General features: G+C 39.0%; 4 protein-coding genes across 4 annotated transcripts; all 4 read left to right on the top strand.

The window, feature by feature from the left end:
• Positions 1-24,669: 24,669 nt before the first annotated feature.
• On the top strand, positions 24,670-30,722 carry LOC136707277 (C-type mannose receptor 2-like). The gene is made up of 6 exons (XM_066681257.1): positions 24,670-24,699; positions 27,424-27,462; positions 27,548-27,768; positions 29,374-29,530; positions 29,928-30,287; positions 30,372-30,722. Exons 2-6 carry the CDS (start codon positions 27,426-27,428, stop codon positions 30,377-30,379), a joined length of 783 nt encoding a protein of 260 aa, XP_066537354.1. The 5' UTR covers positions 24,670-24,699; positions 27,424-27,425; the 3' UTR covers positions 30,380-30,722.
• Positions 30,723-33,484: 2,762 nt separating this feature from the next.
• Positions 33,485-38,411, top strand: LOC136707281 (snaclec 27-like). The gene is made up of 6 exons (XM_066681260.1): positions 33,485-33,591; positions 33,677-33,901; positions 34,942-35,098; positions 35,521-35,877; positions 36,776-36,808; positions 38,291-38,411. The coding sequence occupies exons 2-6, from the start codon at positions 33,878-33,880 to the stop codon at positions 38,371-38,373; spliced, it is 654 nt and encodes a 217-aa protein (XP_066537357.1). The 5' UTR covers positions 33,485-33,591; positions 33,677-33,877; the 3' UTR covers positions 38,374-38,411.
• Positions 38,412-46,399: 7,988 nt separating this feature from the next.
• Positions 46,400-49,835, top strand: LOC136707278 (macrophage mannose receptor 1-like). The gene is made up of 5 exons (XM_066681258.1): positions 46,400-46,504; positions 46,590-46,807; positions 48,704-48,860; positions 49,123-49,482; positions 49,566-49,835. Exons 1-5 carry the CDS (start codon positions 46,468-46,470, stop codon positions 49,571-49,573), a joined length of 780 nt encoding a protein of 259 aa, XP_066537355.1. The 5' UTR covers positions 46,400-46,467; the 3' UTR covers positions 49,574-49,835.
• Positions 49,836-56,351: 6,516 nt separating this feature from the next.
• Positions 56,352-58,929, top strand: LOC136707287 (C-type lectin BML-2-like). The gene is made up of 4 exons (XM_066681268.1): positions 56,352-56,463; positions 56,549-56,769; positions 57,986-58,142; positions 58,565-58,929. The coding sequence occupies exons 1-4, from the start codon at positions 56,427-56,429 to the stop codon at positions 58,927-58,929; spliced, it is 780 nt and encodes a 259-aa protein (XP_066537365.1). The 5' UTR covers positions 56,352-56,426.
• Positions 58,930-72,089: the final 13,160 nt, after the last annotated feature.

Raw genomic sequence — 72,089 nt, 5'->3', positions numbered from 1 at the left:
TCTTCGCCTTAGCTCCATCCTCTCGTTGTGCCTCCTCTGTAGTCCTGCCCCCTCGTTATCTTTTCCACACGTTCCTTGTCTGTGGTGTGTATTTAAACTCCCTTGTGTCAGTGTTTCTTTGTTGTACATTATCGTGTGGATTTCCCTTTGTGTGCTTGTTTAGTCTGTCTGTCTGTCTGTTTGTTTGTCTTTCTGGTCTGTTAATATTTCCCCCTCTCTCTCATCTGTAGGTTTAGTCTTTGGATCTCTGTAGTCTGTTTATTGCCTTCCTTTCTAGATATCTCTTTCTGTCTCTCTGTCCCAGTATCTCTATTAATTATATTTTGGTCCCAATAAAACCTGCTTGTGTCCACCTCTGTCAGTCCACCCAGTGATGACAATAACCTATATAAAGAGATTTTATTTATTGCAGTATATAAACATAGTGTTCACATTGAGCTGTAGTGCATATTTTCATGTTTCATCATTGTAAATAGCTACTCTAGGTCATAATGTATAAGCTACATTTAAAGTGTGTTTATAATAATACCAACAGCTACAGCAGAAACTGCTTATAATTCTAATGGGAAAAAATATGATACTTCTCTGAACAAATGATCATTTTCATTTGTCCTCTTTATAACAATTTAGAATTCTTTTGCTTTTGGTCTATTCAAATTGTTGGCTAAATATCATCTGTTCTCACCTCAGTTCCTCTCCAATTCCTGTGAAGTTTCTCATTCTCCCTCAGGCTCTGTAAAGTTTTAACTCGGTGTGGTGTGTATTTGTCTGTGAAACTGACCTTCACTTGTTAAGCTACTCTCTTCCTGTGTTTAGTATTTGTGTAAAGATTCTGATATCTCTGTACTACACAGTGAAGTATGACATTTTTTTCATTGACATACAGCTGTTTCTGAGCCAAATACAGTATCTAGCAAGACTATACTATTAAAAGGATCTCCTTGTTTCTTTCGTATAAGGTTTGTTAACTTGTATTTGTATTTTTTTATGACAACCTCTTTAGGAAAGTGGAGACATTTTGTAAAAATGCATATTAAATGTAGATTCAGAATCATTAATTAACTCTTAAACATTTATTTTACATTTATAAAACTAGAGTGAAAAGTTTAGAGAATATTCAAAGTACTCTGTTTTGTTTTGTATCAATAGTGATGATAACTGAATTGACAGTTATACAGTCTTTACTTACTCTCATTACTTTGCAGCATAGCAGAGATGTTCGGAAGTCACAAAATATAAGTATGTGTCAAGTCACAACTCTTTAGACTAGAGTTTGCGTCAAGTCTCTAGTCAATATAACACACAGATAAATTGCTAGAAGCAATATTAATTTATTTAAGCAGTTATTTTTAGGCTGCACTTACTATACAGGTTTCTGTATGTTATATTAACCTGAGACTTCACTCTGACTCTAGTCTAAAGACTTGTGATGTGATTTGGACTCTGTGATTATATATGAAATGAACAAGACTGGCCCAGAACAGAACCTTATGGCATGCCCTCAAATGGGATGCAGGACAATTTAAATACGGGGCTATAACAATTAAAGCTTAAAGAAGATCAGTATGTAATTTTTATTTTTTTGTAAACAACTCTAAGCCTGAAATGACATTGTTAGGGTTCAAGCACCCTAGTGCATAGAACCCTATTGCTTTTGTTCCGATTTTTCTTCTTCTTATTATTATTATTCTTTTGCGCACAAATAAATGAATCTGCAGAAGAAACCTTGCAGCTACAGACACCAAAATTGGTGGGTAGGTGTAGTTTGTGTGCATCTCGGTGGACAACAAAAATGACACTGATTGGTCTATAGAGGGTGCTAAAATTTAGCTAAAGGCATTTTGCCTCATAACTCCTAAACGCTGGTAGCTAGATACAAAATTCTAATTTTCCCTGATTCCTTGCGTGCAGGCAAACGACTTTGCCACTCAGACCATATATGTCTGCAAATTTGCTAATATTCATTAAATGAAAAACCTAATTTTGTGAACTACTTTGACAGTGATTTTTTCCCCTCTCCTCCTCTACTGAGTTTGAGAAAATAATAGTGACATTGAGGGGTTTAAATGAAACGGACTACAGTTTGTCATTGTAGAACTCAGAGAATGGACAGTAAATGTAAGAACAAGGATATACACAGACAGACAATTCGATACAAGGGCTGAATTTTTGTCCAACATGACAAATTAACTAGTGTTAAATACACAGTGTTTGTGTTAAATTAACTTGTTGACGAGTGCTAAATCTTTGCATTCACAGTGCTAATTTAACACTAATAGTATGGATTTAACTCTGGTGACATTGTTGTGAAGGCATCAAAAATGTATATTAACATATTTTTAAATAATGTGAGTTCTTTAGCAGTCAGGTGACTGAGGTCTCACGTGTATACATTTATACCTATCTAAGCCTTGTTCCTCTAACCTGGTGCTAGAGGCAGATTAACCAGCCCATTTTAATGTTTTTCCCCTGGAACCAAACTAATAGTGTTTTTAACACCATTTCCAGAGCTTAAGTTTGGTGTTTAAACAGGGTACGTGTCGTATAGTAATGGGCGGGTGCAATGCCCACCCACTAATGATGTAGCCAGCTATACCTCCTAGGTATGGAAGAGTCCTAGGAACTCCAATTTACAGTACTATACAAAACAGGTTCTTTAAATAAAAAATTCCCTTCTTTAAAGAAGGGAATGTAACTGATGGATATTCATTCTGTGTTAGGCCAGTGTGCACATCCATCAGACTAGAGAAAATCCCATTGTAAATCCCATTAAATTTCTTGTGTCGTCTTTGAGTATTGCACCTAGAAACATCCTAGAAACATTTCCCCTGTATCTTTAAAGGCCTTTACATCCAGCCAAAAACCATCAATGGGCTTATTATGAGAAAAAACAGCTGAAGCAACAATTCTTTACTGGTTTAAGTGTGTCTACTGAGCATGTGAAAAACTCAAATGGCAAGTCCTGGAATCTTGGCCTATAACAGAACATGTGGACATAACAGAAGCAGGGCTCTAATTCCTCAGCATTTACAATGACGTAGGTAAATGCCTCTTGTACTATGGAAGAAAATCTGTCTCATCAGACTTTGAAATATTACCACCTTTGAATTTGTAACACTGAATTTTTTATTGCACTGAAATTATGCATCTGAATATAACTGCTCTTGAATAGAACTTGTGAATTTTCAAGAACACGATTTCACTGTTATTATTCAAGGTTAATAAATTCAGATAAAACAATTCAAGCTCAAAAAAATTAAAACAATATATTTCGAAGTTGCTCAAATTCAATAGACAAAATTCAGATACCAAAATACAAGTTACAAAAAAAATTCAGATACACATCCTGGATACAAAGGATGAGCAATCGATTCATTTGGATTCACCTTAAATGAGGCATTAGTTGCATTCTGTCGCCACTAGATGGCGAAATTTGAACACATATTATCTCTTTATTTTCAAAGTTTCTCAAAAATCTGAAAGGCTCACTAAAGACACAATATAACAGACTATTGATATCCTGAAAATTAAGAAAATGAAGAAATATTACGGTGGAAATTTTTTGTAATGGCCCTGTGAATATAGCATGTGATATGACAGAATATGTGGAAGTTCTAAGTTCTGAGGAGGTTCATATTTTTATGGACAGTAATAGCATTGAAACATTTAAGCAACTATTAAATCAAGGTGTAATCTCACAGTTGCTTGCTATCTGGTCTTAATGAGTAATTTCATTTAAGAGACTAGTTTACCAAGGCTAGCAGGCTAGCAAGAGCTTAGCTTAGCAAGGCTAGCATAGGATAGCTACCTATTTTTTTTTTGCCTCAACATGTTTCTATAGCCAAGAATGACTTATTAATTTTTATTTAACCCTTTGAAGAGCCTTAGCTTTAGTGTTTTTACACTTTGTTATTTTATTCACATTTGTCATAGTTAAATTAAGTTCCTTTAAATAATCTAATATTTCCTATTAATTACAATAAATTCCCAAAGTTAACAAAATTTTCATGAAAAGTTTACTTTTTGGAATAGTTCCAAAGTTCTCGAGCTAAAATTACCATGGAAAGTTACTAGAATTTACAGGAAATGTATCGGAAATTTTCCACCCCTAATGAAAATAGCTCAAAGGTCTGCATCCAGATAGAAGAGAAATACATTGGTTTAAGTTCAGTTCTCTGAGCTGTTGATTGCTGTTGATGCAAATTATGCTTGGTTTGATAATTTGTCTCAAAGTTGACATGTACAGTCTATCAAGGTCCCTAAAAACAGACAAACTGTCTCCGGTCTCCAGTTAACAATATTTGTAGAAAGTCCTAATTTCCTTCAGAAAAGGACAGAGAAAGTGCATATAAAGACTTTTAGTGCTGTCATACATCTCAATGCAATTTGCCGTTACTAACCATCGTATAACATTTGGTGAAAGTAATTTCAGCAGACTACCTCTGTTGTTTATGGAGTCGTGGGCAACTCGATAGTGGGCCTGGTGCTTGGCTTAATGAGCAAACCAGTTGTTTCTTTTATCATACAATCAGCATTGCTTGGGAGATGTTGCTTTTTTTGTGAGCTACAATGTCAAGGGAATAGCACGCACAAACCCACTTGCAAAAGCTCAACCAGGTCCAGGTATGTGCTCACAAAATTTTTGTGTTTTTTATTCTGCGTTCATTTTAAAGGGTCTATATTTACATTCAGAAATACGGAAGATTCTAAATAGTAGCTGCATTCCTTATTTATAAAATATGACAGTAATAGTTACTTGCATAAACTGTCACACGTTCAACTAAATCTTTAAATCTATAATTATGCTGAAAAGTACGATGGATTTGGAATATTGTTGCGTGCCTTATTTATAAAATGTTTGTAAGATACCCAGTTATAAACACATATTTCTAGTATCATACCCTTTACTTACTTAGTACTTATTATATTTTACAGCTTACTTAACAGGTACTTACTCTGTACTTACCCTAGCAGGTTGTAATTTAAAGTGTTACCCTATTTTCAATTAAATATAGCATTTAAATAATTGAAACAGCATATTAATTTATTTTCTTTTTAATTGTCTTTGTCTGTAAAAATCTCCTACACCCAAGTTATCACTGAGATTTGGGGTTATAAATTATTGTCTTTAAAAGATGGTTTTATATGCAACAGCCATTTCTCCAGGTTCTCCACTATCCACTTTAAAGGGAATTTCAGCAAAATTTACAGAAACTCGGCCTAAATTAAATTAAGATTTAATTATTCTGAATGACTGAATATGAACACCATTCCAGAGAAAAGTACACGGTCAGAATTGTTTACAATGAAAGAGTTAGGTGCAGTAGTCTGAAAGCATTAAAGTTTACAAAGCAACCACAAAAATGCATTAAATAATCCATTAGTGGTTGAGAGGTATTTGTAGAGCATTAAGGCAAACTAGTGCTCTAGTTGTCAGTTCTCTAACTGTTTTAAGTGGCTTTTATTACTCTAACAAAACATATTTATTTCAGCAGCATGAACTAATAATGACCTGACAATAGAGATGCCTAATGTCAGTATTCTCTCAGTCATGGGTTCCTCTCTGTGTTACCTCCTGCTGTTCTCAGGTCAGTGTAGGTTCATGAAGAACATCAGTGCTGTTTCAGTAGTGTACTGCTGTGCTGATGAAAGGTCTTAATCTCTGCAGATCTGTGGACTCTTTGTTTGTGTGTGACTCATCAGTTTTATCTGGTGAATGTAAATAAGAACTGGACTGAAGCTCAGAAATACTGCAGAGAGAACTACACTGACCTGGCCACCACTGAGAGCCAAGAGGAGATGGATGTTTTAATAGCTCTGATCAATCAGACATCATCATCCCTTTATCCCTGGATAGGACTGAGGCAGACAGTTCCACCAGGCAACAACACTGTAAGAACATGTACATTAACATTTAGAGGACTGTATTAGGCACTGACATTAACACATTTACAAACCGGATTCCAAAAAAGTTGGGACACTAAACAAATTGTGAATAAAAACTGAATGCAGTGATGTGGAGATGGCAAATGTCAATATTTTATTCGTAATAGAACATAGACGACAGATCAAAAGTTTAATCTGAGTAAATGTAACATTTTAAAGGAAAAATATGCTGATTAAAAAATTCACAGTGTCAACAAATCCCAAAAAAGTTGGGACAAGTAGCAATAAGTAGCTGGAAAAAGGAAATTGAGCATATAACGAACAGCTGGAAGACCAATTAACACTAATTAGGTCAATTGACAACATGATTGGGTATAAAAAGAGCTTCTCAGAGTGTCAGTGTCTCTCTGAAGCCAAGATGGTAAGAGGATCACCAATTCCACCATTGTTGCGCAGAAAGATAGTGCAGCAATACCAGAATGGTGTTACCCAGCGTAAAATAGCAAAGACTTTTAAGTTATCATCATCAACCATGCATAACATCATCAAAAGATTCAGATAATCTGGAACAATTGCTGTGCGTAAGGGTCAAGGCCGTAAAACTCTACTGGATGCTCGTGATCTCCGGGCCCTTAAACGTCACTGCACCTCAAACAGGAATGCCACTGTCAAGGAAATAACAGAATGGGCTCAGGAATACTTCCAGAAAGCATTGTCAGTGAACACAATCCACCGTGCCATCCGCCGTTGCCAGCTGAAACTCTACAGTGCAAAGAGGAAGCCATTTCTAAGCAAACTTAGTTTGAAGTTATCTAAATATTCTTAACTTCGTTTTTCATTCATTCATTCATTGTCTGTAAGCGCATATCCAGTTCAGGGTCGCGGTGGGTCCAGAGTCTACCCAGAATCACTGGGCACAAGGCAGGAACACACCCTGGAGGGGGCATCAGTCCTATACAGGGCGACACACACTCACATATTCCCTCACACCTATGGACACTTTTGAGTTGCCAATTCACCTACCAACATGTGTTTTTGGACCGCGGGAGGAAACCGGAGCACCCGGAGGAAACCCACACGGACACAAGGAGAACACACCAAGCTCCTCACAGACAGTCACCCGGCACGAGACTTGAAACCACAACTTCCAGGTCCCTGCAGCTGTGTGACTGCGACATATATCAACCAAAAAAAAAACAAAGAGTACAAATTAACTGTACAAAACGTGCCTCAATTGTTCCTGTTGTTCTGTATAAATAAAGCCAAGATTGTCTGTATATGTTGTCAAATTTGCAACCAGACTCTATGCTGTAGAGACCAGAGTCCAAGACAGACACGTCTGGTCAGTTGGATAGTCCTCTAGAGCAGATATGTGCATGCTGCGAATGTAGCAGGTAGAGCTGTCACTGGGCCATTAGTTATTTTTGGGCTTGTGCAGCCACCGTAGTTTAGGAGCAGTCTTCCTCCGCCCCCCCCCCCTCCCCTTTCTCTCCTGGGTCATGCTGTTGCTCATTAGCTCCAGTGTATATATACACGCAGTTAGCATGTGGTAGGAAGCTCCCACTTTTTATTCTTTGGGTCGCGGTACTGCGGTGCTTGCTTCTGAGTGTCTTGGACGATCTTACTGGAAAGAAGACAGGTGTCACACCCCCTGTCGATTCACCACGTTGCTTGCCGTTAGCGGCAGCTCTAATCCGGGACAGTGCATATAAGGCAGTTGATGTATGTTGGTGTGCCTGAGAACGAGTGGGCTTTCAAGCTGCATCAAGGTGCTCTGGGGTGTCGCCATCGGAGGTGGCCCAGGTGGTGTGGAGCAGAGCTTCTCCTAGTCTCCTGCTGTTTTGCCTGTGTGGATACATTGTGGGGTCGAACCACTTTTATCTTGTTTTATCTGGTTGTCTCTTTTATTTTGATTATTTGCCCTTGTGGGTTTTTCTTGTTTGTTATTGAGTTCTTTTGTTTTTCTTGCCTTTTAAAGTAACCCTTTTATTTTGGTTATTATTTTGGATGGTGTTCGGGCTGTGGGTATTACAGTCCTTTTAAGCGTGTGATCTGCCTGTTTAACGTACTTGTGTATTTTTACCTGTTCTTGCAGAGCAACCTGGTATATGAGTGTCCCTTTGGTTGACTGGTTATCCTTTTTGTACATTTTTTTCCTTTTTCTTGGGCACTCGATCTGTTGTGTGTGAAGTCACTACCCCAAGGGGGTTCTTTTTGGTAACCTGTGTGTGGGTTGTATAGTCTCTAGTATTGGAACTCTGTATAGGATAGCGTCTGCTGGAACTCAGTTAAAATGTATGCAAATGGTAGGAACATTATGATGAGCGAATCTAGTTAATAACCTTGTAGGGGTTATTTTTAGTAGTCAGTAGGTAAAACCCCACTGTATTCTTTTGTTTTATTATTATTTTTTTTTTTTAAACTTATTAATAAAATCGTTATTTTAAATGTTGCAAGACAACTGAGAGTAAAGGACTTTTGTACGCTGAACTCCATTTCGTGTCTCTTCTCTTTTTTTGGAACGTACCTGTGTGCTTTTGGGAAAGTACTTGGGGTTATTTCCTAGGGTGAAATTCCCTAGGTGGCGTAGTCGGGCTTACACTAATCTAGGCACTAGCCAAGGCCACATTTTTGGCGTAGTCGGGCTTACACTAATCTAGGCACTAGCCAAGGCCACATTTTTGGCGTAGTCGGCAGGATCCAGAAACAGAGACGTGTTTTGGAGTTCAGTTGTGTTGTCTTGTTGTTCTTATTCAAAGGCAAAACAGCAGTTGACGTTGGGTCACAAGGATTGTACTTGTGTGCCTGTAAGGAGGTGTTAAGCTAATTCATTTTCTTATTTGTTTCTTTCCCTTCTGTCCTTATGATGGCCAGTGAGCTTCAGGAAATGAGGGATTTGGTGCAACAGCTCCGGGCAGATAATGAGCGCCTTTTACAGGAAAGAGCTTCTTCCCAGTCTCAGCCAGGTCCCAGTAGTGGTGGTGAATCTCGAGGGCTGGTGAGTAACCCTACCCCAGTCGAAAGGGTGTTGTACCTTCCTCGTGAGCGTAAATGCCCAGTGTTTAGAGGCAGGGCTGGTATAGGTATAGAAGAGTGGAGTGAAGAGGTACAGGCAAGCATTCGGGCACGCCATTTGGCGCCTATTGATCAGGCTTATTTTATGTTAGATCATCTAGAAGGAGAAGCGAAGGATGAAATAAGGTATAGGCCTAGAATGGAAAAGGAGGATCCTCAGAAGATTCTATCTATCCTTAAAGAGCTATATGGGTGCTCGAAGTCATATATTGCCCTGCAGGAGAGTTTCTTTCGCCGTAAGCAATGGGAAGGGGAATCTTTACAGGAGTACTCTCATGCCCTTTTAGCCCTTATGGAAAAAATAAAGCAGTGTGCACCTTCTGTAGTACCGGATGCTGATACGTTGGTTCGTGACCAGTTTGTGGAGAGTGTTCTAGACTCTGCCTTGTGTAGGGAGCTAAAGCAGTTGATTCGTCAGACACCAGCACTTTCTATGCTGCAGGTGCGGGCAGCGGCCATCCGATGGGAGCGTGAGAGTAGGTCAGCTGATAATGGGGGAGGTAGGAGCTATTCTGTCCCCTCTATGTGTGCACTGCAGATGTCTGGGGAGTCTTATCAGGCTCAGCATGCTGCAGATAATTTTAAATCTTCTGAGATGACAGAATTAAGGGCTATGCTGTTTAAACAGCAAGAACAGATTAATCAGTTAGCCCAGAGCATCGCTAAATTAGGTGCCTCTTCTCGGCCTACTGGTCCTAGCCGGCCTAATATTATCTGTAGACGCTGTCAAAAACCAGGGCATTACGCCAGCGACTGTGATAATGAACGTGTTTCAGTGCATCCAATAGGGACTCCTCCTCAGAGTCGTGCAGCCCCTAATTCTCAGCCGGCGGAAAACTAGCTCCCTTCCAGGTGCAGAGCCACACCGTGGGAGGGGACAGTATTGGCTCTACCTCACAGCCTGCTTTACTTCAGTTGACCAGTCCGTCCTTAGTTGGGCAGTGCCCAAAAGTGGCTATTCAATTGGGCGGTGTGGTGGTGAACTGTTTGCTTGATACAGGGTCGATGGTTTCAACCATAGTTGAGAGTTTCTTTCGTCAACACATTCAGGGTGATTTGCGTTCTTGCCGGTGGTTGCAGCTTCGTGCGGCTAATGGGCTAGAAATACCCTATGTGGGCTACGTTGAGTTAACCGTGGAGGTACTTGGAAAATCCCTCCCTAACCGTGGTTGGTTGGTAATTAAAGATCCCCCAGGTTGTAGTACCTCACCTATAGTCCCTGGCGTGTTGGGTATGAACGTCATTCGAGAGTGTTATCAGGAACTCTTCTGTCAGCATGGCCCTGCATTGTTTGACCTACCGCCAGTTGTGCACGCATCCCCACCTTGGCAGCAAGCCCTGCAGTATTGTCATCAGGTTTCTGATAGGTCCTCTATACAAGACACAGGGGTAGCTAGGGTTAGGGGGCGGAGACCTATTCATATACCAGCAGGTACATTCAAGATGGTTGCTGCCACCTGTTCCAGTCATCTCAGTGAGTGCACTACTGGGGTTTTGTTCGAACCTCCTGATACTTTAGGTGCCTTACCTGATGGCTTGTTGGTTGCTGTTTCTCTAGTCAAGGTAGTCGGAGGGACCGTGTATGTCCCCTTGGTAAATGTGGGTTGCTCTAGGGTTGTTTTGCCCCCACGCCATCCCTTAGGATTGTTGACTAGCGCACAGGTTGTGAGTCTGCCTCTTGGAGTTACAGAGGAAATGAGTGAGCCCCCTACGGTGGTTGCCCAGGTTCAGTCTCAAACAGCTCAGCCCAGTTCAATTTTGGAGCAAATTGACGCATTGGATCTGTCTGTTTTGTCCCCAATAGATCAGGGAAGGGTGCGGTCCCTTCTCTGTAGGTATGCTGCAGTGTTCTCTTCCTACGAAGGGGATATTGGCTGTACGGGTTTGATTTCCCATGACATCCCTTTGTTGGATGAGGTGCCAGTAAGACAGAGATACAGACGCATCCCGCCATCTGACTATGAGGCTGTTAAGGCTCACATTCAGCAGCTGCTTGAGAATCAGGTTATTCAGGAAAGCTGTAGTCCTTATGCCTCGCCTATTGTTCTGGTTAGAAAAAAAGATGGTACCCTCCGGATGTGTGTTGACTACCGTAAGCTTAACAGCAAAACCAGGAAGGATGCATTTCCATTGCCTAGGATTGAGGAGACTTTAGATGCCCTATCAGGTGCCCAGTGGTTTTCGACAATGGATTTAGCTAGTGGGTACAACCAAATTCCAGTTACGGAGGGTGATCGCCCAAAGACAGCTTTTTGTACCCCCTTTGGTCTATTCCAATATAATCGCATGCCTTTTGGGTTGTGTAATGCCCCTAGCACCTTTCAGAGACTGATGGAAAGGATGTTCGGTGATCAGAATTGCCAATCAGTGTTGCTGTATCTGGATGACATTATTGTGTTCTCTTCTGACCTAGATCAGCACTTGAGTCGTTTGGAGTTGGTGCTAAATCGACTAGATCAAGCCGGGCTGAAGGCCAAGTTGGAGAAATGTTGTTTCTTCCGCCATCAAGTCCGGTACCTGGGTCATTTGGTGTCTGATAAGGGAGTATCCCCAGATTTTGAGAAGGTATCTGCTGTGGCTAACTGGCCCCGTCCCACGTCTGTTTCAGAGTTGCGTTCATTCCTGGGTTTTGCTAGTTATTACCGGCGGTTTATTAAGGGGTTTTCAAAGATGGCTGCTCCTTTGCACCGCTTAGTTGCTGAATTGGGTGGGACAAGGACTAGGAAGGGCCCTGGTTCCCAGTTGTCAGATTTCTGGTTAGAGCCATGTGAGACCAGCTTTCAGACCCTTAAGTCCAAGCTTGTGAACGCACCTACACTTGCCTTTGCCAACTTCTCGCTTCCATTTATTTTAGAGGTTGATGCTAGTCACCAGGGCTTGGGAGCAGTGCTCTCCCAGGAACAGGATGGTCGAGTGCGTCCCGTGGCCTATGCAAGTCGTAGCCTCAACCCTAATGAAAAGTTGTATAGCTCAATGAAGCTGGAGTTTTTGGGTTTGAAGTGGGCAATGACAGAAAAATTTCGTGAGTATCTTTGGGGTCAGGAGTGTGTTGTCTGGACTGACAATAACCCCCTGAGCCATTTGAATACTGCCAAGTTGGGTGCTACAGAGCAGCGTTGGGTTGCTCAGTTGTCAGCATTTAATTATATTATCCGTTATCGGCTAGGCCGTATAAATAAAAATGCTGATTCCTTATCTCGGCAGAGAATGCCCACGCCAGAAGAGCTGCAGGGTTCAGTAGTGGGTGGTGTGACATTGCCTCTGGCTCTTCGGCAGCCGGGTAGGGAGGCAGCCCCTTCATCAGTAGCTCAGTTTTTTATTTCTGCTTTTCCCTCCCGTGATTTTGGGGACCTGAAGTGTTTGCAGGAAGCCGATCCAGCTATCCGCAGTTTTAATTCTTTTTGGCAGGAGCATAGACTACCTAGTCGGAGTGTGAGGGAAGACTTGTCAACCCGGACTCAGGGGTTCCTTCGCCAATGGGATAGGATTGTCCAGCGTAATGACTTGTTGTACCGTAGGATTCTAAAGCCAGATGGTGGAGAAGAGATTATGCAGCTTTTGCTTCCAGAATGCCTGCAGGAGGAAGTGCTGCAGCAATTGCACAACCAGCATGGCCATCAAGGGGTAGAGCGTACTACAGCATTAGTAAGGGAGCGGTGTTATTGGCCTGGAATGGCTAATGATATTAAGCAGTGGTGTCAGCAATGTGAGAGGTGTACCATCGCTAAACCCCCACAGAGACAGTTGCGTGCTCCAATGGGACACCTTTTGGCTTCGAGACCAAATGAGGTAGTGGCCATTGACTTCTCTTTTCTGGAGCCTGCTAGGGATGGTACTGAACAGGTTTTAGTTATAACTGATGTTTTCTCTAAGTTTACTCAAGTGATTCCTACTCGAGATCAAAGGGCTCAGACAGTGGCCAGGGTGCTTGTTCAGCACTGGTTTTATCGTTATGGGGTCCCGGCCCGTTTACATTCAGATTGTGGTGCAAGCTTTGAGAGTTCTCTTGTCTATCAGCTCTGCGATTTGTATGGAATTCAGAAGACACGAACTACTCCATACCATCCACAAGGCAATGGCCAGTGTGAGCGATTTAATCGGACAATGCATAACCTGCTGCGCACATTATCCCAGGAACAGAAGAGCCATTGGCCAGATTATTTGCCTCAGTTAGTTTTTAACTATAATTCATCTGTTCATCAGTCCACAGGGGAATCACCATATTTTCTCTTGTTTGGCCAAGAACCCCAACTCCCAGTGGACTTCCTGTTGGGTAGGGTCCCAGAGACTGAGGGTAGAGCAGTTGGTGATTGGGTTCAGGAGCATCAGAGGCGTCTCCAGGTTGCTTTCAAAGGGGCAAGGGAGAGGTTGTTGGTAGCAGCACAGCGGCGCAAGGAACGTCATGATCAGGGTTTTTTAGCTGACCAGTTGCAGGTAGGCCAGTTGGTTTATCTTAGGAATCATTCTGTTCGTGGACGTAAGAAAATCCAGGATGCTTGGAGTGCCATTGTTCACCAGGTAGTAAAAGTACCTGAACCTGGGGGTGTGGTGTATTCAGTGGCCCCGTTGCAAGACTTGGGCCAGGTCCGGCAGGTACACCGGGTAATGTTAAAGTTAGTTTCTCCAAACTCTTCTGCAGCATCTCCTCCAGTAGGGAACCCAAACATAGAAGATGGTTCAGAGTCAGAGGAGGAAGAGTTAGGTCAGTGGCTAGTGGTAGGTTATCCTCAAGCTGGGTCCCAGGAGCCATTGCCCATTCCAGTTCCACCAGGGGTTAACCCAGTTGAAGCCAGTCCTCCTTCCAGGGCTGGACCTAGTGGTCCGGGTTCCCCTGTTATATCTGTGGTAGAAGTTGCTGAGCAAGTGTTAGATAAGAGGCGACGAACAACTCGAGTAACAGCAGGCCAGCATAGGAACCCTCATCATCTACCAATGTCCATGGCAAGTGTAGCTCCTAACCCGGCACCTTTAGTATCTGATTCAGGTAGTATGGCTGTTGTACACCTCAGACCCTGGTGTTAGTCCATGTGTTGGGTAATATTTTGTCGACGGGACGCCGACACAAAATGTGGGGGTAGAATGTAGCAGGTAGATCTGTCACTGGGCCATTAGTTATTTTTGGGCTTGTGCAGCCACCGTAGTTTAGGAGCAGTCTTCCTCCGCCCCCCCCCCCCTTCCCCTTTCTCTCCTGGGTCATGCTGTTGCTCATTAGCTCCAGTGTATATATACACGCAGTTAGCATGTGGTAGGAAGCTCCCACTTTTTATTCTTTGGGTCGCGGTACTGCGGTGCTTGCTTCTGAGTGTCTTGGACGATCTTACTGGAAAGAAGACAGGTGTCACACCCCCTGTCGATTCACCACGTTGCTTGCCGTTAGCGGCAGCTCTAATCCGGGACAGTGCATATAAGGCAGTTGATGTATGTTGGTGTGCCTGAGAACGAGTGGGCTTTCAAGCTGCATCAAGGTGCTCTGGGGTGTCGCCATCGGAGGTGGCCCAGGTGGTGTGGAGCAGAGCTTCTCCTAGTCTCCTGCTGTTTTGCCTGTGTGGATACATTGTGGGGTCGAACCACTTTTATCTTGTTTTATCTGGTTGTCTCTTTTATTTTGATTATTTGCCCTTGTGGGTTTTTCTTGTTTGTTATTGAGTTCTTTTGTTTTTCTTGCCTTTTAAAGTAACCCTTTTATTTTGGTTATTATTTTGGATGGTGTTCGGGCTGTGGGTATTACAGTCCTTTTAAGCGTGTGATCTGCCTGTTTAACGTACTTGTGTATTTTTACCTGTTCTTGCAGAGCAACCTGGTATATGAGTGTCCCTTTGGTTGACTGGTTATCCTTTTTGTACATTTTTTTCCTTTTTCTTGGGCACTCGATCTGTTGTGTGTGAAGTCACTACCCCAAGGGGGTTCTTTTTGGTAACCTGTGTGTGGGTTGTATAGTCTCTAGTATTGGAACTCTGTATAGGATAGCGTCTGCTGGAACTCAGTTAAAATGTATGCAAATGGTAGGATCATTATGATGAGCGAATCTAGTTAATAACCTTGTAGGGGTTATTTTTAGTAGTCAGTAGGTAAAACCCCACTGTATTCTTTTGTTTTATTATTATTATTTTTTTTTAAACTTATTAATAAAATCGTTATTTTAAATGTTGCAAGACAACTGAGAGTAAAGGACTTTTGTACGCTGAACTCCATTTCGTGTCTCTTCTCTTTTTTTGGAACGTACCTGTGTGCTTTTGGGAAAGTACTTGGGGTTATTTCCTAGGGTGAAATTCCCTAGGTGGCGTAGTCGGGCTTACACTAATCTAGGCACTAGCCAAGGCCACATTTTTGGCGTAGTCGGGCTTACACTAATCTAGGCACTAGCCAAGGCCACACAAACAACATTAATTTCTCATTATTTTTATTTTCTCAAACTGAATCTGCTGTGTATGAAACTTCACACACCACCTTAAACGTTTAGCATTTAAAGTGAAATGGACAGTTTTACCAGGGGTCACATAATTATTGTTTCATTTAAGGTGGAACTAAAGGTTCTACATGTAACAGAACTGTTGTCTAATTTGAAGTGGATTGGATCCTTCTACCTGAGACACGTAGTCATTTCTGCTCTATTTAAGGTGGATGGGTAAGTTTTCTAGGTGGCAGAATGTAACTATGGCATATTATAGGTTGAACTGAAAAGTTCTGCTGATGCCAGCATGTAATTGCTGTGTTTGTGATTTATTTATTTATTTTTATGCGTGCGGTTTATAATCCAATTGCACCATTTAAAAAATCTAATGTATAAGCCCCACTGTGACCACAGAAACTGGAAATATAATGTTAATAGCATATCGCTTTAAGAACAAACAAACAAACATGTACTTCATAAACACAAGGAGTTGGAAAAGAAAATATTATTCCAAAAAATAACAAATATGAAGTGTTTAAACGTGGCTCTGTGATGAATTTACATAATTAAAAATGTCATTTTAATGCAGGAGCAGTTATGTAACGTTGAGCAAGGAGTTTCTGCTGCTGCGGTTGTTCCGTTGTTTGGAGTGCTCCAGCGAGTGCCGAGTTTGGGGGAAAGGCAGAGGAGGAAATCTCTCCCTCAGACAGGAGTGTCTGATCTGCCGTAACTACAGAGTGTGGACCTCTCAACCAGCTCGTAAGACAAAAGACAAGGTAAATATTTATTGCTTCATTCATTCAACATTTATTCTTGCATGTACACATTTGTAAAACGTTCTCACCCAGAGCTACTTTATAACAATTTAACTGTTATAAAGATGTGGGCAAATGTTGCATTAGGAGTCTTGCCCAAGGACTGTGGGGAAATTGTAGTGGAGTATAAACTCCAATAATGCCTCATAAGGCTCTTATAATGAGGTTTGATTGTTTATTATGTAACTTTTAAACATGCAGCAACACAAATATCACTATTTGTAATGTCACCTATAATACAAAATATTATAAATGTTAAACGTTTAATGTTAAAAATGTTTATCTAATTAAACTGCTGTCCTCCCCAGGTGGCTGAAGTGACCGTGATGCTGTCATGTGATGATAGTCAGTTATCAGATAGCACATCCATGATGTCTGACCAGGAAGAAGCTTTATATGAGGATGAGGATATCTCACACTCAGACACAGAGGACAATGAGGACGGGGAGGAGGCCCTCAACTGGGCACAGCAGGACAGTGCTTCCATATCTGCTGTATAGAATGTTGAATTTCATTTTAAAGTAAAAGAAGAAGACAATAGTGAGGCCTTAACGCTCTTTTGTGGAGAGAGTGAGAATTGGGCAGCAGTGAAAACTGAGGCAGAGTGGTCAAATACAGAGACAAATATCATACCAGAAGCAGTGGAGAATTATGCTTCACCACAGATAGAGTGGACAAATGCATCCACGACCATGTTCAAGACAGAGGCCCATGCTGAAGATGACTCTGTCCATGTCCCGGGAGACACGATCAGAACTGAAGATCAGAACTGTAAACAGCCGAATCCAGCAGAGCAAATCATTCAGAGTGTTTTAAACACAGAGGGTGACCAGGAGGGGGCAGTGAAATGCAATAAAGACACTTCAGCTTGTACAGAGGAAGAGGAAAAGCAAGGTGAGCCCAGAGAATCATCAAATCTGGCAGATCAAGACACTTTGCAAGAGTATTGTACTCTTTTGGAGGCAAATAAAGAATATGACGTGAGTGACCAAGAAACAGAGCTCTCATGCAGTTCTCCATACAGTCCAAAAACATGTGATGAGGGTCCTGAATGGAACGTTTGTGGAAAGAAGAGACGAATTCGAAGGGAATACAATTGCACCATGTGCTCCAGGGTCCTGGCTTCTTTCCAGAGCTACGCCAGGCATATGCAAACCCACACTGGAGAAAAACCCTACTCCTGTTGGGTCTGCAAACGTTCCTTTAACCAGGACGGACACCTGAAGTCACACATGCGTATCCACACTGGAGAAAAGCCCTTCATGTGTGAACAATGTGGAGAGAGTTTCAGCCCCAATGTCAGCCTGAAGAACCACTTGCAGAGACATCACAGCATTGAATCACCACATACAGACTAAAAAAAATGAATGCTTCCAATCCAGTTACTAAATAATCATAAAAAGAAAAGAATTTAAAAACAAAAACACAGTAGCCATGCAGACATCTAATGTGAAAGTAATAGAATATACAGACATATTTTAGTTCTCTCGCTCTGTTAGCTTTTTAATCGGTAAAAACCTTTATGATCATGACTACCTAGAGTCTTATACGTCATTATGTAAAATTACCCTTTTATGGATTTATGACTGCAATCTTTTCTGGGTGGTTTGAACTTTGTTTGAAGGACAAATTACTCTAAGCTCAACAAGACCTCACGTCTATTTCATATTCCACTTGCTGTCTGTAAAATATTGGCAGTAGGTTTGAAGCCATTGTTGGTCCTACTCTGCACGGTGCCTGAACTCAACTAGGCTCACTGACAGATGTGTGCCAAAAAATACAGTACACCCGCCACCATGCTTCACAGATGTGTGATCATGGGGAGTTTCCCATTCAACACAAGCTTTTATGTTCTTAGGTTGTTGTTTTCAAGATGCCAACATGGATATCTACAGACTTTTCTGTATCTCTAATTAAAATGTACATTTTTGCTCTTGAGGGTTAACATTGGTTAAATTGTGAAAGTCTTCTGAGCTACACTGGTATATTAATTTAATATGGTATTCTTTGACATGTCTTTGCAAACATTTTTAATCACTTCACCTGTCAGAAAGCTATGTTCAACTATTCATGACTTCATTTGTGCTTCTTTATGACAAAGAAACACTGACACACTATTTGTTTGGATTACATCCCAAGATTTTGTAGATTTACAGTCAAATGAAGGTCAGTTTCAGTGAAGTTGATTTCTCTGGTAATGGATCCATATGCAAACCTAGAATCAACTGTTGTGTGAAAATGCAGATACAATCTGTGGCTGTGGGTGATATCTATTTAAACATCTTATATTTAGTTTGGGACCAATGTTATTTATATAATCCTTATTTTAATAATTCAGTAATGGGTATACTTTTTTATACAAACACACACACTGAGCAGCCATATCATTAAACCAACTAACCAATGAACAAATATTGTGGGTTTTATTTATTTATTTATTCTTTTTAAATAGAATTGTGTCACCAAAACTGATCTGGCCAACCAGGGCATGTACTCCACAAGACATCTGAAGGTGTCCTGTGATATCTGACACCAATACATTAGCAGAAATGTATATTGTAAGTTGAGGACATCCAACAGTCAACGTTTGAAGGTTAAGTCAACAACTTGAATGTAGAGGACATTTCTATATGCTGAAAAAGACCAGTGACAAGGGATTTATTTATTTGTTCTTGAAGACTGTTGAGGCAGGAGATATGTGTAAAAATAAAATCTACAGTGAAGGCCAGAACTGAACATTTCCCACCATACTACTTTTGTCTGCTTACATTTTTACATCTCTTCACTGTGTAAGTGACACACTTGGACCTGGTCATGCACAACATGTTAAAGGAAATGTGATTTATCAGATCAGTGCCTTATATAGGTGCTTTCAGCAGTGGGTAGTAGTCAGCATAGGGCCTGTGTCACAGGCAATCAGACCAGTTTGCGGCTACACTGTCCCACATGCACTTTTCTATTAAAACCAGTTTGAAGTTTTTCAGCAATTCATTCCACAGTAGTTCCTTTCTGGGATCGGACCAAAGGCGTCACAGGTTCTCTTTGCTTCGGTAGCTTCAAACCATTATATACTGGGAGAACCCACAACACCGGTCATTAACACATGTTATAAGAAGAGGGTTGTTTCATTTCAGTTAACAATTAACCAGTTAATTTGTGTTGATTTGCATTATTTTTGTGAGTCTTCATGTAAGTACAGTTAAATGTGGAGAGCACAAACTGTTCACTACCGGCACCAACAGCTTTACCGAAAAGGTAAGAAACTCACTTTAAGGATTAATTCACTGAACATTTTCTCTTCACAAATTGAAGGTACTCTTCCTTAATAAACAGGTGGTTTCTTTTTGTGTGTTTGTAGCTATTCTTACTTCCAAAGCATGAACCAAGAATGAACTAGTAGTACAGATTCTTTAAGCTGAATCCCCCCTCTCTCTCTTCATCTACAGTCATGGGTTCCTCTCTGTATTTCCTCCTGCTTTACTCAGGTCAGTGTAGATTCATGATCACCTGTATAAATGCTGTTTCAGAACTGTACTGCCGTGCTGACGAGAGGTTTTAATCTCTGCAGGTCTGTGGACTCTTTCTCTGGGTTTGACTCATGAGTTTCATCTGGTGAATGAAAAAAAGACCTGGCCTGAAGCTCAGAAATACTGCAGAGAGAAATACACTGACCTGGCCACCATTGAGAGCCAAGAGGAGATGGATGTTTTAATAGCTCTGGTCAATCAGACAGAAAGCCGTTACTGGATAGGACTATTCAGGCAGGAAGTTCCACAGGGCGACACCGCTGTAAGAACATGTACATTAACATATAGAGGAGTGTATTATGCATTGACATTAACACAATTAACATTAAAGAAACATGTTTTAAAGTTACTTTCTTTTAGTCACAGTGTGTGATAATGATCTAATGTAACAACCTGCACCTATTTTATATACACTGTGGCCAAAAGTTTGTGGACTGAGGTTCATCCATTGTATTTTCTAAACTGCAGGGTTTTAAAAGGGAGTTTTGAGTTTGACAAACTCAGACAAATGCCATAATAGTTCTCTCCCCTTTATATTTCCATAGTGCTGTTGATGAATTAGCAAAACAGTCAACAAAAGAATCACAAAATTTGTAGCAATTAATCGCATCTTGCCCACGTTAGAAATGAGTTTTTTTTATAATGGATATTAAATAAAAAAATCACTAGGTTCTGTAAAAGGAGTCAATTATGGGAGGATGTCGTGGCCAAATTTTGAAAATTTAAAGTCAAATTTTTAAGGAGACATCAAATGATCAGCATTAAATAATGTTTTAGTGTTTGTCTTGCTCGTGTTTATCAGGGTGTAGTGTATGTTGTGACATATATATGTATATATATGAAATATATATAGATATATATTTATATATAGTATATGTAGCGTTTGACCTTATTCGAACCCGTTCCAATTATTGACGTTTTGACTAATGATAATAACTGTTTTTGTTATGATTGACTTAAATGACAAAAACAGTAACAAGTAGTTAGAGAGTGAATACTGTCATCGCTACGTGAGTTCCTCAGGATTTTCAGACTCTTAATGAACAAACTCCACACACTGTTATTTCAAATAATGGAAATATTTTATTAAGAGAAAAGAGACTATTTACTAGACATAGCACGATCTTAGGAATTCTCACTAGATAAACGCAGGTCAAACTGGTTCGAATTTAAAGATAGGCTAGGCGATATGACTTGACTAATGTGTTGCTAAATGAGATTTAATTAATGTATAAATTTATCAAGAGACTTAATTAGGCATCAGCTTCTGAAAAGTGAGTAAATTTTGCTTGCTTACTCTTTTTGCCGTTATCACCAAGCCGTTGGGTCCAACAATTCAATCTCCGTTCTCCGGGTCTTTGCTTCTTGTCCTCGCCGTGTCACTGAAGGTAGGCTCATTAGGGAGGGAATTCCTTCCAGGGTGAGTCAGACACTCTTGGCCTTTGACGGTGTGATGTCAGTCGGGGGATTCCCTTCATGGAGAACTGCTGGTCTGGCTGGATTGTCCCCTGAGTGAGGGGGGCGTCTAAGAGTCGTTCGCTCGTTACTCAAGTCCTCAGAAGCGATGCCCTCAGAAGTCAGAGTATAACGCTAACATATCCGCTATCAACTAATCTCAGGGGTGATATCTTATTCTGGCCAAAATAAGTTTCACCTGCTTTGATCAGTCGTGAGATTAAACTTGGATTGGGCGATAAAACATGAACACAAATAAACAAAGAAAAAGATTACTGAGAATTACTAGGCGTTTCTTTGTAGTTTTTGTATCACACTGCTAACTAGCACAAGGCGTCCCTTGGAAGTTGAGTGAGGTCTGTGGTGGAAAAATCATGACAGAAAATAAGACAGCTCTTGAGTCTCTGAGTCGGCATCAAGTAAGACAACATTTATTAATTAACGTGAGAGAGGGACGTGCGTGCAACACTGTTTTTCACCTCTCTGCTGACCATTTTTGATCTGCGTCTTTTTATACATGGAAAACCCTTTGAAGTACACCATCTGTTCGCTCTTTTACATTTCAGTCATCTTTCGCTGTATCCTGTTCCCAAGACTCAGAGTTTCCCACCATTTGTTTTCCCCTATCTCCTGTATTTCTAACACCTTTCCAGACGTGGCCTGTGCCTCCCCCTCTGTGGTCTGGAGACAAAGGGAGTTGATAGAAGGGAAGGTGTCGATATGTTATTTGAAACACACACACACAAGTCTGCGGTCTCACACAGAGAATTAGGAATAAAACAATTTCAGTTTACACAAGCATGCGTGGCCATTGCTGATTAAAATATCTCTATTGATTATGAATCATTTATATAAACAAATTTCCATCACAGGTCCTTCTTAGAGTCTTTTTTGACGAGTCGTTTCGTCGGCGTAAGGAAGAAGGAAGAGCGTCGCACTTGAAGTGAAGAGAGCGACGTGAGGAGCATAGCGAAGAGGGTCGCAGAAGAAGCACAGAGTCGGGCATCCCCTTTTCAGATGTGGCGCGGTCACGCCCATTTAGGAGGTCTCCTTCCTTTGATTGGATCCTGGGTCTGAGGCTCACGTGACTTGTTTCACGTTTCAGAGAGAGAGAAAAGATTCACGTATACACATGAAACTGAATAACGTAAAAATTACTTATACATGCTTGTGGTATAGCACAATGAGTGTCCTGGATTATTAATATCAAACATCTACTTATATATATCTTGGGGTCGTTGTTGGTCCATGTTATTTGTTTGGTTCGGATCGGGTTTTCAGGAGTTCAGTGCAAGGTCAATTCTGTGTGCCATCTGTGTGATTTGCAGACGATAATCAGTGCCATCTTGACGCCGCTCGTAATAAAACTGGGTTGTTAATCCTAGTCTTCACCACTTTGTTTGATCTTCTTTTTGCCTAAAAGCGTCATAAACTGGCTTGTTATCTTTCCATTCATGGAGAAGAGGAGGGGGTCATTGGAAAGTGTCCTTGTCAGTCTTTGATGTGCGTGAGTTTATGGGTGTGTGTGTGGGGGGGGAGGGGTGCAGAGTCTGTACACACACACACAATTTTGTGGAATGTGGGGTTCTGTCCCAAGAAATCCTTATTCAGAGTGGAGAGTCTTTCATTCAGAACTTTTCATTTCTTTATTCGATCCATACTCCACTACAAGGGGTTCATATATTTGTGGAGGACTCTGTACTGATCAGGTATTAATTTGTTTCTAGACCTGGGTGTGGTCAGATGGGAGTAACTCCTCGTACAGGGACTGGTATCAGGGAGAGCCAAGCAACGGTCCGGGTGAAGACTGTGTGCAATTATGGAATAACAACCAGTGGAATGATGCTGGCTGCAGTAACACAAATCCATTTGTCTGCTACAAAAGTGAGTAATTTAAGGTAATAATATGCAGTACATGAGGTGCATTTATACTGAACAAAAAATATAAAGGCAACACTTTTGTTTTTGCTCCCATTTTTCATGATTTGTGAACAGTATCTGAGAGAAAAAGGCCTTTTGTGTTCATAGAAAAAATCTTAGATCTTTGAGGTAAGCTCATGAAAAATAGGAGGAAAAACAAAAGTGTTGCCTTCATATTTATGTTCAGTATATTTTAGTTTAAAACTGTGTTTAAAGCAGGATTCTGAAAAAAGTAATGGAGTGATAAACTGCAGAAACCAACAGTGAAACACACAGAAGCAGAAACACAATGAAACACACAACTGACTCTATACTTTCGACAAAGAAAGCTCTTTATTCTCATTTCTTCGCAGGTCCACTGACTCTGGTTAATGAAACCAAGACATGGAAAGATGCTCTAAAGTACTGCAGAACGCACCACCTGGACCTGGTCTCTGTTCATAACGAGAAAATCCAGCAGTGGGTGAAGACTGCAGTTAATTATTCCTCCACTGCTAATGTGTGGCTGGGTCTGCGTCACACCTGCACCTCGAATTTCTGGTTCTGGGTGAGTGGAGAGTCCCTGTGCTACCAGAACTGGGCCCTGGGGAACGGGACAGGGCTGGAAGACTGCACAGGAGGAGAAAGATCAGGAGCGATACAGTCTGGAAGTAAAGAGTGGATCAGTCTGTCACAGAATCAGAAACTCAACTTCATCTGCACAGACAAGGGTCAGTAATGGACTTATATTGGTCAATGTCTGAATATTAACAGTGAATAAATAATGTCTGATGATGTTTGCTTTTTTCCTTTAGAGATGTAGAAGAGGATACAAGCTGCTCAAAATCATGCTGATAATTAATATTCATTTCTTCCTCAGCATAGTTTTAACAAGAAAGTCAAGTTTAGTATGAAAACTATTAATATATAACTGAGAATATGGTACATTTTCTTGTCGTTGTTAAGACACTCATTCTGGCAACATATAACGTGTGAAAATAAGTATATACTTCACAGCTTTATTCTTTTATTGAGCCTGAATGCTACTGAATTTTATTTTGAAAAAAAAAACAGACTTAGGTTTTTATTATTATTTATTAATATATATTTTGGTTTGTAGATTGCAGGTTGCTGCTTTCTGTGTTTGCTCTAATTAATAAACTCTGGTGTTTATTCTTCACACTTCTAAGACTGTTGAAGATTTTTGTGGTATTTTTTGATGTTTCTTGTATTATTTGTGGTATTTTTTTTATGATTCACTTGGTTTTTTAAGTCTCTGCTACTTCAGGAGAGCTGCATTTGACTCCAGTTCAACTGATTCAACAAAGAAAAGTCTAGTAACTAATGAGATCAAAACAGTTGCAGTGTTTTAAACCCTGAAAACAAAAAGCATGCTGTAAACGATTCTACACCAAACGTATTCAAACACATCTGAAGTCAGTCATGTACAGGTGCCTACTAACTGTTTGATAAAAGTATTTTCTTTTCATTAAATGAATGAATTCACTGTGTGCACATATTTGCCTGCAGTGAGCCTTCATGTAAATCACCATCACAACAAACTCAAAACAAAGAAAGAAGTGTACTCTTTAGTAACAGAATCCATATTCACTCACAGACACTAGAAAGGCAACATCACCGGGAGTTTCAGGTGAGAAAATATCATTATTAAAATATTTCCTCATGTAAATAATAACCTTAGTTCTAAAGTCTAAAACGGTATTAGATTCTTCAAATACTTGGCGTTCTAGATTCAATATGTTATCAATTATGAATTAAGCCTTTCCTTTATAGATGTTTTGATGTACTTCACACCTAAATAACAGTTTAAAAGATTAGTTTAAGTGTTTGTTCTATATTCTACTGACTTTAATTTAAGAAATGAAACTAATTAGTTCCTCATCAAAAATGACTTGTTCTAAACTCTTGTATGTAACACAATGATATAACTTTTGCTAAACGAGAAAAACAGAAGGCAATTTGAATACTGTTTTATGCATGATGAAAGTTTAATAAATTAATATTGAAATAAAAAAAATATAAAAAAGGCCCTTAGAATTGTCTTAAATTTCCCTCATAATGTAGTAAATATAGGAGGAGGTCAAATCAGAACTACAGTCTGGAAGCAAAAGGCAAGCTGATATCGTTATTGAAGATGAAGAAAACTTAGACAAATAATGGACTTTTCAGGGTCTTAGAAGCATGGGGTTTGGGCACTACAAGTAGAGATGTCACTGTCCTCTTCACTTCAGAGTGCACCGGAGCTACCAGAGTGAATATTGATATTGTGGAAAAAAGGTTTAAAAAAAACTTGCTGATGTTTAGCCACAGTCCAGACAGAGATGGAGTATGTGCGAGAGGTTGAGGTGAGGACACAGCTGCTTGTCTGGGTGTGTGAAGGAGGCGAGGCTGGGGAACAAAACTAGAGTGGGGACCTTCATGTGCTCAGCAAGAAGAAGAACTGGGGGAAGGGACAGGATTGTGGGGCTATAGTGGAGCACTATAGGATGCAGGAGTAAAAGGGTGATGACGTGAAAGCATATTAATCCCCTTAGGGATATTGCTTCTCTGTATTTGACCCATCCGTGGTAGCGAACACAAACACACACACAACTGGAGCAGGGGCCTGCCAAACACCTTGGCGTCCGGGGAGTAGTTTAGGGGTTAGGTTCCTTGCTCAAGGACACCTCCGACCCTCCGAGCTCAAGCTCGCTTCTCTAACCTCAAGGTCACGGCTGCCCCCAAAGGTCACTACTTTAGAAGTGCTGACACTGTTCTGTGTTTTGTATCCACACTAAAAATCTACATTTTTAAATTTAAAAAAAAAGTCTTACATATTTAGACAAGTCAAAAATGCCAAATATAAACTCCAAGAAAATCTGGGATGCTGTTCAAAATGACTGTTGTATATAAAACCATGTGGTAGAATTCTCAGGGCTAATGTGTGCAGTTAAATTTTTGTAGCATTACACAAAATGATCGCTCTTTTTTTTAGCCAAAACCCAACATATTTATAATGTGTTGCTGGCATTGAGTTCAAAACAGTCAAATATTTATCAAACACAAACTCTCAGGATCAACATTAAAATATTGTCTTCGTGCTGTTTTCAGTTAAATATAGTTTTTAAATGATTAGTACATCATTGCATTCAGTTTTTATTTACATTTTGCACAGTGTCTTAACACTTTTAGAAACAGGGTTTGTCTGTTCAAAGCCTCTACACCCACTATATCCCTCAGATTTGGGGTTATAAATCACTGTCTCTAAAAGATGGTTTTATACGCAACAGCCGTTTCTCCAGGTTTAGGACACTATCCACTTTAAGGGGAATTTCAGCTAAATTTTCTGATGAACTCAATTACGATTCACTCATTCTGAAAGTGAACAGCACCATTCCAGAGAAAAGTGCACAATCAGAATAGTTTACAGTGAGTTAGGAACCAGTCGTCTGAAGTGTTCAAATACACAAAGCAATCACAACAATGTATTTAATGCATATAGAACGAATTGATTGCTGTGAGATATATGTAGGACATTAAATAAAACTAGTGCCGAGACTAGTGCTCTTCTCAGTTCTCTAACTGTGGTTCTAGCAAAATATATTCAGATCAGCAGCATGAACTACCGTATTTTCCGCACTAAGGCGCACCTAAAACACTCAAATTATCTCAAAAGCCGACAGTGCGCCTTATAATCCGGTGCGCCTTATATATGGACCAATATTGAGCCACAACAGGTCTCGCAACTACGGTAAGCAGCCGCCTACTTCATTTTCTTCCGCGCGCGGTGCATGCTGGATATATACCGGTATATATATTTCATTTCCATTTGTTTTTTATGTAAAGACCCCAAAATGGCTCCTATTAAGAGACACGCATATGACGCAGAGTTTAAACTCAAGGCGATCAGTGGATGAGGAATAACTTAGTAAAGTGAGCTTTACGTGTTTATTTTGTGTGTTGTGTGATTTTAACGTTTGAGCAACGTTGAGTTATTGATATATTGTTATCGCTTTGCACTATTTCGAGTGTTACTATATTGTGATTATTATTATTATTGAATCGAGGAAAAGTCCCCCCCCCCACTATGTGGGGTATATTAACATTGCACTACATGTTTTACCTTAAACTACGCTGGGTTGTAATCTATTAATAAAGTTGAACTGACCTATCTGACTGTTTTGTTGACATTCCCTTTAGCGCAGCTCCATCTAATTGATGCATAACGTAACCCCCGGCCTCTACTGTAGCGTCTATTGTATGCGCCTTATAATCCGGTGCGCCTTATAGTGCGGAAAATACGGTAATAACGATAAACAACAAGACTGATGTAATGTTTAAAGTCTGTGTTCTCTCTCTTTCTTCTTCTCCACAGTCATGGGTTCCTCTCTGTGTTTCCTCCTGCTGTTCTCAGGTCAGTGTTAGTTCATAATGATCTGTTAAACTCTGCTGTTTCAGAACTGTACTGCCGTGCTGACGAGAGGTTTTACTCTCTGCAGGTCTGTGGACTCTTTCTCTGTGTGTGACTCGTCAGTTTTATCTGGTGAATGTAAATAAGAACTGGACTGAAGCTCAGAAATACTGCAGAGAGAAATACACTGACCTCGCCACCATTGAGAGCCAAGAGGAGATGGATGTTTTAAAAGCTCCGATCATTCAGATAAAAAGCCTTTACTGGATAGGACTATTCAGGCAGGAAGTTCCACAAGGCAACACCATTGTAAGAACATGCACATTAACATTTAGAGGAGTGTATTATGCATTGACATTAACACAATTAACATTAAAGAAACATGTTTTATAGTTACTTTCTCTGAGCCACAGTGTGTGATAATGATCTAATGTAACAACCTGCACCTATTTCATATACACTGTGTGGCCAAAAGTTTGTGGACTTAGGTTCATCCATTGTATTTTCTAAACTGCAGGGTTTTAAAAGGGAGTTTGTCCTCTGTAACAGATTCTAATCCACTGTAAAGGCTTCACATTCGATGCTGGAAGAGTAGTTCTGATGCTGGGTGATTAGAGATGATAGATCACAAACACACAGCTCTCAGCTGGAAAGCAAATTTGGAGCCCCATTTCTTCTTAGGAAACAGCTTCAAGTCTAGTGCGGTGACTGACTGCTTTTAGCTCAACTCCTAATTTAGCTGAAGACATTGATGTGGAATGTTACATTTACCTTTGTGCTGTAGGTAAAATATTTTTTAAAAGATTGAAAGAAAAACACAGATTCTCAGACAAATGCCATAATCGTTCTCTCCCCTTTATATTTCCATAGTGCTGTTGAATTAGCAAAACAGTCAACAAAAGAATCACAACTGCAGCGGCGGCACGGTGGCTTGGCGGTTAGCACGTTCGCCTCCCAGCACTGGGATCTTGGGTTCAAGTCCCATCTGGGTGGAGTTTCCATGTTCTCCCCGTGTCTGCGTGGGTTTCCTCCGGGGTCTCCGGTTTCCTCCCACAGTCCCAAAAAAAAAACAAAAACATAAAAAAAACATGGAGGGTAGGTGAATTGGCTTCTGTAATAACTGTCCTGGTTTGTGAGTTAATGAGTGTGAATGTGTATGTGCCCAGATATGGATTGGCGCTCTGTCCTGGGTGAAGTCCTAGTGCCCGATGCAGTCCTCCAGGTGGACGGTCGTTTCTGGTTGAGAGTACGCTGTGCGCGTTTGGCTGCCGCTTCTCACCAGTGTGTGTGAATTGAGCGTTCTGAGCAGTGTAGATTGTAAAGCGTCCTTGGGTGTCTAGAAAGGCGCTATATAAGTGTAACGATAACATTTGTAGCAATTAATCGCATCTTGCCTACGTTAGAAATGAGTTTCTTTATAATGGATATTAAATAAAGAATGTGTGCGTGTGAGAGAGAGAAAAGGATTTGTAGGAGTTAGTCATTAGATTTAATGCATATTTCAGCACAAATACAGTGTACTCTGATCTCAAACTAAACTTTCTGATCTCCACATTGTAACTGCACTGTGTTTACATCTTTACTTCCTCCGATAATTGACTCCTTTTACAGAGACTAGTGAGAAAGTAGCGGTTTTATTTAGTGTCCAAATTTTGAAACTGAATATTTTAAAAATGTAACGCACTAAAGCCCTGTGTACGTTAATGCATTCATTTTGACAGCACTGTTTTATTTAATGGTTCTAGTTTAATTAAATATTTTCTCATATAACCTCAAGGAAAGGATACATTTTTAAGGAGACATCAAAAGATCAGCATTAAATAATGTTTTTTTTTGTTTGTTTTGCTTGTGTTTATCAGGGGTTCATATATTTGTTGAGGACTCTGTACTGATCAGGTATTAACTTGTTTCTAGACCTGGGAGTGGTCAGATGGGAGTAACTCCTCGTACAGGGACTGGCATCCGGGAGAGCCAAGCATCGGTCAGAATGAAGACTGTGTGCAGTTATGGGATTATAACCAGTGGAATAATGCTGGCTGCCGTGCCACAAATCCATTTGTCTGCTACAAAAGTAAGTAATAAGGTAATAATATGCAGTACATGAGGTGCATTTATACTGAACAAATATATAAAGGCAACACTTGTTTTCCTCCCATTTTTCATGATTTATGAACAATATTTGAGAGATAAATGTCTCTTGTGTTCATAGAAAAAGTCTTAGATCTTTGAGGTGAGCTCATGAAAAATGGGAGCAAAAACAAAAGTGTTGCCTTTATATTTATGCTCAGTATATTTCAGTTTAAAAGTGTTTAAAGGAGAATTCTGAAAAAAGTAATGGAGTGATAAACTGCAGAAACCAACACAAACACACAGAAACAGAAACACAATGAAACACACAACTGACTCTATACTTTAGACAAAGAAAGCTCAGAAATAACTATTAAGTCTTTATTCTCACCTCTCTGCAGATATTTCACTGACTCTGGTTAATGAAACCAAGACTTGGAAAGACGCTCTAAAGTACTGCAGAACGCACCACGTGGACCTGGTCTCTGTTCATAACGAGACAATCCAGCAGTGGGTGGAGATTGCAGTTAATTATGCCTCCACTGCTAATGTGTGGCTGGGTCTGCGTCACACCTGCACCTTGAACTTCTGGTTCTGGGTGAGTGGAGAGTCCCTGTGCTACCAGAACTGGGCCCGGGGGAACGGGACAGGGCTGGAAGACTGCACAGGAGGAGAAAGATCAGGAGCGATACAGTCTGGAAGTAAAGAGTGGATCAGTCTGTCACAGAATCAGAAACTCAACTTCATCTGCACAGACGAGGGTCAGTAATGGACTTATATTTGTCAGTGTCTGAATATTAACAGTGAATAAATAATGTCTGATGATGTTTGCTTTTTTCCTTTAGAGATGTAGAAGAGGATACAAGCTGCTCAAAATCATGCTGATAATTAATATTCATTTCTTCCTCAGCATAGTTTTAACAAGAAAGACAAGTTTAGTATGAAAACTATTAATATATAACTGGAATTATGGTACATTTTCTTGTCGTTGTTAAGACACTCATTCTGGCAACATGTAATGTGTGAAAATAAGTATATACTTCACAGCTTTATTCTTTTATTGAGCCTGAATGCTACAGACTATTATTTTGAAAAAAAAAAAACACAACAGACTTAGGTTTTTATTATTATTTATTAATATATAATTTGGTTTGTAGATTGCAGGTTGCTGCTTTCTGTGTTTGCTCTAATTAATAAACTCTGGTGTTTATTCTTCACACTTCTAAGACTGTTGAAGATTTTTGTGGTATTTTATGATGTTTCTTGTATTATTTGTGGTATTTGTTTATGATTCACTTGGTTTTTGAACTCTCTGCTACTTCAGGAGAGCTGCATTTGGCTCCAGTCCAACTGATTCAATAAAGAAAAGTCTAGTAACTAATGAGATCAAAGCAGTTGCAGTGTTTTAAACCCTGAAAACACAAAGCCTGCTGTAAAAGATTCTACACCAAACATATTCAAACACATCTGAAGTCAGTCATGTACAGGTGCCTACTAACTGTTTGCTAAAAATATCAGCTTTTCATCAAATGAATGAATTCACTGTGTGCACATATTTGCCTGCAGTGAGCCTTCATGTAAATCACCATCAAAACAAACTCAAAACAAACAAAGTGTACTCTTTAGTAACAGAATCCATATTCACTCACAGACACTAGAAAGGCAACATCACCGGGAGTTTCAGGTGAGAAAATATCATTATTAAAATATTTCCTCATGTGAATAATAACCTTGGTTCTAAAGTCTAAAACGGTATTAGATTCTTCAAATACTTGGCGTTCTAGATTCAATATGTTATCAATTATGAATTAAGCATTTCCTTTATAGATGCATTTGATGTACTTCACACCTAAATAACAGTTTAAAAGATTAGTTTAAGTATTTGTTCTATATTCTACTGACTATAATTTAAGAAACGAAACTAATTAGTTCCTCATCAAAAATGACTTGTTCTAAACTCTTGTATGTAACACAATGATATAACTTTTGCCAAACGAGGAAAACAAAAGAAAATCTAAATACATTTACATCTAATTTTATGCATGATGAAAGTTTAATAAATTAATATTGAAACAAAAGAAATAATATAAAAAAGGCCCTTAGAATTGACTTAAATTTCCCTCGTAATGTAGTAAATATAGGAGGAGGTCAAATCAGAACTGCAGTCGTGAGGCAAAAGGCAAGCTGATAACGTTATTGAAGGTGAAGACAACTAAGGCAAATAATAGACTTTTCAGGGTCTTAGAAGCATGGGGTTTGGGCACTACAAGTTGAGACGTCACTGTCCTCTTCACTTCAGGAGGTACCGGAGTGAAAACGGTGTTAACATCATCAGTCTACGCCACGATAGAAGATCAAACACTGTTTATGTCCAATTGATCACAAATAGCTAGAAAAAAACACTTTTTCTGATATTGTGGCAAAAGAGATTTAAAAACTTGCTGATGTTTAGCCACAGTCCAGACAGAGATGGAGTATGTGCGAGAGGTTGAGGTGAGGACACTGCTGCTTGTCTGGGTGTGTGAAGCAGGCGAGGCTGGGGAACAAAACTAGAGTTGGGAACTTCATGTGCTCAGCAAGAAGAAGAACTGGGCGAGGTGACAGGATTGTGGGGCTATACTGATGCACTATAGGATGCAGGAGTAAAACAGTGATGAGATGAAAGATTCCCTTAGGGAAATTGCTTCTCGGCATTTGACCCATCTGTGTTAGCGAACACATAAACACACTCTAGTGAGCAATTATTTACAAAAACTAGAGGCAGTGAACACACACACACAACCGGAGCAGGGGCCGGCCAAACACCTTGATGTCCGGGGAGTAGTTTGGGGGTTAGGTTCCTTGCTCAAAGGCACCTCAGCCGTGGATGAATCTTTCCTTTCTGGTCCCAGGAACTGAACCAGCGACCCTCCAACCTCACACTTCTTTCTCTAACCTCAAGGCCATAGCTGCCCCCAAAAGTCCACACTAAAAACCTACATTTTTAAATAAAAAAAATCTGTCTTACATATTTAGACATAAGTCAAAAATGCCAAATATAAACTCCCAGAAAATCTGGGAAGCCGTGCAAAATGGCTGTGGCATGTGGTAAAATTCTCAGGGATAATGTGTGTAGTAAAATTTTTGTAGCATTACACAAATTGATCACTTTTTTCTTTTTGCCAAAACCCATCCATCCATCCATTATCTGTGACCGCTTATCCATTTCAGGGTCACGGTGGGTCCAGAGCCTACCTGAAATCATAAGGCACAAGTCCTTCACAGGGTAACACACACATTCACACCTACGGACACTTTTGAGTCACCAATCCACCTACCAACATATGTTTTTGGACTGTGGGAGGAAACCGGAGCACCCGGAGGAAACTCACGCGGACACGGGGAGAACACACCAACTCCTCACAGAGGGTCACCTGGACCGGGAATTGAACCCACAACCTTCATGTCCCTGGAGCTGTGTGACTGCGACACTACCAACATATTTATAATGTGTTGCTGGCATCAAGTTCAAAACAGGGAAATATTTTTTTAACACAATAAATTTTCTCAGGATCAACATTAAAATATTGTCTTTGTACTGTTTTCAGTTAAATATAAATTTTAAATGATTAGTACATCATTACATTCAGTTTTCTTTACATTTTGCACAGCGTCTTAATGTTTTTGGAAAAGTTTCAGTTTCTGATGAACTCAATTATGATTCACTCATTCTGAATGTGAACAGCATCATTCCAGAGAAAAGTGCACAATCAGAATAGTTTACAGTGAGTTAGGAACCAGTCGTCTGAAGCATTCAAATATACAAAGCAATCACAACAATGTATTAAATGCATAAAGAATGAACTGATGGCTGTGAGATATATGTAGGACATTAAAGAAAACTAGTGCCGAGACTAGTGCTCTTCTCAATTCTCCAACTGTGGTTCTAGCAAAATATATTCAGATCAGCAGCATGAACTAATAATGATGACTAACTAAGACTGATGTAATGTTTAATGCCTGTGTTCTCTCTCTTCTTCTCCACAGTCATGGGTTCCTCTCTGTGTTTCCTCCTGCTGTTCTCAGGTCAGTGTTGGTTCATAATTATCTGTTAAACTCTGCTGTTTCAGAACTGTACTGCCGTGCTGACGAGAGGTTTTAATCTCTGCAGGTCTGTGGACTCTTTCTCTGGGTCTGCCTCGTCAGTTTTATCTGGTGATTGAACAAAAGATCTGGACTGAAGCTCAGACATTCTGCAGAGAGAAATACACTGACCTCGCCACCATTGAGAGCCAAGAGGAGATGGATGTCTTAATAGCTCTGGTCAATCAGACACCATCATCACATAATTCCTGGATAGGACTGAGGCAAGATGGTTCCCCCGGGCAACAACTCTGTAAGAACATATACATTAACATTTAGAGGAGTGTATTATGAATTGACATTAACACAATTAACATTAAAGAAACATGTTTTAAAGTTAGTTTCTCTTAGTCACAGTGTGTGATAATGATCTAATGTAACAACCTGCACCTATTTCATATACACTGTGTGGCCAAAAGTTTGTGGACTGAGGTTCATCCATTGTATTTTCTAAACTGCAGGGTTTTTAAAGGGTGTTTGTCCTCTGTAACAGATTCTAATCCACTGTAAAGGCTTCACATTCGATGCTGGAAGAGTAGTTCTGATGCTGGGTGATTAGAGATGATAGATCACAAACACACAGCTCTCAGCTGGAAAGCAAATTTGGAGCCCCATTTCTTCTTAGGAAACAGCTTCAAGTCTAGTGTGGTGACTGACTGCTTTTAGCTCAACTCCTAATTTAGCTGAAGACATTGATGTGGAATGTTACATTTACCTTTGTGCTGTAGGTAAAATATTTTTTAAAACATTGAAAGAAAAACACAGATTCTCAGACAAATGCCATAATCATTCTCTCCACTTTATATTTCCATAGTGCTGTTGATGAATTAGCAAAACAGTCAACAAAAGAACCACAGAATTTGTAGCAATTAATCACATCTTGCCCACGATAGACCAAAGTTTTTGTAATGGATATTAAACAAAGAATGTGTGTGTGTGTGTGTGTGTGTGTGTGTGTGTGTGAGAGAGAGAGAGAGAGAGAGAGAGAAGAGGATTTGTTGGAGTTAGTTATTAGATTTAATGCATATTTCAGCACAAATAAAATGTAATCTACTTTCTGATCTCCACATTGTATCTGCACTGTGTTTACATCTTTAAATAAAACCGCTACTTTCTCACTAGACTCTGTAAAAGGAGTCAAAGAAATGGTAGTTTTTTAAATAATATTTTTTAAGAAGACATCAAAACATCAGCATTAAATAATGTTTTTTAGAGTCTGTCTTGCTCGTGTTTATCAGGGATTCATATATTTGTGGAGGACTCTGTACTGATCAGGTATTAATTTGTTTCTAGACCTGGGTGTGGTCAGATGGGAGTAACTCCTCGTACAGGGACTGGTATCCGGGAGAGCCAAGCAACGGTCCGGGTGAAGACTGTGTGCAATTATGGAAAAATAACCAGTGGAATAATGCTTACTGCAGTAACCCAAATGCATTTGTCTGCTACAAAAGTGAGTAATATAAGGTAATAATATGCAGTACATGAGGTGCATTTATACTGAACAAAAATATAAAGGCAACACTTTTGTTTTTCCTCCCATTTTTCATGATTTGTGAACAATATTTCAGAGAAAAAGGCCTTTTGTGTTCATAGAAAAAGTCTTAGATCTTTGAGGTAAGCTCATGAAAAATGGGAGCAAAAACAAAAGTGTTGCCTTTATATTTATGTTCAGTATATTTTAGTTTAAAACTGTGTTTAAAGCAGTTGCACTGAGTGAGGACTTTAAAGCAGAATTCTGAAAAAAGTAATGGAGTGATAAACTGCAGAAACCAACACTGAAACACACAGAAACAGAAACACAATGAAACACACAACTGACTCTATACTTTAGACAAAGAAAGCTCAGAAGTCTTTATTCTCATTTCTTCGCAGGTCCACTGACTCTGGTTAATGAAACCAAGACATGGAAAGACGCTCTAAATTACTGCAGAACGCAACATGTGGACCTGGTCTCTGTTCATAACGAGACAATCCAGCAGTGGGTGAAGATTGCAGTTAATTATTCCTCCACTGCTAATGTGTGGCTGGGTCTGCGTCACACCTGCACCTCGAATTTCTGGTTCTGGGTGAGTGGAGAGTCCCTGTGCTACCAAAACTGGGCCCCGGGGAACGGGACAGGGCTGGAAGACTGCACAGGAGGAGAAAGATCAGGAGCGATACAGTCTGGAAGTAAACAGTGGATCAGTCTGTCACAGAATCAGAAACTCAACTTCATCTGCACAGACGAGGGTCAGTAATGGACTTATATTTGTCAATGTCTGAATATTAACAGTGAATAAATAATGTCTGATGATGTTTGCTTTTTTCCTTTAGAGATGTAGAAGAGGATACAAGCTGCTCAAAATCATGCTGATAATTAATATTCATTTCTTCCTCAGCATAGTTTTAACAAGAAAGTCACCTGAGATTAGTATGAAAACTATTAATATATAACTGAGAATATGGTACATTTTCTTGTCGTTGTTAAGACACTCATTCTGGCAACATGTAATGTGTGGAAATAAGTATATATTTTACAGCTATATTCTTTTATTAACCCTGAATGCTACAGACTTTTATTTTGAGAAAAAAAAAACACAACAGACTTAGGTTTTTATTATTATTTGTTAATATATACTTTGGTTTGTAGATTGCAGGTTGCTCTTTCCTGTTTTTGCTCTAATTAATAAACTCTGATGTTTATTCTTCACACTACTAAGACTGTTGAAGATTTTTGTGGTATTTTTTGATGTTTCTTGTATTATTTGTGGTATTTTTTTTATGATTCACTTGGTTTTTTAAGTCTCTGCTACTTCAGGAGAGCTGCATTTGACTCCAGTCCAACTGATTCAACAAAGAAAAGTCTAGTAACTAATGAGATCAAAACAGTTGCAGTGTTTTAAACCCTGAAAACACAAAGCATGCTGTAAAAGATTCTACACCAAACATATTCAAACACATCTGAAGTCAGTCATGTACAGGTGCCTACTAACTGTTTGCTAAAAATATTTGCTTTTCATTAAATGAATGAATTCACTGTGTGCACATATTTGCCTGCAGTGAGCCTTCATGTAAATCGCCATCACAACAAACTCAAAACAAAGAAAAAAGTGTACTCTTTAGTAACAGAACCCATATTCACTTACAGACACTAGAAAGGCAACATCACCGGGAGTTTCAGGTGAGAAAATATCATTATTAAAATATTTCCTCATGTGAATAATAACCTTAGTTCTAAAGTCTAAAACGGTATTAGATTCTTCAAATACTTGGCGTTCTAGATTCAATATGTTATTAACTATGAATTAAGCATTTCCTTTATTGATGCTTTTGAAGTACTTCACACCTAAATAACAGTTTAAAAGATTAGTTTAAGTGTTTGTTCTATATTCTACTGGCTATAATTTAAAAAATGAAACTAATTAGTTCCTCATCAAAAATTACTTGTTCTAAACTCTTGTATGTAACACAATGATATAACTTTTGCTAAACGAGAAAAACAAAAGAAACTTTAAATACTGTTTTATGCATGATGAAAGTTTAATAAATTTCTCTTTATTTAATAAGTTTAAATTTAAAAAAGAAAATAAAAAAGGCCCTTAGAATTGTCTTAAATTTCTCTCATAATGTAGCAAATATAGGAGGTCAAATCAGAACTACAGTCTGGAAGCAAAAGGCAAGCTGATAACGTTATTGAAAATGAAGAAATCTTAGACAAATAATGGACTTTTCAGGGTCTTAGAAGCATGGGGTTTGGGCACTACAAGTAGAGATGAAACTGTCCTCTTCACTTCAGAGTGCACTGGAGGTACCAGAGTAAATACTGACATTGTGGAAAAAAGGTTTAAAAAACTTGCTGATGTTTAGCCACAGTCCAGACAGAGATGGAGTATGTGGGAGAGGTTGAGGTGAGGACACTGCTGCTTGTCTGGGTGTGTGAAAGAGGCGAGGCTGAGGAACAAAACTAGAACGGGGACCTTCATGTGCTCAGCAAGAAGAAGAACTGGGGGAAGGGACAGGATTGTGGGGCTATAGTGATGCACTATAGGATGCAGGAGTAAAAGGGTGATGACATGAAAGCATATTAATCCCCTTGGGGACATTGCTTCTCTGCATTTGACCCATCCATGGTAGCGAACACATAAACACACACTAGTGAGCAATTCTTAACAAACACTAGAGGCAGTGAACACACACACAACTGGAGCAGGGGCCTGCCAAACACCTTGGTGTCCGGGGTGTAGTTTGGGGGTTAGGTTCCTTGCTCAAGGGCACCTCCGACCCTCGGACCTGAAGCTTGCTTCTCTACCCTCAAGGCTACGGCTGCCCCCAAAAGTCACTACTTTAGAAGTGCTGACACTGTTCTGTGTTTTGCATCCACACTAAAAACCTACATTTTTAAATTAAAAAAAGATATATGTGTCTTACACTTTTAGACATAAGTCAAAAATGCCAAATCTAAACTGGGATGCCGTGCAAAATGGCTGTTGCATATAAAACCACGTGGTAGAATTCTCAGGGATAATGTACCCGTAATGTACTCTGTACCCGTTTGGAAGCTGTTTTGATCGCTCGGGTTTTCCTGTTTACTCGTTTCCACTGTTATTTCTATATTTATATCTGTTTTTATAACCTACTAACCATCCATAGATCTATCTTTTAGATTGTCTCCGCAGGAATATTCATTACAGAGGCACTAAAACTGCCACCGGACCCTGGAGTAACGTTCTTGGTGTAAGTTACTAAAATCAACTAAAAGCGGTAAGTACCTGCAATTCCATGGCTACTACTGGCTGTTTTGCCTGCTCAGAGTGTGGCATGTTTAGTTTAACCCCCTTTTCCACCTCTAGCGATAAAGATAGTGGTTGTGTTTGTAGTAAGTGTCAGCTAGTTAGCTCTCTGGTGGATAAAGTGGACCAGTTAGAAGTGCGCATCCGGAGCTTATTATTGTTAAGGGATAAACAGCGAGATTCAGTGCTAGCAACTCCGGGTGCCTTAGGGAGAGTTAGCACCCCCACGACTCCGGCGTCAGAGCCCTCACAGCGGGGTGAATGGGTGACGTCTCGGCGTCATAGCCGGAAAGCTAAGGCTGATGCTAACGCTGAGGCCAAAGCTAGCCCACCGGGATACCACGCTCCTCCGATTCGCGTGTCAAACAGGTTTGCCCCGCTCAGCGAAGCACCCGCTGAGGAGCCTGTTAAGAGTGCTCTGGTTATAGAAGACTCTATTGTTCAACACGTGAAATTAGCTACTCCTTTAGGGGCGCCGGCAGTAACAGTTAGCTGTTTATCGGGAGCCAGAGCGCCGGATATTAGTGGCAACCTTAGACTGTTAGCTAATAGGAGATATTCGAGGGTAGTCATTCATGTAGGGGCCAATGATATTCGTCTGCGGCAGTCTGAGGTAACTAAGGGTAATATTACAGAGGTGATTAAACTGGCCCAGACGATGTCCGATGCCGTAATCTGCTCTGGCCCCATACCAATGCGGCGTGGCGACGAAGCTTACAGCAGACTTTGGGCGTTAAACTGCTGGATGTCCAAGTGGTGTTCCGAAAATCAAGTGGGCTTTATAGACAATTGGTTTCGTTTTGAGGGCAAGCCTGGTCTTATAGGTAGGGATGGTATCCACCCCACTGCCTTACTTTCTTGCAGCATAGCACATAGTCTTTTAGTTAGTCAGCAGAGTAGTGTAGATAGCTGCTGACAATCCAGAGCCGGGACCAGGCCGCAGACAGACAGGCTAAACCGACCGTCTGCGAACTGTCTTGAGGCGTCACCCAGGTTCAACTGTATTGAGACTGTGTCTTTCCCCCGAACTAAATGTAAAAGTAGAAAAACAAAATCAGCCTGTTTCAGCAACCTAATCAATATTAAATCATACACAACACCTAGCAGCAACACCTCAGAACTAAAATTTGGGTTACTCAACATAAGATCACTAAACTCAAAAGCACTCATCGTAAATGATATTATAAGTGATCATAAATTCAATGTTTTCTGTCTCATGGAAACGTGGGTTAGACCAAATGAATATTTAGCACTAAATGAAGCCACCCCCCTAGGCTATAATTATGCACATAGCCCAAGAATATCAGGCAAAGGAGGTGGAGTATGTGTAATTTACCAAAATACCCTAGAAATTAGTCTTAAACAATGTGACACCTTCTCTTCTTTTGAGGTTCTCTCCACTATTATAACAAATCCGGTCACAAAAAAGGACGCATTTTTATTATGCAACATTTACAGACCACCAGGGCCTTACTTAGAATTTCTGAAAGAATTCAGCGATTTTGCTACAAACCTAGTGGTGTGCAATCATAAAGTTATAATTGTAGGAGATTTCAATATCCATTTTGAGAAGGAAAGTGACCCACTAAAAAAGGCATTTACCTCAATCTTAGACTCTATTGGTATTACTCAAAATGTAACAGGGCCTACACACTACTGCAGCCACACTTTAGACTTAGTTCTGACACTAGGTCTTAACATTGACAAAATTAATATCTTACCGCAATCCTCAGCAATCTCCGATCATTACTTAATTTCATATGAGCTACGTTTTAGCCATAACATATGTAGGAACCCTCGCTATTCTACAAGGCATATAATAAAACCATCTACCGCCCTACAATTTATAGAAACCTACCAGAATTATCGACCCCAGTTCCAACTCCATCGGACCCAATGGACCTAGATGTACTAACTGATTACCTAGAAAATACCTGTCGATCTACTTTAGAAAAGGTAGCACCACTTAAACATAAAAGTATAAGACAGAAAAAGCTCGCACCATGGTATAATGATAAGACCCGTACTTTAAAACAAACATTACGAAAACTAGAACGGAAATGGCGATTAACCAAGCTTGAAGTGTTCCATTCTGCCTGGAAGGACAGCCTTATAGAGTATAGAAATGCCCTCACTAAAGCTTGCTCAGCATATCTGGCCTCGCTGATCTCCAATAATAAAAATAATCCGAGAGCATTGTTTAGTGTGTTTTCTAGAATTACAAAAAATCAAGCAGGTTCTGAACAACTAATTCCAGCAACTCTCACCAGTAAAGATTTTATGGACTTTTTTAATAATAAAATTGAGAATATTAGACAACAAACTCAAGCCACAGGATCAAATCCATCCTGGCTGCCACCCGATGTGAATGATATAAAACATAATATAACTGTAAAAGAAAGACTTGAAACCTTTTACCCACTCCCACAATTAGAACTAGAGAAGATTATCACCTCCGCAAACTGTACAACTTGCACACTTGATGCAATTCCCACAAAGTTGCTCAAAGAAATACTACCAGCTATTATTGATCCTCTTTTAACTATAGTAAACTCATCCCTTAGTCTGGGCCATGTACCCAAAGCTTTTAAACTAGCAGTTATTAAACCTATGATCAAGAAACCAAATCTTGATGCTAGTACACTGTCTAATGGCCTATTTCTAATTTGCCATTTCTGTCCAAGATCAAGAAAGAGCTGTGGCCCAACAACTTAGTTCATATCTACATAAGAATCATATATATGAAAAATTCCAATCTGGATTCAGGCAACATCATAGTACAGAGACAGCTCTAGCCAAGATAACAAATGATCTTCTTCTTGCCTCTGATCAAGGCCACGTATCCCTGTTGGTGCTTCTTGACCTAAGCGCAGCCTTCGATACAATAGACCACAATATTCTCATAGAAAGGTTAGAAAACATGGTTGGAATCACAGGGACAGCCCTATTATGGTTCAAATCTTACTTAACGGAACGTTATCAATTCGTAAAAGTAAACAATCTAAATTCAAATTATTCTAAAGTAAGATTTGGAATTCCACAAGGCTCTATTTTAGGACCATTATTATTTACATTATACATGTTACCGCTAGGCACAGTTATAAGAAACCATGACATTAACTTTCACTGTTACGCAGACGACACACAATTGTATATTTCAGCCAAGCCCGATGACAAACACAGATTAAAGAAAATAGAGGACTGCTTGAAAGACGTGAAAGGCTGGATGTTGCGTAACTTCCTCCTTCTAAACAGCAACAAAACAGAGGTCCTGCTTTTGGGTCCAAAAGAAATAAATTATCAGATTTAATTTTAAATCTCGCTGACTCTCCAATTAAACCTGGTTCAGCTGCAAAAAATCTTGGTGTCATAATTGACCCGGATTTATCATTTGATCAACACATAGGTAGTATCACTAGGACAGCTTTTTTACATCTTCGCAATATTGCTAAGATTAGAAATGCCTTATCCCTTCAGGACGCAGAAGCATTAGTACATGCCTTTATTACTTCAAGGCTTGACTACTGTAACGCACTACTGTCAGGATGCACCAGCAGCAATTTAAGAAAACTTCAACTAGTTCAAAATGCTGCAGCTAAGGTCCTCACTAAAACTAGAAAATTTGAACATATCAGCCCAGTTTTATCATCACTTCATTGGCTGCCTGCTAAATTCCGCATTGACTACAAAATTTTGTTATTAACATATAAAGCTCTACATGGGCTTGCTCCTGAATATCTTCAAGATACAATTTCCTATTATGAGCCTCCACGTTCACTCAGATCACAGAATACTGGATTTTTAATTGTTCCCAGAATTCAGAAGGCCTCAGCTGGGGGAAGAGCCTTTTCTTATAAAGCCCCCAGACTCTGGAATGATCTTCCAGAAAATGTTCGGGACTCAGACACAGTCGCAATCTTCAAATCTAGGCTAAAAACACATTTGTTTAGTTTATCTTTTGGTAGCTAATGCTCCCCCATAGATAAAGGCGGCAGATCCGGGGGGTCCATGGACACAGGGAATTATAGTAAACTGAGACGCTGGTGCTGTCGTCCCGCCGCTTCTCGCGATCACTCAGGTTTGTTGACGGTGGAGCGGAGGGATGCCAGTGTTTCAGGATGCTCCCGTGTCTGTGTGTCCTCCTGGTTCTCTCCTTTTAGTTAAAGCTGTCATAGTCAGATCTGCCGGAGTCATTAGCCACACTCTGGAAATTTTCATATTTTCTACTTTACAAACACAAAACAGTTCAAAACTAATTCCATCCCTTTACATTTTTCCGAGTAAACAACTGCCCACCTGTCTGTCTGGACACTGATGGATGACTGTCGATGACCTCCACGCTTCAGACCAGCTGCCCACGCTCCAGCAACCACCAAGTGCCTTGAAGCTGTCCCTACACTGAAGTTCTCATGGACTACTAACTATCATCACCAGTAGATTGACCAGAGGAGGATGGGTCACCCCTTGTGAGCCTTGGTTCCTCCCAAGGTTTCTTCCTCAGCTGGGGGAGTTTTTCCTTGCCACTGTCGCCCCTGGCTTGCTCACTTGAGGGTTTTACATTTGTTTTTACATTTCATGTCAAATCTTTGTCTTACTGGAAATCTGTGAAGCTGCTTTGTAACAACAACAGTTGTGAAAAGCGCTATATAAATAAATTTGATTTGATTTGATTAATGTGTGTAGTTAAAGTTTTGTGGCATCACACAAATTGATCGCTTTTATTTTTTTTACCCAAAACCCAACATATTTATAATGTGTTGCTGGCATCGAGTTCAAAACAGGCAAATAATTATCAAACACAACACACTCTCTCAGGATCAACATTAAAATAGTCTTTGTACTGTTTTCAGTTAAATATAGTTTTTAAATTATTAGTACATCATTGCTTTCAGTTCTTATTTACATTTTGCACAGTGTCTTAATGTATTTGGAAACAGGGTTTGTCTGTTCAAAGCCTCTACACCCATTATATCCCTCAGATTTGGGGTTATAAATTACTGTCTCTAAAAGATGGTTTTATACGGAACAGCCATTTCTCCAGGTTTAGGACACTATCCACTTTAAGGGGAATTTCAGCTACATTTTCTGATGAACTCAATTACGATTCACTCATTCTGAATGTGAACAGCACCATTCCAGAGAAAAGTGCACAATCTGAGTAGTTTACAGTGAGTTACTATGGAAGCAAATCTGTCTCATCAGACTTTGAAATATTACCAACTTGTCATGCCCTTGTCCTGTCATGTCTGTTTTTTCCGCCATGTGCTCTCTTAGCACATGGCTCTGTTTGTTATTTTCCATGTCTCCGCCCATATCCCGCCTTTGTTCCGCCTCCTCATCCATGTCTCATTATCTTCGTTATCAGTCTCAGGTGTCTCTCGTCTATGTAGCGTATTTAAGTCCTCTTGTGTCACATCCAAGTTGTCGGTCATTTGTATTGTTTCGTTTCCAGTTGTCATTACTTATGTCATGTTATCAAGTCTGTCTATCTCCGCGGTTTCTCTGTCATTGTTTCCCACATCGTCATTTCGTTTCCAAGTCTAGTGTGTCTCTGCTGTTCCTCATTTTGTTTCCTCTGTCGTGATTTGTTTCTCAGTCATCATGATTTCTTTCTTTTAAAGTCTATCTGTTTTGTATGGTTCTGTTTTGTTTAAATAAAGTTTGCTGTGTTTTTAGCGAGTGCGTCCGCCTCCGTCAGTCCGCCCCGCGTCCCTGACACACCTTTTGAATTTGTAGCACTGAAATTATGCATCTGAATATTTTTTGCACTGAAAATATGCATCTGAATATAATTGCTCTTGAATAGAACTCGTGAATTTTCAAGAACATGTTTTCACTGTTATTATTTAAGGTTAATAAATTCAAATGAAAAAAATTCAAGCTCAAAAAAATTCAAACAATATACTTCGAAGTTGCTCAAATTCAGTAGACGAAACTCAGATACCAAAATACGAGTTACAAAAAATTCAGATACACATCCGGGATATCAAGGATGAGCAATCGATTCATTTGGATTTTCTCTTTCACCTTACATGCTGCACTAGTTGCATTCTGTCGCCGCTAGATGGCAAAATACGAACACAACTTCCATACCGTGGAAAAACTACACGCTTAACTTCCATCCATCCATCCATTATCTGTTTATCCAGTTCAGGGTCACGGTGGGTCCAGAGCCTACCTGGAATCATTGGGCGCAAGACGGGAATACACCCTGGAGGGGGCGCCAGTCCTTCACAGGGCAACACACACACTCACTCACACCTACAAACACTTTTGAGTCGCCAATCCACCTACAAACGTGTGTTTTTGGACTGTGGGAGGAAGCCAGAGGAAACTCATGCGGACACGGGGAGAACACACCAAACTCTTCACAGACAGTCACCCAGAGTGGAAATCAAACCCACAACCTTTAGGTCCCTGGAGCTGTGTGACTGCGACACTACCTGTCGCCACGTTTAGCCTCCTTCCGCAGATATTATCTCTTTATTTTCAAAGTGTCTCAAAAATCTGAAAGGCTCACTAAAGACACAATATAACAGACTATTGATATCCTGAAGATGAAGAAATTTTACTGTGGAATTTTTTTGTAATGGCCCTGTGAAAATAGCATGTGATATGACAGAACATGTGGAAACAGTCGTGTGAAAATTAGGACACCTCATGAAAGCCTTTGTCTTTTTAAACATATTTAAACATATGTACGTTTGACTTTCATTTGAACAGCACTAAGAAATGGAGCTTATACAAATAAAACTGAAGAAATTACTTATAAACATAGGTTGTACAATGTAATTGGCCTTTGGCAGAGAGGATTTGGCAAATTTTTCATGGGTGCCACCCACATACTCAGCTCTACAGCTCCTCACACAAATGTTCCTTACAAATGCGGGATCATTGAAAAGGGAAATTAACAGGCTTTTCAATGTTATAAAATGTATTGCCAAGAAGCATTGTTACAACAAATAAATAATCTACAAACACAAATTTATATATAAATATTTATAATAATATTAGAAATAACCAGACATTGTTAATATACACACCGACATTCATTTATCAGTCAAGTTTATGAATTAAACTCTGCACTTTGGGATATTATATTTGTACTACACCTTCTGTAAAATGAATTTCAGATTCTTGATAATCTGACAATTAAAAAATAAAAATGCCATAGGACATATACTCCAAATTCATGTTTCCACATTCTGTCATATCACATGTTATCACAGTCATATCACATGCTATATTCACAGGGCCATGATAAAAATTCCACAGTAAAATTTCTTCATCTTCAGGATATCAATAGTCTGTTATATTGTGTCTTCAGTGAGCCTTTCAGATTTTTGATACACTTTGAAAATATAGAGATAATATCCGCGGAAGGAAGATAAACGTGTAGTTTTTCCACGGTATGGAAGTTGTGTTCGCAACTACAAGTTGTGAATGCAACTACTGCACCATTTAAGGTGGAACAGAAAATCCTAATGAATCGATTGCTCATCCTTGGTATCCCGGATGTCTATCTGAATTTTTTGTAACTTGTATTTTGGTATCTGAGTTTCGTCTACCGAATTTGAGAAACTTCAAAATATATTGTTTGAATTTTTTTGAGCTTGATTTTTTTTATCTGAATTTATTAACCTTGAATAATAACAGTGAAAACGTGTTGTTGAAAATTCAAGAGTTCTATTCAAGAGCAATTATATTCAGATATAAAAAAAATTCAGTGCTACAAATTCAAAGGTGGTAATATTTCAAAGTCTGATGAGACAGATCTGCTTCCATACGTGGAACCAGTCGTCTGATGCATTCAAATATACAACACAATCACAATAATGTATTCAATGCATAAAGAAAGAACTGATGGCTGTGAGATATATGTAGGACATTAAAGAAAACTAGTGCCGAGACTAGTGCTCTTCTCAGTTCTCTAACTGTGGTTCTAGCAAAATATATTCAGATCAGCAGCATGAACTAATAATGAATTGACAATAAATACTGATGTGATGATTAAAGTCTGTGTTCTCTCTCTTTCTTCTTCTACACAGTCATGGGTTCCTCTCTGTGTTTCCTCCTGCTGTTCTCAGGTCAGTGTTAGTCCATAACGATCTGTTAAACTCTGCTGTTTCAGAACTGTACTGCCGTGCTGACGAGAGGTTTTAATCTCTGCAGGTCTATGGACTCTTTCTCTGTGTGTGACTCGTCAGTTTTATCTGGTGAATGAAGATAAGACCTGGACTGAAGCTCAGAAATACTGCAGACAGAAAAACACTGACCTAGCCACCATTGAGAGCCAAAAGGAAATGAATGTTTTAAAAGCTCTGATCAATCAGACAAACAGCCGTTACTGGATAGGACTGAGGCAGACGATTCCACCGGGCAACACCAAAGTAAGAACATATACATTAACCAGTGGCGAATGCTGGTCTTTCAAGGAGGGGAAGCTCAATTTTGGCCTACATCATAAAATGTCGGTTTATTTATATGTAAATTCTACCCTCCGTTCCTTTTTAAGAAAATGATCTTTGACCCTGTCGTACCAACAAGGCGTCTTTTCCAGGGACTTAACTAGTGTCCTCTCAATGGCCAGCAGAGCTAGGCTGCTTAAACGGCCTTGGCCCATGTGAAGTGTGTCCGCCTGTGCTCCCACAGATCTTTACACCAAAGGATCGCTGATTCGCTCATTTCGCTGTCAATCAAAAAGGGATTCAGCCTGAGACACATCATCCAATCATCATGCAGAAGCTGAGCGTCCGGGCCAGCCGAGGCCAGCCCACTGCCTCATAGACCCCTAGAGACGCTGAACGTCCGATGGGCGGGACAAAGCCCAGCATTTATCCAATGACTCGTCTCGTTTCGCTGCACTTCGCTGCTTTGCTATTGAACTCTCAGCTCAGCGTCCTCACTGTTTAAAGCACTGTGAATGATTGAGAGGAAAGCCGCGTCTTTACCAGTGATAAGAAGCTGATTCTGAACAAAAGTTGAGCGCGTTGTAGTGCGTATTTATTCAATGACGTGTACACACAACAGAATATATTTGATCACTTATTTTTTTACATTTTAGGGGAAGCTGAGCTTCCCTTGCAGTCTTAGAGCAATCGCCACTGACATTAACATTTAGAGGAGTGTATTATGCATTGACATTAACACAATTAACATTAAAGAAACATGTTTTATAGTTACTTTCTCTGAGCCACAGTGTGTGATATTGATCTAATGTAACAACCTGCACCTATTTCATATACACTGTGTGGCCAGAAGTTTGTGGACTGAGGTTCATCCATTGTATTTTCTAAACTGCAGGGTTTTAAAAGGGAGTTTGTGCTCTGTAACAGATTCTAATCCACTGCAAAGGCTTCACATTCGATGCTGGAAGAGTAGTTCTGATGCTGGGTGATTAGAGATGATAGATCACAAACACACAGCTCTCAGCTGGAAAGCAGATTTGGAGCCCCATTTCTTCTTAGGAAACAGCTTCAAGTCTAGTGTGGTGACTGACTGCTTTTAGCTCAACTCCTAATTTAGCTGAAGACATTGATGTGGAATGTTACATTTACCTTTGTGCTGTAGGTAAAATATTTTTTAAAAGATTGAAAGAAAAACACAGATTCTCAGACAAATGCCATAATCGTTCTCTCCCCTTTATATTTCCATAGTGCTGTTGATGAATTAGCAAAACAGTCAACAAAAGAACCACAACATTTGTAGCAATTAATCACATCTTGCCTACGATAGACCAAAGTTTTTATAACGGATATTAAATAAAAAATGTATGTGTGTGTGTGTGTGTGTGTGTGTGAGAGAGAGAGAAAGAGAGAGAACGAGAGAGAAGAGGATTTGTTGGAGTTAGTTATTAGATTTAATGCATATTTCAGCACAAATAAAATGTAATCTACTTTCTGATCTCAACATTGCATCTGCACTGTGTTTACATCTTTAAATAAAACCGCTACTATCTCACTAGTCTCTGTAAAAGGAGTCAGTTATGGGAGGAAGTCATGGCCAAATTTAGAAAATGATTAATTAGAGATATGATGCATTAAAGCCCTGTGTACGTTAATATGTTAATTTTGACAGCACTTTTTTATTTCTTAATGTAGTTTAATTTAAATGTTTTCTTTCATATAACCTCAAAGAATAGGATAGATTTTTATGTTAACAGTCATATTTTTAAGGAAACATCAAACATTAAATGATGTTTTTTAGAGTCTGTCTTGCTCGTGTTTATCAGGGGTGCAAATATTTGTTGAGGACTCTGTACTGATCAGGTTTTAATTTGTTTCTAGACCTGGGTGTGGTCAGATGGGAGTAACTCCTCGTACAGGGACTGGTATCAGGGAGAGCCAAACAACGGTTTGGGTGATGTCTGTGTGCAATTATATACTAACAACCAGTGGAATGATGCCAACTGCAGTGCCACAAATCCATTTGTCTGTTACAAAAGTGAGTAGTATAAGGTAATAATATGCAGTACAGGAGTTACAAGTTAATTTACATTACTTTAAAACTGTGTTTAAAGCAGTTGCACTGAGTGAGGACTTTAAAGCAGGATTCTGAAAAAAGTAATGGAGCGATAAACTGCAGAAACCAACACTGAAACACACAGAAACAGAAACACAATGAAACACACAACTGACTCTATACTTTAGACAAAGAAAGCTCAGAAATAACTATTGATTAAGTCTTTATTCTCACCTCTCTGCAGATATTTCACTGACTCTGGTTAATGAAACCAAGACTTGGAAAGACGCTCTAAAGTACTGCAGAACGCACCACGTGGACCTGGTCTCTGTTCATAACGAGACAATCCAGCAGTGGGTGGATATTGCAGTTAATTATGCCTCCACTGCTAATGTGTGGCTGGGTCTGCGTCACACCTGCACCTTGAACTTCTGGATCTGGGTGAGTGGAGAGTCCCTGTGCTACCAGAACTGGGCCCCGGGGAACGGGACAGGGCTGGAAGACTGCACAGGAGGAGAAAGATCAGGAGCGATACAGTCTGGAAGTAAAGAGTGGATCAGTCTGTCACAGAATCAGAAACTCAACTTCATCTGCACAGACGAGGGTCAGTAATGGACTTATATTTGTCAATGTCTGAATATTAACAGTGAATAAATAATGATGATGATGTTTGCTTTTTTCCTTTAGAGATGTAGAAGAGGATACAAGCTGCTCAAAATCATGCTGATAATTAATATTCATTTCTTCCTCAGCATAGTTTTAACAAGAAAGTCAAGTTTAGTATGAAAACTATTAATGTATAACTGAGAATATGGTATATTCTCTTGTCGTTGTTAAGAGGCTTTAAAGATATTTTTCAACACATTCTGGCAACACATGATGTGTAGATGTGTCTGTACATATTAATAATTTTCTTTAACCTCTACATTACAGACTGTTATTTTGATCTTTGTAACAAAAGCACTGTAACACTGTAGATTTATTCTGCTGTGTAGATTTACAGATGTTTTATATACGTTTTTTATTTGTAGATTGTAGGTTGCTGTTCTCTGTATTTGCTCTAATTAATAAACTCTGGTGTTGATTCTCTCTTCTAACTATGGTACTCTATACTATAATTCATTTGGTCTCTGCTGACTCAGGAGAGCTGCACTAGACTCGAGTCCGACTGATTCAGTGAAGGAAAGTCTTTGAGGTAACTAATGAGATGAAATAGATGCAGTGTATAAGACGTCTGAAAACGTAAGCTGTAAGTGATTCTACACAAGATATTGGTTTCCTTTGAGACTACAATGCATTGTAGGAGTGTTTTAAGAGCTCTTCTATTGTGCTGTATCTCCAGGCCTTGGCTGAGCCATATTTAAAAATACTAAAGCCCTGAGTGAACAGAAGGTCTACCTAGGTCTACTAGGTCTAAAGTTAGTGGTCTTCAGGTGTCTACCCAGAAATTTGGTTGCTTTTCATTATTAATTCATTTATTCTGTCATTCATTCATTGTCTGTGGCCGCTTATCCAGTTCAGGGTCGTGGTGGGTCTGGACTCTACCTGGAATCATTGGGTGCAAGGCAGGAACACACACTGAAGGGGGCACCAATCATTCACAGGGCAACACATACTCACAACTATGGACACTTTTTGAGTCGCCAATCCATCTACCAATGTGTGTTTTTGGACCGTGGGAGGAAACCGGAGCACCTGGAGGAAACCCATGTGGACACAGGGAGAACACATCAAACTCCTGTAAGTAAAATATTTTTTAAAAGATTGAAAGAAAAACACAGATTCTCAGACATAATTGTTCTCACCCCTTTATATTTTCATAGTGCTTTTGATGGATTAGTAAAGCAATCAACAAACTTCTTAGCAATAAATTGTATTTTGCCTTCGCTAGAGTAAAACTTTTTATAATAGATATTAAATAAAGTGTGTGTGTGTGTGTGTGTGTGTGAGAGAGAGAGAGAGAGAGAGAGAGAGAGAGAGAGAGAGAGAGAGAGAGAGAGAGAGAGAGAAGAGGATTTGTTGGAGTTAGTTGTTAGATTTAATGCATATTTCAGCACAAATACAATGTAAACTTTCTGATCTCAACATTGTAACTGTGTTTACATCTTTAAATAAAACCGCTACTATCTCACTAGTCTCTGTAAAAGGAGTCAATTATTGGAGGAAGTTGTGGCCAAATTTAGAAAATGATTAATTTTTTCTATTTCTTCTTTCATATAACCTCAAAGAATAGTATAGATTTTTATTTCATCAGTCATATTTTTAAGGAATCATCAAACATTAAATAATGTTTTTTAGAGTCTGTCTTGCTCGTGTTTATCAGGGGTGTAAATATTTGTTGAGGACTCTGTACTGATCAGGTATTAATTTGTTTCCAGACCTGGGTGTGGTCAGATGGGAGTAACTCCTCGTACAGGGACTGGTATCAGGGAGAGCCAAACAACGTTTTGGGTGATGTCTGTGTGCAATTATATACTAACAACCAGTGGAATGATGCTGGCAGCCATTTCCTAAATCCATTTGTCTGCTACAAAAGTGAGTAATATAAGGTAGTAATATGCAGTACAGGAGTTACAGGTTCATTTACTTTACTTTAAAACTGTGTTTAAAGCAGTTGCACTGAGTGAGGACTTAAAAGCAGAATTCTGAAAAAAATAATTAAGTGATAAACTGCAGAAACCAACACTGAAACACACAAGTGATTCTATATTTTAGACAAAGAAAGCTCAGAAATAACTAGACCATATAATTTATTGGGCATCACTGTGGTGCAGCAGTAGTGTTGCTGTCACACAGCTCAGTGTGCGTCTGTGAGGAGTTTGGTGTGTTCTCCCGCATGAGTTTCCTCCAGGTGCTCCGGTTTCTTGCCACGGTCCAAAAACACACGTTGGTAGGTGGATTGGTGACTCCAAAGTGTCCGTAGGTGTGAATGTGTGAGTGAATGTGTGTGTGTCTGAGTTGCCCTGTGAATGACTGGCACCCCCTCCAGGGTGTATTCCCCGCCTTGCGCCCAATGATTCCAGGTAGGCTCTGGACCTACCGCGACCCTGAATTGGATAAGCGCTTACAGATAATGAATGAATGAATGAATGAGATTATGGTATATTTTCCTGTCATTGTTAAGACACTTTAGAAATATTTTTAACTCATTCTGGCAACATATGTGTGGAAAATAAGTATATATTTTACAGCTTTATTCTTTTATTGAGCCTGAATGCTAGAGTCTTTTATTTTGAAAAAAAAAAATCCCAGCAGAGTTAGGTTTTTATTATTATTTACAAACCAGATTCCAAAAAAGTTGGGACACTAAACAAATTGTGAATAAAAACTGAATGCAATGATGTGGAGATGCCAACAGCTAATATTTTATTCAGAATAGAACACAAATCACAGATCAAAAGTTTAAACTGAGAGAATGTATTATTTTAAGGGAAAAATATGTTGTTTCAAAATTTCATGGCGTCAACAAATCCCAAAAAAGCTGGGACAAGGCCATTTTTTACCACTGTGTGGCATCCCCCCTTCTTCTTACAACACTCAGACATCTGGGGACAGAGGAGACCAGTTTCTCAAGTTTAGAAATAGGAATGCTCTCCCATTCATGTCTAATACAGGCCTCTAACTGTTCAATCGTCTTGGGCCTTCTTTGTCGCACCTTCCTCTTTATGATGTGCCAAATGTTCTCTATAGGTGAAAGATCTGGACTGCAGGCCGCCATTTCAGTACCCGATCCTTCTCCTACGTAGCCATGATGTTGTGATTGCTGCAGAATGTGGTCTGGCATTATCTTGTTGAAAAATGCAGGGTCTTCCCTGAAAGAGATGACGTCTAGATGGGAGCATATGTTGTTCTTGAACCTGAACATAGTTCTCTGCATTAATGGTGCCTTTCCAGATGATGCAAGCTGCCCATGCCACAAGCACTCATGCAAACCCATACCATCAGTGATGCAGGCTTCTGAACGGAGCGTTGATAACAACTTGGGTTATCCTTGTCCTCTCTGGTCCGGATGACATGGCGTCCCAGTGTTCTATAAAGAACTTCAAATAGTGACTCATCTGACCACAGAACAGTCTTCCATTTTGACACACTCCATTTTAAAAGACCCCTGGCCCAGTGCAAACGTCTGAGCTTGTGGAGCTTGCTTAGAAATGGCTTCCTCTTTGCATTGTAGAGTTTCAGCTGGCAACGGCGGAAGTATTCCTGAGCCCATTCTGTTATTTCCTTCACAGTGGCATTCCTGTTTGAGGTGCAGTGACGTTTAATGGCCCGGTAATCATTAGCATCCAGTAGAGTTTTACGCCCTTGACCCTTGCTTGACAGCAATTGTTCCAGATTCTCTGAATCTTTTGATGATGTTATGCACGGTTGATGATGGTAACTTAAATGTCTTTGCTATTTTACGCTGGGTAACACCATTCTGGTATTACTGCACTATCTTTCTGCGCAACAATGGTGGAATTGGTGATCCTCTTACCATCTTGGCTTCAGAGAGACACTAACACTCTGAGAAGCTCTTTTTGTACCCAGTCATGTTGTCAATTGACATAATTAGTGTTAATTGGTCTTCCAGCTGTTCATTATATGCTCAATTTCCTTTTTCCAGCCACTTATTGTTACTTGTCCCAGCTTTTTTGGGATTTGTTGACACTGTGAAATTTTGAATCAACAAATGTTTCCTTTAAAATGTTACATTTACTCAGATTAAACTTTTGATCTGTCATCTATGTTCTATTACGAATAAAATATTGACATTTGCCATCTCCACATCATTGCATTCAGTTTTTATTCACAATTTCTTTAGTGTCCCAACTTTTTTGAAATCCGGTTTGTATTAATATATATTTTGGTTTGTAGATCACAGGTTGCTTTTTTCTGTGTTTGCTCTAATTAATAAACTCTGGTGTTTATTCATCACACTTCTAAGACTGTTGAAGATTTTTGTGGTATTTTATGATGTTTCTTGTAATATTTGTGGTATTTGTTTATGATTCACTTGGTTTTTGAACTCTCTGCTACTTCAGGAGAGCTGCATTTGACTCCAGTCCAACTGATTCAACAAAGAAAAGTCTAGTAAATAATGAGATCAAAACAGTTGCAGTGTTTTAAACCCTGAAAACACAAAGTATGCTGTAAAAGATTCTACACCAAACGTATTCAAACACATCTGAAGTCAGTCATGTACAGGTGCCTACTAATTGGTTGCTAAAAATATTTTCTTTTCATTAAATGAATGAATTCACTGCGTGCACATATTTGCCTGCAGTGAGCCTTCATGTAAATCACCATCACAACAAAGAAAGAAGTGTACTCTTTAGTAACAGAACCCATATTCACTCACAGACACTAGAAAGGCAACATCACCGGGAGTTTCAGGTGAGAAAATATCATTGTTAAAATATTTCCTCATGTGAATAATAACCTTAGTTCTAAAGTCTAAAACGGTGTTAGATTCTTCAAATACTTGGCGTTCTAGATTCAATATGTTATCAGTTATGAATTAAGCCTTTCCTTTATAGATGCTTTTGATGTACTTCGCACCTAAATAACAGTTTAAAAGATTAGTTTAAGTGTTTGTTCTATATTCTACTGACTATAATTTAAGAAATGAAACTAATTAGTTCCTCATCAAAAATGACTTGTTCTAAACTCCTGTATGTAACACAATAATATAACTTTTGCTAAACGACGAAAACAAAATAAAATTTAAATACTGTTTTATGCATGATGAAAGTTTAATAAATTAATATTGAAACTAAAAAAAAATAAAAAAGGCCCTTAGAATTGTTTTAAATTTCCCTCATAATGTAGTAAATATAGGAGGTCAAATCAGAACTACAGTCGTGAAGCAAAAGGCAAGCTGATAACGTTATTGAAGATGAAGAAAACTAAGGCAAATAATAGACTTTTCAGGGTCTTAGGAGCATGGGGTCTGGGCACTACAAGTAGAGATGTCACTGTCCTCTTCACTTCAGAGTGCACCGGAGGTACCAGAGTGAAAACGGTGTGTTAACGTCATCAGTCTACACCATCACAGAAGAACAAGCACTGTTTATCTTCAATTGGTCACAAATAGCTAGAAAAAAACACTTTAATATCGTGGCAAAAGAGATTTTTACATCTTGCTGATGTTTAGCCACAGTCCAGACAGAGATGGAGTATGTGCGAGAGGTTGATGTGTTTGAGGACACAGCTGCTTGTCTGGGTGTGTGAAGGAGGCGAGGCTGGGGAACAAAACTAGAGTGGGGACCTTCATGTGCTCAGCAAGAAGAAGAACTGGGGGAAGGGACAGGATTGTGGGGCTATAGTGATGCACTACAGGATGCAGGAGTAAAAGGGTGATGACATGAAAGCATATTGTTCCTCTTAGGGATATTGCTTCTCTGCATTTGACCCATCCGTGGTAGCGAACACATAAACACACACTAGAGGCAGTGAACACACACACAACTGGAGCAGGGGCCTGACAAACACCTTGGCGTCCGGGGAGTAGTTTGGGGGTTAGGTTCCTTGCTCAAGGGCACCTCCGACCCTCTGAGCTCAAGCTCTCTTCTCTAACCTCAAGGTCACGGCTGCCCCCAAAGGTCACTACTTTAGAAGTGCTGACACTGTTCTGTGTTTTGTATCCACACTAAAAACCTACATTTTTAAATAAAATAATCTGTCTTACATATTTAGACATAAGTCAAAAATACCAAATAAAAACTCAATTTCCAGAAAATCTGGGATGCTGTGCAAAATGGTTATTGCATATAAAACCATTTGGTAGAGTTCTCAGGGATAATGTGTGTAGTTATATTTTTGTAGCATTACACAAATTGATCGCTCTTTGTTTTTTAGCCAAAACCCAACATATTTATAATGTGTTACTGGCATCGAGTTCAAAACTGGCAAATATTTATCAAACACAATAAACTTTCTCAGGGTCAACATTAAAATATTGTCTTTGTGCTGCTTTCAGTTAAATATAGTTTTTAAATGATTAGTACATCATTGCTTTCAGTTTTTCTTTACATTTTGCACAGCGTCTTAACATTTTTGTAAACAGGGTTTGTCTGTTCAAAGCCTCTACACCCACTATATCCCTCAGATTTGGGGTTATAAATCACTGTCTCTAAAAGATGGTTTTATACGCAACAACCATTTCTCCAGGTTTAGGACACTATCCACTTTAAGGGGAATTTCAGCTAAATTTTCTGATGAACTCAATTACAATTCACTCATTCTGAAAGTGAACAGCAGCATTCCAGAGAAAAGTGCAAAATCAGAATAGTTTACAGTGAGTTAGGGACCAGTCGTCTGAAGCATTCAAATATACAAAGCAATCACAACAATGTATTAAATGCATAAAGAATTAACTGATGGCTGTAAGATATATGTAGGACATTGAAGAAAACTAGTGCCGAGACTAGTGCTCTTCTCAGTTCTCTAACTGTGGTTCTAGCAAAATATATTCAGATCAGCAGCATGAATTAATAATGAACTGACACTAAAGACTGATGTAATGTTTAAAGTCTGTGTTCTCTCTCTTTCTTCTTCTCCACAGTCATGGGTTCCTCTCTGTGTTTCCTCCTGCTGTTCTCAGGTCAGTGTTAGTTCATAATGATCTGTTTAACTCTGCTGTTTCAGAACTGTACTGCTGTGCTGACGAGAGGTTTTAATCTCTGCAGGTCTGTGGACTCTTTCTCTGGGTCTGCCTCGTCAGTTTTATCTGGTGAATGAAGAAAAGAACTGGACTGAAGCTCAGAAATACTGCAGACAGAACTACACTGACCTGGCCACCATTGAGAGCCAAGAGGAGATGGATGTTTTAATAGCTCTGGTCAATCAGACATCAAGCCGTTACTGGATAGGACTATTCGGGCCGACAGTTCCACCAGGCAACAACTCTGTAAGAACATGTACATTAATATTTAGAGGAGTGTATTATGCATTGACATTAACACAATTAACATTAAAGAAACATGTTTTATAGTTACTTTCTCTTGGCCACAGTGTGTGATAATGATCTAATGTAACAACCTGCACCTATTTCATATACAATGTGTGGCCTAAAGTTTGTGGACTTAGGTTCATCCATTGTATTTTCTAAACTGCAGGGTTTTAAATGGGAGTTTGTCCTCTGTAACAGATTCTAATCCACTGTAAAGGCTTCACATTCGATGCTGGAAGAGTAGTTCTGATGCTGGGTGATTAGAGATGATAGATCACAAACACACAGCTCTCAGCTGGAAAGCAAATTTGGAGCCCCATTTCTTCTTAGGAAACAGCTTCAAGTCTAGTGTGGTGACTGACTGCTTTTAGCTCAACTCCTAATTTAGCTAAAGACATTGATGTAGAATGTTACATTTACATTTGTGCTGTAGGTAAAATATTTTTTAAAAGATTGAAAGAAAACCACAGATTCTCAGACAAATGCCATAATCGTTCTCTCCCCTTTATATTTCCATAGTGCTGTTGATGAATTAGCAAAACAGTGAACAAAAGAATCACAGAATTTGTAGCAATTAATCGCATCTTGCCTATGTAAGAAATGAGTTTTTTATAATGGATATTAAATAAAAAATGCTTGTTTGTGTGTGTGTGTGTGTGTGTGTGTTTGTGTGTGTGTGTGAGAGAGAGAGAGAGAGAGAGAGAGAGAGAGAGAGAGAGAGAGAATATGAAGATGATTTGTTGGAGTTAGTTTTTAGATTTAATGCATATTTCAGCACAAATACAATGTAACTGACTTTCTGATCTCAACATTGTAACTGTGCTGTGTTTACATCTTTAAATAATAGCGCTACTTTCTCACTAGGCTCTGTAAAAGGAGTCGTGGCCAAATTTTGAAAATGAATAATTAGAGTTAAAAAATGTAATGCACTAAAGCCCTGTGTACGTTAATGCATTAATTTTGACAGTACTTTGTTTCATTTAACGCTTTTAGTTTAATTAAATATTTTCGCATATAACCTCAAGGAAAGAATACATTTTTTAAGTCATATTTTTAAGGAGACATCAAAAGATCAGCATTAAATAATGTTTTAGTGTTCGTCTTGCTTGTGTTTATCAGGGGTTCATATATTTGTGGAGGACTCTCTACTGATCAGGTATTAATTTGTTTCCAGACCTGGGTGTGGTCAGATGGGAGTAACTCCTCGTACAGGGACTGGCATCCGGGACAGCCAGACAACAATTTGGGTGAAGACTGTGTGCAATTATGGGATAAAAACCAGTGGAATAATGCTCGCTGCCATAACCTAAATCCATTTGTCTGCTACAAAAGTGAGTAATATAAGGTAATAATATGCAGTACATGAGGTGCATTTATACTGAACAAAAATATAAAGGCAACACTTTGGTTTTTCCTCCCATTTTTTATGATTTATGAACAATATTTGAGAGAAAAAGGCCTTTTGTGTTCATAGAAAAAGTCTTAGATCTTTGAGGTGAGCTCATGAAAAATGGGAGCAAAAACAAAAGTGTTGCCTTTATATTTATGTTCAGTATATTTCAGTTTAAAATTGTGTTTAAAGCAGTTGCACTGAGTGAGGACTTTAAAGCAGAATTCTGAAAAAAGTAATGGAGTGATAAACTGCAGAAACCAACACTGAAACACACAGAAACAGAAACACAATGAAACACACAACTGACTCTATACTTTAGACAAAGAAAGCTCAGAAGTCTTTATTCTCATTTCTTCGCAGGTCCACTGACTCTGGTTAATGAAACCAAGACATGGAAAGACGCTCTAAATTACTGCAGAACGCACCACGTGGACCTGGTCTCTGTTCATAACGAGACAATCCAGCAGTGGGTGAAGACTGCAGTTAATTATGCCTCCACTGCTAATGTGTGGCTGGGTCTGCGTCACACCTGCACCTTGAACTTCTGGTTCTGGGTGAGTGGAGAGTCCCTGTGCTACCAGAACTGGGCCCCGGGGAACGGGACAGGGCTGGAAGACTGCACAGGAGGAGAAAGATCAGGAGCGATACAGTCTGGAAGTAAAGAGTGGATCAGTCTGTTACAGAATCAGAAACTCAACTTCATCTGCACAGACGAGGGTCAGTAATGGACTTATATTCGTCAATGTCTGAATATTAACAGTGAATAAATAATGTCTGATGATGTTTGCTTTTTTTCCTTTAGAGATGTAGAAGAGGATACAAGCTGCTCAAAATCATGCTGATAATTAATATTCATTTCTTCCTCAGCATAGTTTTAATAAGAAAGACAAGTTTAGTATGAAAACTATTAATATATAACTGGGATTATGGTACATTTTCTCGTTATTTTTAAGAGGCTTTAAAGATATTTTTCAACTCATTCTGGCAACACATGATGTGTAGATGTGTCTGTACATATTAATTATTTTCTTGAACCTCTACATTACAGACTATTATTTTGATCTTTGTAACAAAAACACTGTAACACTGTAGATTTATTCTGCTGTGTAGATTTACAGAGTTTTTATATACGTTTTTTATTTGTAGATTGTAGGTTGCTGTTCTCTGTATTTGCTCTAATTAATAAACTCTGGTGTTGATTCTCTCTTCTAACTATGGTACTCTATACTATAATTCATTTGGTCTCTGCTGAGTCAGGAGAGCTGCACTAGACTCGAGTCCGACTGATTCAGTGAAGGAAAGTCTTTGAGGTAACTAATGAGATGAAATAGATGCAGCATATAAGACGTCTGAAAAAACAAAGCTGTAAGTGATTCTACACAAGACATTAAATTTTTGTTAAACTACAACAGATGTTGTGCATTGTAGGAGTGTTTTAAGAGCTCTTCTATTGTGCTGTATCTCCAGGCCTTGGCTGAGCCATATTTAAAAATACTGAAGCCCTCAGTGAACAGTACGTTATCCTTAGTCTAAAGTCAGTGGTCTACAGGTGTCTCCCCAGAAATTTGTTTGCTTTTCATTAAAAAGAATGGTAAACAAAAACAAAACAAAGAAAGCAGTGTACTCTTTAGTAACAGAACCCATATTCACTCACAGACATTAGAAAAGCAACGTCACCAGGAGTTTCAGGTGAGAAACACTTCATGAAAAAAACAAAACAAACGAACAACAAAAAACAAACAAACAAAAAAAACTACAACGTAGTCCTAAAGTCTAAACCTCCATGGTATTAGATTATCCAAATACTGGAAGGTGTAGAGTGAATGTTATTAATTATGCATTAGCAATTTGCTTTTCAGATGTGTGTGAGGTCAACATTGGACATAAATACAATAAATACAAAAATACCTTATGTAATATTATATGTAATGTTATATTTTCCTATAAAGGAAAACACCATGAAAACTGGGAAAAAACAACATTATTTACTTAGTCAATTAAGCGCAATTCTTACCTAAAGCCACTTACTAGAACATGTAAACAATGGAAGCCAAAGCAATGCAGAATTTCTTCAATAATCTATGACCTATTTACCATTGCTTTTTTTTCCATATTTAAGAGTTAATGTAGACACAGAGGAGAAGTTTATCATTTTCATGTTGTAGCTCATCATTCTAAACTGTTGCTCTGGGACATAACTTTTAAAGTGTGTTGACAATATAATGATATATTATTATAAAAAGTTGGAACAAGGCCATTTTACCACTGTGTGGCATCCCCCCTTCTTCTTACAACACTCAACAGACGTCTGGGGACAGAGGAGACCAGTTTCTCAAGTGTAGAAATAGGAATGCTCTCCCATTCATGTCTAATACAGGCCTCTAACTGTTCAATCGTCTTGGGCCTTTTTATAGCACCTTCCTCTTTATGATTCCGTTATTTGGTAAGTTAAGGCTTTATGTTGTTTCAGCAATAACGCGATACACCAGTAGGTGGCAGTAAAGCATCATGATTCACGAAATACACAAACTTAACGTGTTGACACGTTCATAACGCGTTAACACGTAAATACCATATGGAACTACGTATTCACAACGTGGTAAAAACCACTACATTAGTCATTTGGAACGTTGTGTAAATATTGTCAGAAAGTCAAAATGAAACACTTTATAGGGTTGTCACAACGTTTTTGTGCAACATTACACTACCATTCAGCAACAGATTTGCAACATTCCAGAAGGCCCCTTTCCTGTATTCTGCAACATTCTGACAACCTAAAATGTAATTACTCATTCATAGTCACAAAGTAGACATAAAGTTACATCACATTATGCAAATACTGCTCTATATTTCTCATAGTAACATTGTCAGTGCATTTTTCCTGATCCACATCATCAATAATTTTAGTCTGTTACAAAATATGGACATTACTGTGGCCAGAACAGAGATACTTAAAAAACGAGATATCATAATTTAATCTATGTCATCCATTTTGTTTTCATATTTCAGCATAATTACATGATAATGTACTTGTCATAGTTTTGTTTCCAAAATTACAATGATGCAAAACATAACTACAAGCATTACACAAACATAATAAATATCAGATAATCACAATAAAATTCAGAATGCATTTTAATCAAAAATAATTTTACAAAAAGAGTATGCACGTTTATACACATTACACACAAACACAAACATACACTCTTTATAACAGTTAAGCTCCATCCACTCACATTGAAATTAAGAACAAATTTTAAACACAGAGCACAATAAACAGGAGTCAGTCAGAACAAAGTTCATTTATTCATACAACAAAAACAGTCTGTTGAATTCTAAGGAACAGTGAGGATGGAAAATGTTCATGTAGAAGTAAAGAAATTATAAGATGGTGATTCAGATTCCACTGGGTCTGAGTTCGCCAAAGGCTGTGGAGGGGAGGAAATGAGACAATTCAAAAGTGATGAACATTGCTTGTATCCCTATAATTGTGCTACAATTGCCATATAAGGAGCACTGTGTAAGATTTAGTGACATGTAGCAGTGAATTGGAAAATCCCTCCCTTCTGGTGTACATGGCTCTCAGAACAATCCCCATCTTCTCTGCACCTATCCAAGTTTTTAGTGGGGCTCATTCTTTCGTTTTTTTTTTCTACTGCACAGATATAAGATACAAGTTTGGTGCATGTACTGAGAGCAAGGCCGAAAACGCATGTCTCGAGCTGCAGCACCTGCATGACCAAACATCATCATCTATGAAAATGATCACTGAATTCATGTTCTGTGACTCTTGAACATAACCATCTAAAAAACTTTTATCTAATTTTTTATTGCTTTGGAGAGCGGCTCCTTGTTTGCACGTGGTCATGCACTGTGAAATGCCATGCATCCCAAAAGCCAAAAGAGTGTTATAACTCCCAAAAGAGTGTTTATATCCAACAAAAAATAATGGAAATCAGCATGAAGCTTCCTGCCAATTTGCCAACCTACAGAAAAGTGATGTATGAAATTACGAAATCAATCCAAGGTTCAGATGGAGTTTTTGTATGTGAAAGTAAACCAACTATGAGCTTCTTGCCCAACTAATTCCAGAAACGGTCCTAGGTGAGGATTCGAGTATATGGGACTGGAAGTGTGAAAGGTTAACAGTAGAAGTGACTGACATCTGACTGGTACAAAGACCTAATGCAAACTGTGCAGTGTTTTTGCCTCCTTAAAGTATGATTTACTGTCAAACAAATGCTGAAAAAATAAAAATCGGTGCATCCCTACTTCTAATACCTAATGATGCTTCTCATAATGCTTCTAGCACACAGATTTGTAGTTACAGGTGATTATACTCTAATAAGCATATGGTTTTGTACTCTATATTGCATTTCTGCTAATAAATCCCCTAAATCTTACACACTGCATGTTTCACTAGATTTTTACTTACATTCCCTTTTCGTCGTGCAATCCCTGGTGCATGCTTCAGAGTTTCAGCTATGTGAGCCTCAATGTCTGCTGCATTTGATCCTGGTTGGCTTCTCATCACTGCCTCTGCATAGATGAAGCATACATTTTTAAACCCAATCAACATTGATTTTTTCCATAAACATTTAAGCTCGCAAGTACAGAGAAATACACTCACTCATTATTACTCTGTAAATGGTTAGATTCTGAAGTGAGATTATCCCTTTCCTTCCTTTCAGACTAAATGAAGCCCATATTCTTGAGGATGCAATTGTGCGCATTGTACGTCTTACTGAATCTCCAAGGGAATGCCCCCCTAAGGTGGCAAGGTACCTGACCTATGAAGAGAATTGTATAGTTTACAGTTTTAATTTTAATTTATTTATTGGAAATATTTCAACTTAAAAACAATGGATTGATGGTGCGTATGAGAGGGTTTGATGGTGTGTGTGAGAGAAAGTTTAATGGTGAGTGTGAGAGCATTTGATGGTGTGTGTGAGAAGTTCAATGGTGTGTATAAAAGGGCTTGATGGTGTGTCAGAGTTTGATGGTGAGTGTGAGAGGGTAAGATGGTGTGTGTGAGAGGTTTGACAGCGTGTGTTAGAGGTAAGTTTGAAATGGTTATTTAGTAATGAAAATGGTTTTATATTTACATTGATAAGTCAAAAAAAAAACCTTTTACAGATTAATAATTAAAGGGTTCTTTGCATCATGAAGGAGTTCTTCAGATTGATTGAAAATGTGCTATAGACGGTTTCTGTATAGTGCCTTTAAGAGAAGAGTTCTGTATGGCACCAAAAATGGTTCTATTGTTACAAGCTTAACATCATAACAATAGAAGATTACTTTTCTGAAAAGAACCATCTATAGCACATTCTCCATCAGTCTGAAGAACTCCTTCATGATGTAAAGAACCATTTAATCATGCAAAAGGTTCTTCGAGTGTTCAGGGTTCTATACAGAACCATTTCCCTTAATAAAGAATCCTTATAAAACCATCAATTTTAACTGTGTAGTTGTCTATGCTGCATTTAATTAGAATATGTAATTATGAATTTATTTTATATCATTGGATTAATTGAGCTTGTCACCATTTTTCTTTCTTCTTCATCTTTCAGCTTAATTTCAAACTTATTAAAACCCTCCATATCATCCACAGTGACAAACTCCATATCCATTGGCACCTCACTTCTAGCATTAATCAGCTGTTTAAGGAGAAGGCTTTGTTCCTCCTAATTTTGTCAATATAATTTCCAAACATTATCGATAACATTAATGAACACTTACAAAGAAACGTACTGTCTCTTTGAGGAGGGCGCTCTGGTTGAATGGGTGGTCCTAAAATAATTGCAGAAAACATTTATATTCTTAATATTCTGTTAAAATTCCAACAGGCAAAGGCTGTGTAGTAAATTATTATTTTACTGATTGTTTTCTATATGAACAAACATCACTGTCTGAGGGCTAATGCTTCTCATAGTCACAATTTAGCAACTGTTGAAATGCAACAGAGCCATTTCCACAGTATTTGCTATAATGTTTAAAAGCACTAACAAACAATTTTTTTGTTTTTCAGATATCAGCAGCCTGCATTTCTTGTCATTCATGCATGTTCTAAATCATTCCAATCAATGCCCACTCTTAATTATTCTAACTAATGCTGCTCTGTGTGTGTGTATGTATGTGTGTTCACTGCCCCTAATCCCTAGTATGAGAGTGTGTTCACTGCCATGAATGAGTTAAATGCAGTGGTCAAACTTTGTTGTACTATTGTACAATCATAAAGCATGTAAGAAGTAGTAAGATGTAATGCTTCAATCAAATCAGCATTTTGGCTTCCAATATTACATTAAGATTCTTCACTGACAAATATAAAAGTCACAATAAAGCCTTAAAACTAGTCAAGTAAACTAGAAAGGGTACACGAAACAAGAGACTTCATAATAATAAAATAAATAAATAAATAAATAACAATGTACATTTTCCATACATGAAAACCAATACCAAACCTGCATCACAGAAAATAAAACAAAATGTATTCTCTGTAACTCACTTTGGGCCATTTCCAGTTCTCTACCCACAACCACAGGAATCTCGGACCCTATAAGTAACATAATAATGTCTACATTATTTCATTTATTTAAACATGCCAGATTTTTTTCCCTTCTATTATTGTTTGTATGTATATGTGCATGTGGCTGTTTGTTATAAAAAGAAAATAACTCACAATTCAGCAAACTTGATGGTTCTCTTGCCATATCCAGCCCTCTTTCCATATCTAACACAGGCAATATAAACATTACATATACATGAATGCATTCAGGCATACACCAGTTTTAATATTGATCAAATAAATAATGTCTTACCTTGGTAGAGAGCACATCTTGTTTGTGCAAGAAAGTCAGACAATCTAGGTGGAGATCTAGCTTGAACTTTAGGACCCTTGGTAGGTTGGAAACTATCACCTGCAGCACACAGTTAAGTAATATTTACTGATATATTGAACCCCAAATTCTTAATATATTAAGACATATTGTCCTTTAAAATACATGCATCATATTAAATATTTACCATCCTCACTGCCAGAGGTATAACACAAAAAGTGTGATGGTGGCCTCTTTTCCCTTAGCTTCTTCCCATTCCCATCTGACTCCTCAGCTGTTTTATAATCAACTTTGCAAAGAATTGGTGCCCAAGAGTTAAAATATTTGCTTCTAAACAATTAACAATAATGATTACAATGAGCCTTCAGAAATTGATACACACCTGATGATTTAAAAACTCTGACTTAAAGTTTTTTCCACAACGCTTTGTCGGGCAAAGATCCCCGTTGAATCAACTTTTGTTTATTTTTAGGTGACCAGTCGCAAAAGTGTCCCTAAACATATAAGTGAAGTTGAATTACTTTGATGGGTCTCAACCTTTGTTTTGCAAACTCTCTTATTTGCTGCTTTCTAGATTTAATTAAGCAGCGATTTTCTACGTCATTCAAGTGAGTGTGTTTAAGGAAAACATCAAAATGTGCATGTAAGGGCTACTCTAAGGCCAGAACAGGAAGCCATAAAATTTACTAGCATTTCTAAGATCATGTTACATACTTTCAATACTACTCTTGAAACAATGGACAAGCTTTACAGACTGGTGACAAAAATCCAATTTAACAAAATAGTAAATTGCAATACACATGTCTAAAAATGTAAGGAGCATTGTTAATTTCAAATTAGTGTTATATATTGAATGATCCTGGGATCAGGGAGTACCTACCTTAAATCTACATTCACTGTTCTTTTATTACCTCCATTGACCATACAGGAGCACTTTGTAGTTCCCCCTGTTCTTCAATGGACAGGACCCATACAGGACCCCCACAGAGGGTATGATTTGGGTGTTGGATCATTCTCAGTGCTGCAGTGACACTGACATTGTGGTGGTGTGTTAGTGTGTGTTGTGCTGGTATGAGTGGATCAGACACATCAGTGTTGTCTGAGCTTTTAAAACCTATGCACACTCACTGTACACTCTAATAGACACTCCTAACTTGTTAGTCCACCATGTAGATGTAAAGTCAAAGACAGTAGCTGATCTGGTGCTGCAGAGTTTTTATAGGTTTTCCTCTAGTCCATCAGTGGACACAGGATGCAGCACACAGGACACTGTTGGCTGGATATTTTTGGTTGATGGACTATTCTGAGTACAGCAGTGACCCTGAGGGCTTTAAAAATTCAGCAGCTGTGTCTGACCACTTGTGCCAGCACAACACACACTAACACATCACCAACACGTCAGTGTCACTGCAGCGCTGAGAATGATCCACCATCCAATTCATGCCTGCTCTGTGCATCCTGTAGTGGTTCTGACCAATGAAAAACAGGGTGAAATCAGGATAAGAAAGTACGCAGAGAAACAGATGACTGCAGTCTAAATGTAGAACTACAAAGTGTTCTGGTGTTTTCAGTGGAGCTGATAAACTGGATGATGAGTATAGACACAAGGTAGGTTTTCCTAATTCAGTGTATAAATTGTTAACTGCCTTAGTGTTTTAAACTGTAAGGTCTAAACTCTAACAGTATCTTAATTGAAATGAGGTTTTGTCAGCATACTGTAAAGTTCATACCTGTGTACAAACCAGTATGGATAGGTCAATTGTCATAGGTTTTGTTATAAAAACTACAAAAAACTGTGTACCAATCACATAATAATGGTATAGGAATTACATGCATTACATTAAAATAAAAATCTTACTTCAGATGTTCTCTCCACCCAGGAATCCGGGACAACAGCCACACTTCGCTCTTGTACAAATTCAAGAACTGAATACATACTGTTAACATATAAAAAACATATATAAGTTGGTTATCTGATATTCTATTACACGTCATCAACTTAACCTTGAATCCAGTTTCTAGTCCTGAATTTTAAATAATTATTTATGTTTTGCGCTGCCTACCAGTGTTTAGTCTAGTCATTTTAGAATTCAGGAGCAGTAAACTGATTCAGGATTTGGAGTCGAATACCTGTGCTGTATGCTGAATGACAAGCAAATGTAAATATGAGGTACCTGACTTTTTTCTTGGCCACGAAATTTCACAATTCCATTTTACAATTATTGAATTCATTATTTATTCCTTGTTTGTTCATTTACATATATACATAGTTCTTGTTATTGCTGGGACGGCTAGTTACTGAATGCAGTTCATTTATTCACTCCTTATGAAGAAGGGTAAGGTACAAAATATGACTTCCTCGGTGAATTTTGATTGCCCTTTTCATGATTTTATTTTTTGGCACCATCCTTATGGTCATGTCTCCACAGTGAAATGTATATGCGCCAATGAATGTTGAATCACATGGCTCCACAAACATTGGCATTGGTTGGCTATAAATGCGGCACAAATATCCATTCTTTGTGTCATCAACAATTTCACAACACTGTCCATCAACTGACAGAAAAGCATTATCTGGTGTGTGACAAGTGAATGTTTCTCCTCTTTTTTTGGTTTGCAATGCCATTCCTGTCTCACTCTCCCAAATTCTTTTTGCAATCTGCACTAGTGGATTTTTAGGGGATCTAACCCATTTCTTCAGTGTCTGCATGTAGTTCTCAAAAGGAAATCCAGAACAGTTATCCAGAGAACCATGAATGATTGCATCAGTTGCTATATGTAGCAAAGAATGCACATTGTATATTAAAAACTGAGATCCATATAGGTCCCTGCCTTCAGCTACAAAGTACTCCAAAAGACTTTGTGCATACATCTCATATTGTTTCACATGGTCAGGACTTAGCAAAATGCACAGTGCAACACTGAAACAAAGAAAATGCTCATATAGGTCTTGTCTAAGTACACCAGGCAAAACAACTTTACCTGTATATAGCATAAACCTCAGTTGCCTTCCATCTGTCTAGGTGTTTCAGACTCCTGGGCCTTCGGGCAAAACATGTGGGGATGTTTTTCTGGAGATCTATGAGCCTAGTACTAACAATTTCAACCTGTCCTGCAGACATCATTGTCTCCCTGCTTCGTCCTCTTTCTCCTCTTGTCCAGATGAGTAGTAATTTTTCATGACACCAAGACAAGTCTGGTGCATATAATCAATTGGAAAAGCTATTACCATGTCAATTGGTAGTTCACAAAATGGTGTACCACCATGATGGTGTTCAGCTTGGCTCTGTGTACGGAATGTCCTATCTGTTCTAAGAAATAAGTGATCTATTTGTTGGTATGTCACAGTATTCTGCCAGGTGCCTCTCTGGTGACATCTATCACACCCATAGTAAGCAGAGTATTGCTTGGTGTTTTTAACCATTGCACGTGCAGGTGCATCACAGACAACACATTTTATTTTGATTTTGATATTCTTTCCTCCTATGTCAAAACCATTTTGTAGTACATCTTTTAGATCAGAAATGGCATCTTCTAGAAAGGACAAGTCTGTTGGTCTATGGTTTCTTGAGGTTAGAGTGAGAGGGAAGACCAATAATGGATCTAAATGCACTGCGCATAGCACTGGCCACAAGCAAGTTGCTGAGCTCTTAAATAGTGGCAGCCCATCAATATTTAGGGAAAGCTCCAAATACTCTAATGATGCTATTTTGTCCTGTGAATAGCGTTCCATTAGTCTTGACAGTTGTTGTCTTAATTGAAAATGTACATACTGCATTCCAGATTTAATTGTTGTTTCTACAGATCTAGCTGTCTAAGTGTGCGGGTGGTTAAAGGTACTGTTAAACCAACAGAGCTAAGGATTTTCAAAAGATCATCAACAGCCCTATGTGAAACACTGTTATCATTCACCCAGCATGCAAGCTGTTTCTGTATATCTTGTTTCAGCTCCTCTTTCCTCAGACTTGACTGAGAGGGAGTTGTTGCATTATATGTACATGTGTTACATGCAACACTGCAGCCAATCTCAACAGTGGCATCTTCGCTGTTTGCCTCAAATAAGGAATAATTGCAGTCAGTCTCATTGTCTTCCTGGCTGTATTCCTCAGACGAGTAAGGACTGCAAATTGTCCCTACAATAGGCTCCTGGCTGCTTGCCTCAGATATGAGAGAAGAAATTTTTATCATATTTTTTTCTGTTTTGTTTTCTGAGACCCCTAATCCTCCAAGAATTCTCCTGGCTGATCTCCATCTTTTGAGGTAGTCTTTCCTGCTCCATCCTCTTTTAACCATCCTTAAATATTAAGAGGTCCAATTTAAAGCCAGAAACTCATCAACTGTTATCACATATCCATTATTATATTGCTGTAAAATAAGAGTGTAGGAGTGACTGGATACCGCTTGGAATAAGACGGACGCCAGGATCGTTGTCTCCGGCCCCCTACCCACCTACAGACGAGGATGTGAGGCGTACAGCAGGCTCTTCGCACTCCACTCCTGGCTCCGGGTTTGGTGTGGCACTGTCGGCGTGGACTACGTCGACCACTGGGAGTGTTTTCGGGAACGTCCTGCCCTCTACCACCGGGATGGGCTTCACCCTAGTCGTCTAGGTTCTGCAGTTCTCTCTGGGAACACGGAGGATGTTCTTCGCCACGCTTGACTAACCCCACCCACCAGCACAAACCAGGCAAGAAGATTACACAGCGAACAGGTAAGTGATTTTAAGGATACACTTACAGATAATGGCCATTTGTTTGCCCATAGTAAGGGTATATCTACAAAGCTTGCTTTAAGAAATATAAAAATTTATTACAGTATCAAGACTGTGTCTGTCTCCCGAATCAAACTTAAACCCAGAAAATATCAAACAGCGTGCCCCAATAACCTAATCACTATTAAACCATCAGAAACAGAGGGTAGTATCATCCCCACAGACCTAAAGTTTGGCCTACTCAATATAAGAGCACTTAACTCTAAAGCAGTCATTATACATGAAATAATAATGGATCAGAAACTTGATGTTTTATGCCTTACTGAAACTTGGGTCAGAAATGATGAATATTTAGCACTAAATCAAGCCACTCCTACAGGCTGTAAATATGTACACAGCCCCAGACTGACAGGCAAAGGAGGTGGATTATGTATAATTTACAAAAATAATTTAATTATTAACCAAAAACCTGGTTACAACTGTACTTCCTTCGAAATTATGTACATTAACATAATTAACCCCGCCACAAATAAGAACACTATCTCCTTATTAAACATTTAGGGCCCTATTCAGAATTTATAAAAGAATTTGGTGAACTAGCTGCTAATTTAGCAGTGTCATGTGATAATTAATAATTGTAGGAGACTTTAACATTCATTTTGAGAAAAGTGATGATCCCCTAAAGAAGGCGTTCACATCAATCATAGATTCTGTTGGTTTCACACAAAATGTATCAGGTCCTACTCATTATTGTAATCACACACTAGACTTGGTTTTGACCCTGGGCACGAACATAAAAAACCTAAATATTCTCCCTCAGTCTTCCACGGTCTCAGACCACTACCTAATTTCATATGAACTGAGTTTAGATATTAAAAAATGTACATGCCCACATTATTATCTAAAGCGCTCACTAACCCCATCTACAGCCCCTAAATTTACCGAAAACATCACTGATTTATTGACCTCAGTCAGTAGTCCAGCAGACCCACTGGAGCTGGACAGACTAACGGACTACTTAGATAACACTCTTCGATCAACTTTAGATAGTGTAGCACCGCTTAAGCGTAAAAATCTACAACAGAAAAAACTCGCTCCCTGGTATAATGAAGAAACACTCACCCTAAAACAAACTGTAAGGAAATTAGAGCATAAATGGCGGTCGACTTAACTGGAAGTATTTCACTGTGCCTGGAAAGACAGCCTTATCCAATATAGAAGGGCACTCGTCAATGCACGTTCAGCACATCTGTCCTCACTGATTGAAAATAATAAACACAATCCTAGAGCACTCTTTAATGTAATCTCTAAACTTACAAACAATCGGGCAGCTACTGATCCACAGATCCCAGCCATTCACACCAGCAATGCTTTTATGGACTTTTTTAACAATAAGATTGAAAATATTACACAAACAATAAATACCATATTACTAAATCCAGCCTGTCTGTCATCTGGTGTGGATGATATAGAACAAAATATAGAAGAAAGACTACAGGACTTTGACCCACTACCACAGCTAGAACTGGAGAAAATCATCTACTCGTCAAATTGTACGACCTGCACACTTGATGCAATACCAACAAAACTATTTAAAGAAGTATTACCAGTCATAATCAATCCCATTTTAACAATCATGAATTCGTCCCTTAGACTGGGTCACATACCCAAAGCATTTAAACTAGCAGTTATTAAACCCCTGATCAAAAAACCGAATCTTGATCCTAGTGTACTATCCAATTACAGACCCATCTCTAACCTTCCCTTCATATCTAAGATCTTAGAAAAAATTGTGGCCCAACAACTTAGGTCATACTTGCATAAGAATAACATATATGAAAAATTTCAATCTGGTTTTAGGCCACACCATAGCACCGAAACAGCTTTAGTTAAGATAACAAACGACCTTCTTCTCGCCTCTGATCGAGGCTGCGTATCCATGCTAGTTCTACTAGACCTCAGTGCAGTTTTCGATACAATTGATCATACTATTCTGCTAGAAAGATTAAAAAACATGGTTGGAATAACAGGAACAGCCCTATCATGGTTTAAGTCGTACCTCACAGATCGCTATCAGTTTGTAAACGTAAATAATGTTTCTTCTATTCATACAAAAATGAGATTTGGAGTTCCCCAAGGCTCCATTTTAGGACCTTTACTATTCATATTATACATGCTGCCACTGGGCAGAGTTATTAGCAGGCATGGCATTACCTTCCATAGTTACGCAGATGACACACAGTTATACATATCAGCCAAATGACAAACCTACACTAAAGAAAATGGAGGACTGTGTTAAAGAAGTGAAGCATTGGATGTCATACAATTTCCTTCTGCT

The sequence above is a fragment of the Hoplias malabaricus genome, chromosome 9 (genome assembly GCF_029633855.1).
Source record: "Hoplias malabaricus isolate fHopMal1 chromosome 9, fHopMal1.hap1, whole genome shotgun sequence".
Lineage (NCBI taxonomy): Eukaryota > Metazoa > Chordata > Actinopteri > Characiformes > Erythrinidae > Hoplias > Hoplias malabaricus.
Note: the sequence above shows the minus strand (reverse complement) of the source record. Positions and strands in the feature narration are given on the sequence as shown.

Coding starts and splice junctions, on each gene's coding strand:
- LOC136707277 (XM_066681257.1), top strand. CDS start 27,426: ATGGGTTCCTCTCTGTGTTTCCTCCTGCTGTTCTCAG. Junction 27,463..27,547: donor TTTCCTCCTGCTGTTCTCAG/GTCAGTGTTAGT, acceptor TACTCTCTGCAG/GTCTGTGGACTCTTTCTCTG. Junction 29,531..29,927: donor TCCATTTGTCTGCTACAAAA/GTAAGTAATAAG, acceptor ACCTCTCTGCAG/ATATTTCACTGACTCTGGTT.
- LOC136707281 (XM_066681260.1), top strand. CDS start 33,878: ATGGTTCCCCCGGGCAACAACTCT. Junction 35,099..35,520: donor TGCATTTGTCTGCTACAAAA/GTGAGTAATATA, acceptor ATTTCTTCGCAG/GTCCACTGACTCTGGTTAAT. Junction 36,809..38,290: donor AACATCACCGGGAGTTTCAG/GTGAGAAAATAT, acceptor TCTATCTTTTAG/ATTGTCTCCGCAGGAATATT.
- LOC136707278 (XM_066681258.1), top strand. CDS start 46,468: ATGGGTTCCTCTCTGTGTTTCCTCCTGCTGTTCTCAG. Junction 46,808..48,703: donor TTCCACCGGGCAACACCAAA/GTAAGAACATAT, acceptor ATTTGTTTCTAG/ACCTGGGTGTGGTCAGATGG. Junction 48,861..49,122: donor TCCATTTGTCTGTTACAAAA/GTGAGTAGTATA, acceptor ACCTCTCTGCAG/ATATTTCACTGACTCTGGTT.
- LOC136707287 (XM_066681268.1), top strand. CDS start 56,427: ATGGGTTCCTCTCTGTGTTTCCTCCTGCTGTTCTCAG. Junction 56,770..57,985: donor TTCCACCAGGCAACAACTCT/GTAAGAACATGT, acceptor ATTTGTTTCCAG/ACCTGGGTGTGGTCAGATGG. Junction 58,143..58,564: donor TCCATTTGTCTGCTACAAAA/GTGAGTAATATA, acceptor ATTTCTTCGCAG/GTCCACTGACTCTGGTTAAT.